A 69,995-nucleotide genomic window follows, 5' to 3' on the forward strand; every position below is an offset into this window, starting at 1 on the left:
GGAATCTCCCAGTATGCAGGAATCTGTGTCACCAGTGAGCAAGAAGACACTATCTAGACAGCACTGCAAGCCAGAGGAAACCTGATTCTAGGCAGCTTCCTTGCAACTGTCTCACTTATAATTGATATTTTATTGTTTCCTTTGCAGGCTTGCACTTATCAATGACACTTTGCTGCATGAAACAGCTGGAAGACTTCTACCTCCTTTGCCAAATCCTGGGGCAAACTGCGGTTATAAATGAGCCCTGAAACAACATGATTTATAGTTCTGTAGCCTCACTGCACTGCACTCACTGCACTGCAGATCCTTTTGTACAAATTAAATCTTGCTTAAGTCTCCTTAAATTTCTCAGGGTGACCTCTCTTCTTCCCTCTCTCAATTCTTGTTATGAATCACTGAAAGTCTACTTTCCTTTTTAAAATGTTATTTTAATTAAGCGTCATATATTTCCATTTATTTTCCCCTCAAGTAGCATTGGACCTCAACCACTGTTAGCTCAAAGGGGACAGTGAATGTCTGGTCAAAGAAAACACTGCTTGTAGAGACAAGAAGGCTGCTGGGCTCCTGGCAAGTGCATGCACAGAGACACTGATCCATGTGCTGATGAGCTGCTCTCACTGCTCCTTCATTTGCAGAAGCTGCCAGTTAAAATCACAGCTGGAAACAAATTAAATCTGACTTTCTGACTTGCCAGAATGCACTATCTTTGGTACCTCTGATGCCTTTTTGGCATCTAAGACACCTTTTTGGGCTACCTGAAAACAGAAGCCAGACAAAATTAAGGCAATAAAAAAGCCTTTCTATTTATTGAACGGCCTTCAGATACATTTAGGGCACATGAAGCCCCCCCGGGGCTGCACTAAAAAATGGACCACGGCTCACAGGTTTTCACACTTTTAGAAATTTGGGCCATTTGCATATTGAGGGTTCCTCTTCCAATTCCAGCTTCAGGTAATGAAGTCATTTACCCCAAGTTTGCTCCCCCCAGCTCACTTTTGTTTCCATCTCTGGGGGCCTGCGGCAGTGAGGTGTCCTTGACTGCCAGGCCTGGAGAGGAATTGCTGTGTCTGCCCAAAATGGGAAAGCAGCAGCTCACACTGTGTGTGGAGTTTAGAGTTATACACTAAAGAACTGCAGGGTTAGAAATAGATGGAAAATATAAAAGCTGAAATGCTAAGGCATCACCTGTGGTAATGGAAGGTAACAATGGTACTGCAGAGAGCACCTGCCCAGCTGGGGCTTTACCTGCTGTTAGCAGGGAGTTCACAGCTGGAGCCCTAAATCTGCTCTAAGGCTACTTTGATGCTGCCATTCATTTCCAGGCACTTTGGGAGGACAGCTGAGTGACAAAAGCTTCAGGTTTCCCATCTGAGTGGTGACTCTCTTGTCTGGGCTAAGCAGTACATTAAGTTGCCTTGGAATCTCCATGTGGGAAGTGCCATAGAGTGCCAAGTATTTCTATTGGTGCACTAGAATAAAGATTTATTAGCAAAAGCCAAGAAATCTCTGCAGCAGGACAAAGCCTCCTAAGTCAGCCTTGCAGCACCACACCGGGGCTGAGAAGTCCTTCAGACTCTCACAAGTGGGAGTTATCCTGGTGATGGGAAGAGCAGTGTTCAGGGAGAGGAACCCAGTCGGTTCTGCTTTCAGGGACTCTTCACTGAGCCCAGCCACAGCATGGATGTCCATGAAGGCAATGGGTGCCCTGAGTTACATTAGTTTTTAGGAAGATTCATTGCATAAAAACATTGTGAAGCATTCCAATGATGCCTCGGGTTTTAACTTTTCTATTTTTCACATTCCGGGCTGCTTTAGTGTGTGGGTCTGGGCTTCGTATTAGGGGATGGTGAGCCCTCTGTACAGAGCAGAGAGACAAAACAATTCCTTCTCTAGCTGGGGACCAAGGACAAATCATCCAAATCTCAGGCCCAAGGGCACAAACAATGTGGGTTGAAGAGAGAAAAACAAGCAGGATGGAACTTCATGGGCTAAAGCTAGAATTGAACAATTGACTTCAATATGCAAATGGAGCAGAAGTGATCAAAGTGAGAGACCCTGTGAGTAGTTGTGCATTTTGTGACCATCTTGGGTTCACCTGGGCTGTAGACATGGCTGGAGTCTTGTACTGCTCAGGGTGTATCCATTGAGGCCTTTTCATAAATCCCTACTTTATTCATTAACTCAGTCTAGCCTCTGTTCTAGGGCAGCCTTTACAAGGCATCAGTTTGATCAGAATTACATACTAAAACCAGTAAACTTCTAGTTTTTCACCCTGTGTCAATTCACCTATTACACTACTCAAACCCTTTTGGCTTGTAATTCCTCATACAGTGTTGGCAGCGTCTCCCAGAAAGTAAAATCGAAGCCACAGGTGTTTTTGACTTCTTGCCAGGGTCTCCGAGCCCACTGCCAGGGTCTCGAGACATCCAGGGCAGCCAGAGGGATGTCCTGGACTCCGACAGTAAGATACTTTGGATCCTAAGTCATATTATTTCTTCCCTAGCTGTGAAATGAATGGTACCTTTAACTCAATGCTGTATATACCTACTAGTAGTCTCTTTTTGTCTTTTTTCCTGAGTAGTATTAGTTTGTTTTAAGCCTTATGTCTGTTAGTTTTGTGTCTATTAAAGAAAGAATTCATTCTCTAACTGACTGAGTCAGCTATTATTAAAAATCTTGTGAACCAGAGTGGGTTTTGGGGTGCTGGCCACCTCAATAAACTTCCTGCCTGCTGCCAGAGACCTGGGCAAGGGGCAGGGGCTTATCTAAACCCCCACACCCATTTGTAAAAGTGAGTCCCAGCTGGCCCCAGCTCACCAGGCAGCTGGTACCGCTCTGCCCCGCTGACACCTGCAAGGGCAGCAAAACGCACAGCAGCACTGCCTCAGCCTGGCCAGAAGGCACTTCTCACACCAGTGGCTTTATTGGGGTGCAGGTATTTTGCAGCAGTTCCAGTGCCATTCCCTGCCAGAAAAAACCTTGGCTTCAGAAGAGGGATCCCTCTACAGTGGGCAATGGCTGCAGGTGTCACTGCTGGCTCTGGCTGTGCTGCCAGGGGCGTGGCAAGGACAGCAGGGCAGTGAGGAGAGAACCATGGGCCATTGCATCACAAGGAGCAGCCCCAGGAGAGAGCCATGGGCCATTGCATCACAAAGGGCATCCCCAGGAGAGAGCCATGGGCCATTGCATCACAAAGGGCAGCCCCAGGAGAGACCCATGGGCCATTGCATCACAAAGGGCAGCCCCAGGCTGGGGGTGTGAGGGTTGTGGTTGACAGGGCCACAGCGGCAGGAGACGCGTCTGGCTCTGCCTCTCTGTGCCAAGCGCTGGCGATTGGAGTCACCCGACCTTGTTCCAAGGCTGGGTACCAAGCTCCCATCGCTGTCAACTCTGAGAGCATTCCCAAATTCAAGCCCAGATACTTCTGCGAGGCAGAAGCACGGGTTCGAAGATGGACTTTACCAGAAAAGGCAAGACCACTGAAGGAAAAGGTGAGGATAGAAAGGAGCTGAAAGGTTGACGCCAAATGGAAAAAAATCCCCCCAGATTATTGGGAAAACTGGTCCATGGTGGTCAGTGCTGGCTCTGTGTCAGAGTAGGGGGCTGACAGCTACAGATGATCCTGCAAGGATGCCCATGGCATCACAACATTCTATCATTACTCTACTCTGCTTTCCCCTTTTTGACAGTAGCCAAAGCACTCATATTGTCAGCCAGGACAGGGACTGCGGCCACAGCTGACCACAGATTGGACATGGTCATAGGTGCAAGTCCTGTTTCTTTCTTTGCCATCAATGTTGGGTCTCATGACAGATACATTTCCCCTTCTTCCTCTCCTTGCTGATTGGGTCCAGCATTGAGGGTGGTATTGCAGTGCTATAGAAACACCACCAAGGCCTGCTGCTTGCAGAGAGGTCTTTGTGGTTTGCAGAAATAGCAGACACAGCTGTGCTGGTTTTTCCTGGAGATTCACAGAAGTTCAGCCTGAAGAAGGAATCTTTTTTTCCTCTCTTACCATTGGAGCCTACCACATCTCACTTTAGACTTGCTAACTAAATGCTGCTTAGAGGAATTAAAGAGAGACTAGTTCCATGAAAAATAAAACTAAAACAATTTTCTCAGCAATTAAAAAAATCCTCAAGTACCAATAGCATTAGATGTGCTGATGATAAAGGTGGAGTTCACCCAACTCCCTTCTTCCCTTGAGAGCATGGCTCAGTCTCACACAGAGGTGAGGGAGAGCAGGGCTCTCTCTGGTGGGAGAAAGGCTCTTGTGGCAGCCCAGAGAGCCTGTGCACATTGCCAGGGAGCAGCTGTGCCCTGCATGTGCCCCTGCAATCAGCTGTGCTCTGCCAGTGCCCCTGGAGCTGTAGGGCTGCTCAGCTGTGGGGCAGGGAGAGGAGCAGGAGGGTGCATGTGCAGCTGAGCCATTCCTGGAAAGCACAGGGCTCTGGGCTCCCTGCTGTCCCAGGGCAGCCCAGAGGCCAGGCTGTTCCTGTGGCAGCCCTGTGGAAGCGGGTCAGGGTTTTCCCCGGGCCTGCTTCAAGGGGCTGCCAGCAGCAGCATGCTTCCCTGTGCAGCTCTTTAGAAGATTCCAGGAAATGTGTGCCATGGAGCTTCAGATCCTTTCGATTTACATTGTGGCCTCTGTTATATTTTGTGTCTCCACATTGCAGCCCCAACTGCCTACACTATTACCAAGAACCTTCCCCAGACACATCTGATGTCACTCCTTCCCTCCAAGGCCCTGCCACCCATCCCAGAGAGCTCTTCTTCCATCAAGCCAAGCAAGATGTATAATGAAGAGAAAGAGAAAAGCCAAATTTGCACTGCCTACAATGATATCAGAAGAAAGAGCCTGGAGCTGAGCTCAGATGGAATAAGGTGTAAGGTAAGGATGCCAAGATAAGTCTTGTATGGTAGAGTTTCTGTTAAAGTGCTGTAGGAAGAGCCTAGAGACCTTTTCCTGTGGTGTGAGCCCAGGGAAGCAGCTGAACCATGGAAGAGCTCTGCTGGACACTGCACTTCAGGCTGCCTTTGCAGTGGGTGTGAAGTGCTGGCTTCGTGTCCTCAGCATGTGTCAGTAACAGGAGAGGTCTTGGAATGGCTTCTGGGCTGTGTCATGGTTCCTCCTCTGTGTTATGGTGGAGAAAACACCAACTAGCAGTCAGAGCCGCTAAAATTGTCCACTCTGGAAGATAAATCCTTCTCCATTTAGTATCCTACATGTATCTGTGAACAATCTTTATGTCTCAGAACATCTTGATGTCACACATCTGCATGCAATCTTTAAATGTAGCCACACTTGCAGAGGAATGAGTGTGAGGAGAGAGGTGTCAAATGTGTGACGTGGTCTCTCCCTCAGCAGTTCCCTTTGCATTTCCCATCCTGGGCCAAGCTGCTCCATGAGTTTGACTGTTTCCTGCCGTGTGCCAGTTGAAAACATATCTAAATGTCTTGGGCTGTGAATTAGGGCGAGGCTGGATGCTTGATTTGAGCATCTCTTCTATTCTTTCCAGGCTTCCATGGTGAATTCCACTGAAGGGGATTTGAAGAAGAGGTCACTGGGACCACCTTTGATCCCCCCAGTACGCAAGGCAGGAAATCTCCCCGTTGGCAATGCTGCAGGGTCAGTGCGAAGCCCTCTCCAGTTGGATTTCCAGGAGTCCCAGGAGATCAGGTAAGCCAAGGTGTCTTCATCTCCAGGGTGCGGTTCACCTTGCCCTTCTCATCTCATCCAGTGACTTTCCAAAGTGTCCCATGTAATTAGGCAGACCCCTCCATATTCAGCATTTTGCCCATCTATGAAGGGCCAGCACAAAATCAAACACAACACTGACAGCCCAAGAGCAGAGGTGGAGGTGGGGAAGAGGAGTCAGGGCCTGGATATTATTTCACCCAGAGTTTAACCACTTCTGTGTGACAACAGCAATTGAAAGCTTAAGGACAATTAATCAGCTTTCCATCTTGATGTGCATCTTTATGTGTTGCCTTTCCTCCTTCATCAGTGACCATGCTAAGAAGGTTTGCCTCCTTTCATGGCACACTCATTCCCTCCCTTCTCTTTCTACCTCCTCATTTGTTCCTTTGTCCTCCTTTTCTTCCAGGCCAAAACCCAGCAGCAGCAGCCAAGAGAAGAGCTCTGACCATGCAGGTAGGTACAGGGCATGTCTGTCCTAAAATGACCATTGGAACCTAGACTCAGAGGTGACATTTGGAAAACTAGGTTCAAACCCATTCTTTTGAACATTCCTTAAAGGTCATTTCAATTCCTTGATAGGCTCAGTGGACTCTCCCAAAGCCCAGTCACTGGGAGTGTTCTCTGGTGGTGCAGTGAAAATTCCTCCAGTGTGAAGTGTTGAATGGCAGGAGATGGAATGGTACCTTGGAGCCCAGGAAATGCAGTGCAGGAAAAGGAAACATTCCTCTCCATTGCATCTCCCTGCAAGCTTTTGAGAGTCAAAATTAGTAGAGCAAAGGAAGGCATTTAGCATGAAATGAGAAATGTTCCCAGTCCTCCCTCCTGCCCTTGAAGCAGAAAACCATTCCCTGGGGCAGTTTCTGAGCTGAACCCTTTGAGGAGTGAAGGAGGTTCATGAACGTTGCCTGGTTTTGCACTGGCAGAAATAGGGAAACCTCCTAGAACAGAAAGTCCTTTGGAAATCTCTTCCCCAGCTCTCTCTGCCTGTGTCAGAGTGGCAGGCTGAGGCTGGGGGAGGAGATGCCTTCTGCCTTGTCCTCCCTCCCTGCCTTGCCTGATCCCTGACAAGTGGAATTGTGCCAGACAAAATGCCATCTCTGGTGCATCTGGGTCAGCCAATGCTTTCAAGTTGGTAGCTTCCATCACACTCTAGGCATATGTACCTTGCTGCTCTCAATCCCAATCTCTGTGTTTTATGGAAGCTCTGCAGTCTGCAACCTGACTTGCCTGTTGCCCACAATTATGTTTTTGGGGTCTTGAAGTTTGCCAGAGATTTACATGAACCTTTGCTTCCATTACCAGGCCTTCCACTGAGCCAGTCCAAGGAGATGGATCATCCCACCAGTCCTGTTTTTATGAGTGACAGTGACCTGAGGGACAGCTCTGGAAAGGTAAGGGGTAAGCACAGGGATTAGCAGACTTTCTTTCCAGTGGCTGTTTAGTGCTTGGCCAAAAATGTCACTGGAAATTATCATCTTCCACCCCTTGGGAGATGGGGGTGGAGATTATCTTGGGAATCTATTGGACAGCTACAGAGCAATTGCTTGGCTATTTCCAGTGGTGCCAGACAGGGTCACTGGTTTGGAGATGGTGCTAAGGTCATGCCAGAAGCATTCTTTATGTGCAAAAGCTCTTTTAGAGAAGTTCTGAATGGCAGAGCAAACTACCCATCAGTGAATGTGGGCAACGTTCATCCTCAGAAGCAGAGAAGCAAAGGTTCTAATGTTGAGTGTAAGCAAGGCTGCAAAATTAAATGGGAGAGTTTGACTTTTCCAGGATACCTTTGTGGCTGCATCTCACAGCCTTCTCCTTCTCAAGTTTTCTGCTCATTAACATCAGTGTTTCTGCAACTTGTTTTCATATGACTCCTCCTTTTGGTCTCGTGGTCTCAGAGCCCAAGTCCTTCAGAGCCCTTCAGAGCTGAATCCTTGCGAAGGCAGGAAGTGAGAAACAGCTGCAATTCCTGGCCATGAGTGTTAAGCAGCAGCTCATTACCCCTCCTTGCTGGGTATTGCACAGTGTTTATTCTCCTGCCATGGCCTGTGGGAACTGAATTGCCTGCTCACTGGCCGTGTGAGCTCTTCATCTGTCTTGGGGCACTCCTATGACTTTCATGCCTCAAGCAGGCCTTCCTGACAGAGGTTGCAGTGGCAGCAGTAGAAGGTTATGGCATTGAAGTGTTTCACCTCACTGTGTGTAATAGCCAGGGTGAGGATGGGAGACCTTCCTCTGAAATTATTGGAATGTCTGTGGAGCTGCACTGAAGCCTGTAGCACTCTGTGGACTCTGTGCTCCTGATGAGATGTTGTGTTTGGTTTGTGTGTCTCTGCTTACAGTCTGTGCTGTATTTCCATTGCACCTAGATCCGTCCTGCATTGTGCAAGTTGGCTCAAAAGAACTTGGAGCGGAAGAAAATGGAGCTTCTGGAGAAAGAGTTGGAGAGAAGGAGACAAAATCAAGCATCCTTGCAGCTTCCTCCTCAGCCAGTTGAGCCTGGGGATGCAGCTGGAGCAAGTAAGTGGTGGCTACACTTGTGGTCCTGTCTGACCACTTGCTTGCTTTTTGCACAGTGTTGCAATCAGGCTGGGATGCTGTTTGGCTTGCATTGGGGCGGAAGCTTGCATAGGATTTATTTCTGTTTGCCAAAGAAAAATACAGAAGCATGAAGTGTCTTGTCCATGGCCTCACTGAGTCAGTACCAGAATATCAGCTTCCCACCTTCACCTCTGCAGTCTTTCAGAGTAGAAAATTCTGTCTTGCAAAGTACACTGGGGCTTCAGACTCTCCTGGAGAGCAGCCTCCAGGGAAGGCAAGTCCAAAAGAATGCTTTTCAACCAGGCTGCAGCCTGGAAGAAACAAAGTCCAGCTCCTTCTGATGAAAACACCAGAGCTCCTCCTCCTGCTGCTCCCTGCTGAGGAGCTGGCACTGCTGAGCTGTGCTGAAGCCCCAGCCATTGCTTCTGTTGTAGCCCCAGGAGCAAGCAGCGTTCCCGACTGAATCCCGGCCCAGGGGCTCTGACTGCAGGGCTGGGAGCGCTGCCCCGAGGGCAGCAGCAGGGCCCTAAGGAGGCAGCACTCAGCCCGAGAGCATCATGCAAGGTTATCTGCACTTTCTTTTGGAAACTTCCCCTGACAGCCTCTGCAACAGGACGACAAAAGCAAAGGAATACTGGCTCTTCCTTGTTTCTTAGGGCAAGCATCACTGCAGTTTGCTATTAAGCTAGAAGAGGGTAGATTTAGATTATATATTAGGGAGAATTTGTTTTTAAATTAAAGGGGATGAAAAGCTGGAAGGGTTTGCCCAGAGAAGCTGTTGTTGGTTCATCCTTGAAGCTGTTCAAGGCCAGTTTACATGAGGCTCTGATCTAGATGAAGATGTCCCTGCTCATAGGAGTTGGTTTAGATGGTGCTTAAAGGTGCCTTCCAACCCAAACTCTTCTAATATTCTGTGATTCTGTGATCACTGTCCCATGTTAGTGTGCCATTGTTATACTTGAAGTTCTTTGGGATAACAGAGATATTACCCACCTCCGGCGAGTTTCCTTGGATTTTCGATTGTCACCCTGCCCAGCACCCTCCACTTACAAGCTCCTCTTTGGTCCCTGCAGGCTTTAGGCTACCACCTGTCGATGGCACAGCTGCTAGTGGGCAGAGAAAACAGCCTGGTAGTGACTTGAAGAAGCAGGTTGTGAGGAAGCAGGACAACATGCCCTTACTGCCCAGTACGTCCACCATCCATGGGGATGGCAGCTTCCCACGCAACTCCACAGGTAAGCCTGCTCCCTGGCAGCTTTTTCCCTGCACTGGTTTTTCCTTGCACAAGGAGCACAAACTGCCTCCTGCCTCAGCCAGCACAGCTGGCACCTCGGGTCCATAGCCCGTCCTGAGATTGAACATCAAATCTACTTTGGAGTTACTCCAGGTTGGTAGTACTGTAGCAGTTGGTTCTAGAAATCCATTGGAAAGTTGAGCTGAATGAAATCGGGGTAAAGGCCTAAGCTCTGCCTTTTGCCCATCCGGATAACTGGTGCCAGGAGGCTGCTGTGACTGCAGGGATGAGCTGCAGGGCAGCCTGCCAGGGTGTGCTCACCGTGCACCTACGAGAACCACCAGGATCAGTTGTGCACTCACCCTCTGGGCCCTCTGCCTGTGCTGCTGTCCGGCTCTGCATGCAGCTTTTCTGCTCTCCCAGCAAGGGCTGGCTCTGCACGGCCGTCAGCGGCTCGGTGCAGTCGTGCTGCTGCTCCCAGAAGTGCCCGATGGCTCCTCGCTGCCACCATCCCACGGGCTGCAATGCCAAGAGGAAACAAGCAGTGCCTCCTGTGCCACCCAGCAAATACAGCGGCTGTGTGCAGCAGTGACAGGCACAGGGGGCTGCCTGCTGTTCCCAGGCTGTTGGCTGCCTGCAGGAAACACTCAGCAGATAGTCCCTAGTGGCTCCTGTCTCTCTTTTGTGGGTAGCCTGCCTGAGCTGTGATCCCCAGTAGGGTGAAATAAGAAGAAGGGAGCTCGGAATGATATTTGGAATGCTCTTTTCTAGTGATGCTGCTTCCACGTTCAGAATTGAGCAGAACTAGCCTGACGTGGCTCTCCATCCATAGTGAATCTAGATGTGTGTGTCTGCATGCTTCTGCAGGGCCATCGCTGATGTCAGTGGCTGGGGTACATCAGTGACACACAGATTAGCTCCTGTCTGAGTATTTTTGATGTTAGCCTTCCTCCATATTTTGTGAGAACCTGCAAGGCAGCCAAAAACGCTACACAGTCTAGAGTAGTTTGTTGAGATTCTGTGCAATATTTATGCTCCATCATGTCTAAAAAGACAGCTCAAATGTATTCATCTACACATTAGAAAATGAGCTTTTGAGTGCACAACATGAAATTTTTGACTGAGAGTGCTTTTGATGAGAGATGGGTTTCATATGAAATGCATTTATCATCTGATTTTTCTCAAGCTATGTAAATTTTTTTTCCCTTACCAAAAAACTCAATTAAGGCAAACCCAGGACAACTTTTTATCAAGAGAGTGCATCTGCCAACAATTTGCATCGGTGTTCGCATTCTTTTTACCCCAGTTTGCATTTGGAAGACTTTTTTATCAACCATCTAGAATGGAAATTGCAAGAGAAAGCTTAGGCAGTGCACAGTAAACACATCCATTTGATGACAAATAAATTTCACCTCAGCATCTTTGAAATACAGCAAGTGTGTAGCTCTGAAAGAGTAAAGGTTCATGATGCTTGGAAAGAAGCAAATCCATAAATTACTCCCTTCCCAATAGCAGGCTAAATGTATGTACACTCAGCTGGCTGCTGTCTAGGATATTTGAGGTCAGTGGAGGCGGAGGCGCTGTCAGGTGGGAAGGGTCAGGTGTGGCTGTTCCCTGGCAGCTGCTCCGTGGGGATTGAGCCGGGCCCAGCAGGGCTGGGCTGTTCAGCCTTGGCTCGGTGCTGTGGCCAGGCAGCTGCAGGTTTCTCCTCAGGGAGTTGCAGAGTGCCCCATCCCCAGGGCTGGGGGAAATCAGGGCGCTGAGACAAGAGAGGCACCTGAGGGGCTCCCTCCTGGCTGGCCAGCCCTGCTGCCGGCCCTGTCTGGCAGGGAGCGGGAGCTCTGCGGCCGCAGGAACCTGCCGCTGGCTGTGGCCCCTGTGGCACTGGGGAGCTGGCGCTGCGGGGCCATGGTCAGGTTCAGCCTGGAGCTGTGCCCAGCCAGGGAGGCTGGGGGAAAGCAAGGAGCCCAAGGCGCCAGGCAGCAGGGAAGCCTCTGCCCCAGTGCCCGTGTGTGCCCAGGGAGCCCTGGCTGGGAGATGGGCTGCAGGCCGCTCCATGGCGGGGTGCCCTGCCCGGGGCTGCAGCGCCCATGGCCGACCCTGTCCTTACAGTGACCTCGCAGACGGCCGCTGGTGCCCAGCGCCGAGAGCAGCCGCGCCGTGGGACTGGGCAGAAGGACACGGCCTCTGCAGACCCACAGCAGTCCTTGCAGGAGGCACTGTCCTCGCTCGGCAGCGACGACTGGTAAGAAAGGCCCCGTTCACGCTGCGTCCCTCTTAGCATTAAGGTTGGTTAGAAGTGAGTCTTGCTGCTGCCTCTGAGCCCCGAGAGCCCAGAGGGCCGAAGGGCACTGCTGAAACCACTGCAGAGCACTGAGAGGATAAAGATTTGAGAGCAGCCTTTTCTCAGCCTTGCTCTGCAGCAGTGCTCCAGCTGCAGCAGGTCCGTGCTGCTTCCTCGCTTTGCCTGCTGCTCCACGGGGCTGCAAAGGAAATCTTGAGGGGAGAGAGAAGGCCCTGGAACGACATGATTTGCTGGCTGAAGGGAGAAGCAGGATGGCAGCAGTTTGGAGTGCAGGTTTGGGTGCCTTGGGCCACTAGGCCAGTGGGACTGAGTAAGATTCCTCTCTGCTCCCACTGCTGCCAGCAATGGCAGGTGACAGGGTCTCCCTGTGACCACCTGCATGGCAGTCCCAGAAGCAGCTTCAGGGAGTTCCTCTTTCTGAGAAACCGACTGAGTTGTGCTTTCAAGTCCCTCAGTCTGTCATTACTTCTGAAGGGCTCATGGCAGAAGAGAAGGAAAAAGAAAGAAAATCCTCTAGGAACCTTGCATTTTTGGAATTCAAATTTCCTTCTCACTGCTTCATATGGGCCTGAGATGTTTTGTCAATACTCACAATGTGTCCCAACATTTTACACAGACAGAAGGAGGCCCAGAGGTGATAACTCTACAAATGCCAGGTGATACTGGTTCTCTTTGTGATGTCTGGGTTAACATCCACTCTCTGGTGGATGCTTCATTCACACAGGGGGATAAGGCCTCCATTCCCACTGGGATAAGCATGAAAAATCTGTCTCCTTGTGCAGTCACCTTTGCTTTGCCTTTTCTCTTCTGCTTTCTCTTCCCCTTTCTCTTTGGTGCCCTGTGAGGTGCAGAGAGCTCCTGCAGGTGTGGGGGTCAGGAGGACACCCAGGGGTGCCCGTGGGATCGGTCACCAGCCTTGTGCTGCAGCCCTTAGACCTTCCTGTAGCTGAGGGCCTGCACAAAGCAAGTGCTGAGAGATAGAGTTGTTTGCACCTCTTAAATAACCTATTGCTGTTGTGGGGGTGGTTTTAGGTAGGAGTGTTTTGGGAAAAGCCAGGATTTCAACAGTTCTTGCCCAGGGGTGGAACCGTTCTGGGACACTCTGATGCTTTTTTGCGGAAAGTGTGCAATGCAGTGGAGTAGGTGACACACAAACCGAGACTATAGAGTGGAAACTTGGCTCCAGAGTGGCAGCGCAGACTCTCCCTGCTGAACTGCCTGCTGGGGCTGACAAAGAAGGAAAATGTCCCAGGAACAGCCCCATGGGACTGTGTCTCAGGGACAGGTACAGGGAGGTGACAAGAAACAGCAGCATGGCCTGGCCTCACAGCTTCTAGGAAGTAGTGACAGAGGGACTTGGTGTGCCAGAGGTTTTCAGAAAGGCCACAAATGAAGACTCTGACACCCCCCTGTTTGCCTCTTGGATTTTTGTATGCTTTTGACAGCCACAGCATCCTGAGTCAAGGCATTCTATGATTTCATTAACTACGCTATGAAAAGCACCTCCCATGGTTTGACTGAACTGCCAGCCTGGTCATTTCAGAGGGTGCTGCCTAGCTCTTGGGTAGAGAAAAATCCATCTTTTTGGTACTTGCCTTTCAGGGAGATGAAGGAGAAGGGACTCTGCATCATCAAACACCTGGCTGAGTCCCATTCAGAAGTCCTGCTTTGTCGACTTCGTGAGATTTGCTTGGCAGTTACCAGCGAGGTGAGAACATTGTTCTGAATTGTCCCCCACACTTCATACACAGTGTGTAGAGTAGCTGTGTGCTCGCTCATCTCCATGTGTGCTCAGGGTGTGCCTTCTCTGCCCAAGCTGTAATTCAACACTGCAAATTAGTCTGTAGACCTGAGCCTGTGTTTTCTGTTTCCTGTCTGAGTGCTTCAACTACAGCTGTTGTTTTTTGAACAGGAGCACCTGAGTCTTTTATCTTTATGACTTGTGCCTTTATGGTTTGAAAGCAGCCCTTGCGTTAATTTGCTTGTTTTTCAAACAAAAGGCCCTAAAATCAAAGCAGTTGCTATTACAGAAGGGTCAAGTAGCACACTTTAGTGAAATATATTTTTTAGGCCTGCAGTAAGCAGGTATGAGGGCAGAAATTGGTGCCAGAGGAGGTACCTTTCTGTGCTTGGGCTCTTCTGCTCTTACTGTGCTTTTTTGCTCCTCTGGACACAGTGGGAGGTGTTGCAATTTCCCGGGAATTTTGTCTAAGGCATCTGGTTTTGTTTTCACGGTGATTCTTATGTTTCCCCTCATGACTTCCCCAGGTGACCAGCCTGCGGTCAAAGCTGTCTTGCTCTGCAATCGTCACTCTGGGAGAGCTGTTTGCACTCTTGAGGAAGGACATGGATTCCGAGGTGGATGAGGTTGCTCCGGTCCTTCTCCACATGGTGTGGAACTCCCCAGAGTTTGTTCAGAAGGCAGCCTGTCAGGCCCTGGCCATCATGGTAGAGAAGGTGACTCCTGCACGAGCAATGACTGTTCTCATGGACAAGGGAGTCAAGTAGGTTCTTCTTCTTTGAGTGATATTCTTCACCTTCTCCTGTGTGGGTGGGGGAAGGGGTGAGAGAGAGAGAATGGGAATGGTGGCAGGGAAGGGTCCTGTATCCTGGGTCTTCTGTGAACTCAGGGACTTGATTCTCTTATCAACCTCATTTCTTTCCTCTTGTCACCTATTTCTGCCCTCCTGCAGCCTCTTAGTTCTCAGAATCACAGAACTGTAGAATAGGGGCAGTTGGAAGGGGCCCATCAGTACCATTGAGTCCAGCTCCTGGCCTTGCACAGAGCAGCCCAAGGCTCACACCAAGTGCCTGAGCTTGTTGTCCAAATGCTTCTTGGACTCTGTCAGGCTTGATGCTGTGACCACTGCCCTGGGGAGCCTGTTCCAGTGCCCAACCACCCTCTGGGTGAAAAACCTTTTCCTAATATCCAGTCTAAAGTTCCTGTGACTCAGCTTCCTGCTGCTTCCTGGAGTTCTCCCAGTCTGTCAGCTTTTCCTAGACGTGGTGACCACTGGGGAAATGAAAGTGCCTGCAAAGGCCAAGGAGAAAGCCTTGTGCTTTTTTGGGAAGAGGGAAAACATTTGCAATTACCGCTGTGAGTGCTGTTGGGTATTTCGCAGCACTGGGAAAAACCACGTATTCTCATGATGCAATTAACGTGAGAAATACGGAGGGTACTTGCTGGGGCGTGCAGCACATGGGGCAGAACGTGCTGGGTGTGGCACTGCCTGCACAGCAGGTGCAGCTCCTGCCAAAAGGAGGCTTGTATGACTGTCCTGGCCTGAGAGCTCTACTTTCCATTCAAACTGATGTTTCAGCTTAGCCTTGAGATGATGAATCACTTGACAGGCACCTTCACAGGCTGAGTGCAATGGGACAGCTGAAGAAAATGCTGCCTTAAGTGTTGGTGCTGGGCCTGACAGTTCCCAAGAGACAGTCTCTAGATCAGGACAACCTGGCCAAAATGCCTGCCACCCTTTCCTCAGCTTTGGAATAGGGTCAAAACACTCAGATGTATCCCTTGCCAATCTTTACAAAAGACAGAGGCTGCATTGCTGGATATCGGCAACTTCCCGCCCCACAGCGTGTTTTCCCTGCAATTGTTTTTTTTCAAAGGTCTGCAGATTTGGGGATGTATGGGTGGAAAGAGCCTCATCCTCCTGCAGCTCTGTATTGTGGGGGCCTTCTGATGGGTCAGCATGAATTGTCCTTAATTTCTAAATAATGAATATGTAATAAATTCCTTTAATCTTTCTCTGAGTAAATACTGGGAAAGAAATGGAGTATCAGGTAGTGCAGGGAGACTGAATTCCTCCCTCTTCCTTGCAGGCAGTCCTTCTGTGCAATGCTAACGTTGTGTTTATCTGAGGACAGAACCTTCTACAGGTGTCTGAAGTTGCAGGGAGAGCCCAGGCCTCCTTCCCCCAGCAAGGACAGGGAGCAGGCTCTGGCCAAGGCCTGTGCTGCTCTTGCTCCTTCTCCCTGTGCCCAGGGTTTGCTCTCTTCTTCCCAGGAGCCGCTACGTCCAGGTGCGGAAGTGCGCGGCCGAGCTCCTCCTGTCCTTGGTGCAGAGAATTGGAGTCACGAAGCTGGCAGGCACACCCAGGGCTGAGACACTGGCACACGTGGCAGGGACACTTGCTCAGGACTGTCACCAGGACACAAGGTAATGATCTTCATTTCACCTCCCAAAACGGGAACATGGTTTTGTGTCTGGCTATAAAGGGTAAAACTACAAAGGAGTGGAAACTAAAGGCTACATTAAGTTACCTCACAGTGTGGATAAGGGTCACAAAATCATGGAATATGCTGAGTTTGAAAGGACCCATCGGGGTCATCAAGTCCAGCTCCTGGTTGTGTGCAGGACACCCCAAGAGTTACTCCATGGGCCTGCGAGTATTGTCCAAACACTTCTTGATCTCTGTCAGCCTTGGTGCTGTGACCACTGCTCTGGATGGCCTGGGGAAATGACTGTAGTGGGTAACCTGAGCTTGGCCACCAAGAAAGAGCATTGCCAACTTCCTGTGACTTGAAGGATTCTTTACTGAGATCAAAAGAGCTCCGATTAGCCAGTCAGAAAGTTTTGACTGGCCTTAGGTGCACACGATAAAACCAAAGTGTTGGCTAATGTTCATCACTGAAGGATCCCAAACATCTATTTCACATTAACTTAAGACTTCCCTAGAAATATTTCAGAGGTCTTTAGCCTATGTATTCAGTCTTTCTAAACTACTTCTGCAGGTTTGTAGAATGCTGTTATCTGTGGCTCAGTGACCTCCAAATTTCTTCTTGAAGAAATCTGTGGTTTCCTAGTGGCAAAACCAACCCAAACCACCAAAATCCCCTTACTTTGATGATGAAATTCCCATTAATAGCTGCCAGGGACACCGGAGCAACTATCTGCCCATGCCCCTGATTATTCTATATAGTATAGAATAATCCAAAGCAAGCATGAGGTGTTTTGTTCTGGCTTCCCTGCCAGTGAAAGAAAGGCAAATTATTGTGCAATGGCAGCAGGACATTGCTAATAGGCTCTGACAACAAAGCAGATGTGTTTTGCCTGTTCCCTGGGATCCTTTGATCCCACAGAAGCACACCCACAGTTTCAGAGTGAAATGGTATTTTTCTGTGGCCCCACATTCTCCTCTTGTCCCTTGTGTTCAGCTGACAACACTGTGCAGTGTCCAGTGAAGCAAATGTCCCTCTTTGCTGAGTAGGTAATGCCTTCTCTTGCAAGGATTGCACCTGATCAGTTTAAGGCATCAGCTGCTTCTGTTAACACTCTTCCTTTGTTCACTTTTCATTTCCTGCCTTCCTTCCTTAGGCATTATGGACAGGAGATGGTGAAGATGCTGCTGAATAATCCAAAATTTAAGAAGCTTTTGGAACAATCTCTTTCCACCCATGACCTGGAAGATATCCTGACAAGAATTAAGAAGAAAGTAAGTGCTTGGCAGAAGCAGTGTCTCCTTTGTGCAAGTATTGCCACTGCTAATATGAGATCAAACATACCCGATGTGTCTTTACCTCATTCCTCTTCTGCTGCATCATTTTGCTCCTGGAATGAGCTGTTAATCCCCAGCCTGTTCATCTGCAGACCACAGAGGAAATGATATTATTTGGGAAAAAGTGGGGTTTTGAATTCTTTGAGTATCACAAAGCGGAAAGGGAAAGAGGAGAAAATGGGTTTACATCCAAGGGCAAGGCCCCACGGGCTCTCCCTACTCTGCCCCCAGTCAAGCAGTTAAGTGAGAATAGTGCTTCTGAGGATAACAGTGTCTTTGCAAAAGACACCGGAAGTAGTGGTGCCAAGGACATTTCCAAATATACAAAAGATGTCCAAGTCAATCCTAATTGCTACAATTACTGTTGGTCTTTTGGGAATATCTTCCCTGCTGTCAAGCCTTGTGGAGCTGGAAGAGGCTTGGTGAATCCATCAGCATCCAGTGGAAAATAGTTTGTTTGTTTGGGGGGGATTTTCTTCTTTTTATCTACATTATAGAAGGGAGTGTGCATTTGTGCAGGAGCAGGGAGAGTAAGTGTTGAACCAAATATTGGGCCAACCCCCAAGGAGTCCAGATCTGCTGCTTCCATTGAGAACACTCGTTGCCTACCAGTTTGCATTATTCCCATTTATGCTCAAGACTAATGAATTTGGGATTTTAGACTGCTGCTCACTGCCGTATGATAGCACCCATAACCTGCCTTGGGCTATTGTAAACAAAGAGTTGGCATCACTGAATCTCTGCTCCATTTATTTCTGTAAGTTAGGAAATGTTTCCTTAAGCCTTGGTAGCAGTGGTCCTGGTTCTAACTTGTGTTTTAATCCAGGAATTTCCTATTTTATATTCTAAAGATTCATGGAGTTTCTTGATGTCTTTGTAGGGGATGGAAAACCAGAAGGCTGAACGCCCATCTGTGAAGAACCTGGTGAAGAAGAGGAGCGACGGCTCAAAGAAGCCCCAGGCCACATCGTCTTCTAGCAATCGGTACTTTTGTCAGATGGGAGCACTTTTGTTAGATGTGACAAAGCACATGACATGTGCTTTACATGCCTCTTCCTCAGGAAAATCTTTCTGCTGGAGATGACCAGTGCCAGAGATTCTTTCCTTTCCCTACAAATGCTCTAGGATAAAAAATGTCTACTTCTGCATTATGCTGAACACAACTTCTCTGGAGGGCTTCCACAAAAACTGGGCAACAAGAGACACCCATTGGTAACAGCTGAGACCATCCAGTGCAGTGGCAAGGGCAGTGTTGTGGAGGCTCGGAGAGGGCCAAGTTTCTGCTGCCTGACTTGGGACAAGGAAATGCAACCAGGGTGTTCTTTTTAAATCCCAGTGTAGTCTTTTGTCTCTTTGTAGATGGGTGTTTTAATGAGAAGTCCCAGTCTTGAAACAAGATGCCATTCCCCAAAGATACAGTTCTCATCCATGTGGTTTGGCCTGGCTGATTCATGGCTTTTTTACCCTCAAACAGTATGACGTTTGAGTAGTAGTAGCAGTAGTAGTAGTAAGGGAATTCCTGAGCAACTTTGGCCAACAGGTGTCTCAATGTGGACTTTTTGTCTTGATATTCCTGTCCTTCATATAGTTTACTTGATGGACAGCATGTTGGGTTTATTTCCCCCTGTGCTGCAATCAGCGTTTAAGACAGGAATTTGGTCCTTGCTGTCTCTTCATGCTAGTAGCAGAGCTGCTTGTGCCTGTTCTCCTCTGATAACAGAGGGGATTTATTTAGAGCTGTCCCGCTCAGCGGTGGCAGGAAAGTGACCACGTGTCTCAGTAGCATGGCTTGCATCTGCCCGTGCTCATGGAAGAGACAGGTTGATCCAGGAGAATTGTTCCCAGCGGGTTTGTTAAGCTGTGGATCTGGTCTCTAGGGAAGCAAAAAAATGTGAATGTAGTTCTGGCATGTCTGGCTTCTGTTTTTATCTCTGTTACTGCTTTTCTGGACCCTTCAGATACGCCCCTGTTCATCTGTTCAAATGCATCTGAGCTACTTTTCCAGATTGTCATGCCTGGTGTAGAGACACTTCTCCAGAATGATGTGTTTCCTTATTATAAGACACACACCTTCCATATGAGGAGGCATTTAAACTTGGAAGTAGCGTCTATCTTTCCCCACAAAGCAATGTGAGCAGTTTGCCTTGGAAGCCATCTGAAGATAGATCAGATGCAGCTCACCCTTGGTGTTTCTGAGTGAGCAGTGTGAGAATGTTACTTGCAGATTGTCTCCTGTAATGACTGGTGTGAGGCTCACGTTGTTCTTCAGAGCCTCATGATATTCTAGCTTGAAATGACATCACTAGGAAAGCTCCTCAAGATGTTTTGGTCACAATTAACTGACGCTATTATTACCAACAGGTCCTAATTTGGTTTTATTTTCCAGGGTGGAGTCTACCTCTGATGGACGCCTCCTACACCGTGCAAAAGCCCAGGTTACGTTACCTCCAGCTGTGGAAGAGATGAAGCCGCTCCAGAAGCTTTACCTTCTCCTGGAAGCCAAGGAGTTTCAGACACGGATGGAAGGAGTGGCACTCCTCCTAGACCTGTCCAAAACCAAACCTCAGCTCATCTCCACTAACATTGTCCAAGTATGTAGGGTATCTTCATTGTTCCATTCCATCAGCTCCTTTCCCAGGCCTGGGGAAGTAAAGTTAATTCAGTGTGTCTTGGCAGGACATCCTGGCTCTTCGGGACAGGCTGGTCCCTCTTCCCCAGAGAAATTTAATTCAGGTCCAGGCTTCAGGACAAGTTTTTTCACTCCAGCAGTATTTGTCTGGCAGCTGTCTATATTGATGCTGTTGATCAGATGATGACAGAATTTCCTGCTGGTTTAACTGCTGCTGTCTCCTACTGCCAGTTGGGTTAGGTGAAGGGAATCCAGCCATTGAAAGCAATAATGGCACTTATTCTCTAGACAAAAAATGGGTTTGAGTGGGGAAGAGACGTTTCAGGCTGGGTTGGTTTCAACTAAATGTTTTTAAAGGATACTTCTGGAAACTCCATCTTGTCTGGCACAGGCACAACTCTGGCTACTCATTTCCATCCTTGTCCCTATTCCTCTAGGTAAAGATGGTGCTCACCCTTCTTGGGGGGCTTTTTTTTTTTTCTCTTTGGAAAAGGAGGAAAACAGTTAAGGACAGAGCTATCCTTTCTCCTCCCAGTAGATGCTTTTTCCCCCAGAAACTGGTGCCTGATAATGGGCTGTCAAGGGACTGAGCCTGCTCTAATGAGAGCTGTACAGCACATTGCATTTTAGAAGTCTACCTGTTAGTTAGAGAAATGGTCTGAGTCCTGGAAGAGTTGATCAGAGCCCTGCCCATCTCCAGACACAGGTTCTGAGACAAACAAAATAAAACCTAGATCTCCTCCAGCCATAGTTTTGGCAGAATCATAATTGCCCTCAGTACTTGAGGCAACTGTATAGAAACCCAGGCATTGTAAATATCAGCTTCCACTCTTGTAAAGCAAAGGTAGTCTTATCAGTGAATAAAGGGAATTGATTGAATGATTTATAGCTGGGGAGAAACATCATAGGAACTCTCCTGTCCCCAGCCAAACCTCTTCAAAACAGATGAAAATCTTTCAACCAGCATGAGGTTGCAGAACCATTCCAGCGAGAGGCCCACAGGAAAACATTGCAATTGTGCATGCAAGGGCTGACCTGACAGAAAGGATCACTTTCACCTTTGACATTGCTGAGTGCTCATTTCCACACCCCCTCTTCAAACAAGGTCATTTTAATCAAGTTCTCATGTTATTTGTTCTCTTCACAGATTTTTGATTATTTTGACCTGAGACTATGTGACACGCATAAGAGAGTGAGGCAGAAGGCGCTGGACGTGCTGGCAGAAATCATAGGCCTCCTGGAAGATGCCCTGAGCCCCGTGATCATCCGTTTGGTGGAAGGAATAACAAAGAATCTAAACTCAAAGGATCCCGGGGTTCATGCCGCAGCTGTGAGAGCGCTGGAAGGATCCATTGCTCATTTAGGTGAGGCTGAGCCCCAGCATGGACTCTCCTCAACTGCGTCTCTGTCTCTGCGACACAAGAGAACGCTGAGTGCCTTGACAGCTGCTGTTGTCTGTGGAACGCTCCCGCAGACACCCACAGAAGCTTTGGAGGTGCAGTCCTTAGGAACCAGTCCTCCAACAGGCTTGAATGTGATCAGCAATTCCCAAAAGTTCCAGGAGCCCTTGGCTCTGTGCTGCTGATCTGAAGACAAAGTCCTGGACTACAGCTTTGCTACAATTCAGAGGCAAAGTTTGCTTGGGCCCCATCTGACTTCCCAAATGAACAGCTTTGCTGTTGGCATGAAGGGACACCAGCCCATCAGAGCTTCTGCAGAGCAGCCACCTGGAAGGCTCTACATGATAGGCATTAGCTGCCTATTTTCCACCTTTCTTCTTTGTCTTCTTTTTTCAAAGGGGAACTTAGGATTCACCAAGTTCATTTCCTTTGAACAAACTGGTCTAAATCCAGCTGTCAATCATGCCTTGCTCCACATGTTGTTTTGCATGGGGCAAGGTGGCTCTAGCAAACACCTACATAGGCAAGGGCTGCTCTAAATTCCTTTGCCACACAGATTGATGTCAGCTCTGAAAATGCCTGAAAAATGGAGTGGTGAGGAGGCAGGTCTTCAAGGGGTGTTTCCACCTTCTCCACCTCAGCTGCTCTGTGAATTCATGAACTGCCTGACTCAGTGCCTTTCTGTGTCCCAAGGATGGAGTTCTTCCTTTTTACTGTGGGATGCAAAACCTCTTCACTGTTTACATGTGACTGAACTCTTGAGGTGCCTGATGTGAAATGTGTTAACTTAGCTCCTGGTACAGGAGACAACTTTGGATTTTCAAATGTGAAAGGAGAGATTTTCTTTTGGAACTTTTAACCCTGCCAAGTAGGCTGTCAGGAAAGAAGAAAAGGATTCAAAAATCAGCAGAATATGACTTTCTTTTATAAAATGGGATTGCCCCTGCCCTTTCCCTCCCCACTGTCCTTTCTGCTATGACCTCAGAAGAGTGAGCAGAAACGTGTGTTTCACTTGTAGATAAAGTATCACTAATGAAAGAGCTCAGCAACCAATGGAGCCAACTGAATGGCGAAGCTCTGCTGGCTGTCACGGAGTGTATCACAGGTATGACCTCCCCTTCTAAGCCAAGAGGTCCTCTAGGGGATTATTTACAGGGAATGCCTGGGAATGGACAGTAGAGTAGCTCTTCCACATCAGGAGGTGCTGAGCTTGTCCCTCCTGCCCAATACCCAGGGCAGGTGTCTCTGGCAGGTTTTCCCTGGCTGCTGCAGAGCTGTGCAGCATCTGAGATGGGGGCGGCGCTGGGCCTGGGGGCTGAGCTCTCACGGGGACATCTCAGAACCCACCTCCAGGATAGGAAGGGGCTAAAAATAGCCCAGCTGGCTCCTCTCTTGGAGCCTCAGGGACATCTGTGAGCCTTTAGGAAAAATGGTGGCAAATGCTGTTTCAGGGGATCAGTTTGTTTTGTTCTCACAGAATTCTTGTTTTGCTCTTGGAAAGTTTTGAGGCTGAAGCATGCGGAGCCTTGGGGTCACAGCTTAGGTCAAAACTCACCACACAGAGTGTATCTCACTCTATCAGATAGTCTGTTAGAGTCTATCACACATATCCTTGCATGGATTTAGTGCAAGGCAGCCTTTGGGGGCAGAGGGGCAGAAGCAGAGTGCTGAGGCTGCCTGCCTGTGCTGTGGAAGTGGCACTGCACTGAGCATTTCAGGCTGTGCAAACAGCCTCTTCCTGTGTCAGCGCTGTCCACAATGCTACAAATGCAGCTGAGAATTGATTCCTCAGAGGAGCTTGCTGTGTCAGCAGTAGCCAAGGATTGGAAAAATGACAATCTCAACATACAGTAGAGAAGACGACTGATAGCCTTGCTTTAACTGGGGCTAATGGCACTGCTAATTATGCCAACATCTTTAAATAGAAGGTTTCATAGTCTTTGTGTCTTCCTTATGAATCTGAACAGGGCATGTTCAGCGATTGGGAATGTCAAAGGCTCTTTCAAACCACCATCAAAGATCATTTGAATCAAGTAGATCTCCTGGAACAGGGAATATAGTTTTACAGATATTTTGGTCTCTTTTTCAAATAAAGGAATGAACAAAAATGAGGACTACTTTAGAAAGTGCAAATGTCCTCTCTCAGGTTTAGTGGGAACAGATAGCTCTTTCTGAAATTCTGTAGTGACCTATGACTTTAATTGCATTTCAAATCAAATGAAGTCTCATTTTGAAATGTGGACCATTACCCCTTTCCTGCTTAGCAGAATTGGTTTTGGGTACTTTCAGGAGCTGTTTCAGTGTTGATGACTGCTGGTGGATTAACAGCATAGAGAAAATGAAGTCTCTTCCACCACAGAATAATAAGTAGCTACTAGATAACTTTTTGTCTGATCAGAAAATAAGACTGGTCTCCCTAGCATTTCAGGTTTTAATCCTTCAGTCAAATCTGCCATGCAAGGAGCCTGTTGTTAGCAAATTTTTGTCTGTGTTTGATATAGTTCAGTCCAGAAAATGAGCAGAGAGCAGATTTCAGAGACAATGTGAGAAAACACTTGCCTTTTGGTTACATTTCAGTCCCCTGTGTAGCATTTTTCATTCTCTATGCCCCTATTTCAGTGCACATTGTAAGAAAAAAATGCCACTAACATTGGGAGGGGAACTGCCATTAAAACATGAAGATGCTCAAATTCCATGGCAGTGGGGTCTGGGTAATTCCCTAAGACACGCTGAGGTTTGGAACAGCTCCGTGTTGGAAGCCACAAAAGCATTCTGCCAAAGACACTGGCTAGTCACCGATGTTTCTAAGGCAACTGTCAAGCAGCCGCCATCTCTGGTGGGCTGGGGCTTTGAAGTGTGTTCTAATACTGCCCTTTGCTATGTGCCACTGAGCAAAGGGGAGTCAGATAAGACTTCTGGCACTTTACATGGAAGTTACAAAATGGAATCACCCCCTTTATTAGAAATCACTCAACTGCCTCCTTACGGTGCATTTCCAAATCTTCAGTGTGGGTTTAGACAACTTCTGAATGGAAATAAAAGGCAATTTGACATTTCATTCATTGTTCATGCAGAAACAAATTGTGAAATAATTTAGTAAAGGTACAAAGTCTACCACAGGGACAAGGCTCTGTTTGGAGACATTAGTCCTGAGGCATTGGTGGTTCTGTTTCAAGGATGATCAGTGGCTTTGCCCGTTTCTGGATCATGGGGCTCTGTGTGCTATTTTGCTGATCTTAGCCAGAGAGGCTTCCAAGAAGCAAAAGCAGAGGTAGATCCTTGTTTGCATGGAGGCTGGTGGGTAAGAAGCTGTGCCTCTCTCCCGGCAGTGCTTGTGGAGTGGGTTTATGCCAGGAGCCCTGAAGTCGTCGAGCGCTACGCCCTGCCCGTGCTCTGGTCCTTCCTGGAGAACAAGGCGCTGCCAGTCCGAAGCGCCAGCGTCCGCACTGTGGCCACCAGGCTTGCCTTGGCCCTCTACGAGGTGATGGGCACCAAGCTGAAGAAGTGTGCAGCCAGCAAGCCTCCACGCGTGCAGGAAAACCTCTCCGACATTTTGGGCTGGTGAAGGTCTCATGTTCTCCGGAAAGATGACAAAGTTCTGACTTGGACACCTCCGGATATGACTTTATTTACGTCTGCCAAAAATGACAAAACACTAAGGAAGGGTGTGCATCTACCCCCACTCTCTCCATCGCCCTTCCTCGTCATGAAATGGGAGCCCTGAAGCAACTCCAAACAATGAGGACAATGTGAAGGCTGAGCATAGCTCAGCCTTACAAAAAGGTGAGGGGGGAGCTGGGCCACTCTCTGGTGGGAGGAAGGGTCTTGTGGCAGCCCAGAGAGCCTGTGCACATTGCCAGGGAACAGCTGTGCCCTGCATGTGCCCCTGCAATCAGCTGTGCTCTGCCAGTGCCCCTGGAGCTGTAGGGCTGCTCAGCTGTGGGGCAGGGAGAGGAGCAGGAGGCTGCATGTGCAGCTGAGCCATTCCTGGAAAGCACAGGGCTCTGGGCTCCCTGCTGTCCCAGGACAGCCCAGAGGCCAGGCTGTTCCTGTGGCAGCCCTGTGGAAGCGGGTCAGGGTTTTCCCCGGGCCTGCTTCAAGGGGCTGCCAGCAGCAGCATGCTTCCCTGTGCAGCTCTTTAGAAGATTCCAAGGAGTCTGTCCCATGAAATCTGGAGCTTTCTATGCTTTAGGTTTGCATTGTGGCCTCTGTTACCCTTGGTCTCTCCACTTTGCAGATCTGACTGGTCGTAGCGATACCAAGAAGTTTTCTCTGGACACCTTCTATGTCCCCTTTACCACCAAGTCCTTGCCTGCAGTCCAGAAGAGCTCTCTTTCCTCCAAGCTCAGGAAGAAGCTACCCACCATCACACAAATGTTTCAAGAACAGCATTTATAGCATTTTTAGAGCTATATTGAATTTTATAGAATTTTATAGAAGTTTTTTAGCATAATTAGAGATGTACTTATGTTCTCTCACAAAGTCCTTGCCTGCAGTTCAGAAGAGCTCTCTTTCCTCCAGGCTCAGGAAGAAGCTACCCACCATCCGACAAATGTCTCAAGACTAGGCTTTATAGCATTTTTAGAACTATATAGAATTTTATAGAATTCTTTTGGTATAGTTAGAGATGTACTTATGTTCTTCCATAAAGTCCTTGCCTGCAGTCCGGAAAAGATTTGTTTCCTCCAGGCTCAGGAAGAAGCTTCCCACCACCCGAAGAATGTTTCAAGAATAGGATTTATAGCATTTTTAGAACTATATAGAATTTTATTGAAATGTATAGAATTGAATAGAATTTTATAGATTTTTATAGACTTTTATAGATTTCTTTTAGTATAGTTAGAGATGTACATATGTTCTCATAGTTTTGAATAATGTGTTTTGAATTTATCTTTGAATTTTGATGACATCTTTTTAACTGGATGTGGAAAACCACAGACTGAGGTATTGTTTATTAAGATATATATATACAAAGGTTAGGAAACGGACTCGTGAGAAACCACAGACGGAGGATAGGAAATGGAGTGTGAGAAAATAGAGACTGCTTACAGACTAAGGTATTGTTTAGGAAATGAGGATACGCAAATAGCCTGCGGACACAACATTTGCAAGATAAAGAAAAATCACAAACACTTAACACCTGGGGACTGACGATACAAGATAAAGATAACCACAATTACGGCTTACGTAAACAGAAGGAAACTGCAAACAAAGGAGCCTGTCAGGACTTCATGGAAAGAACGGAATAAAAAGAAGACTATTTAGACGAATCGGGACGGCAGAGAGGGAGCAGAGACTCCCCGGGTGTCCAGCGCTGTTTTTGCTCATGTCCTACTTGCTGTAATTAATAAAATTCTAATTGGATTATGATCCGTTGTGGCGTAAATTTATAACAATTTTTGGTGCCATGACTCGGATAAGGAACGGTGGGCTTTGGTCCTCCGGGGAGGCGCCCCGCGACATTTCGCGGCCCCGCGACCAACAGCTTACCCCACCTTACCGATGAACCTTCAGTCTAGGATAATGAGAAAAGGAGAGACCGGTAAAATCCCATAAAAATTCTGTGCATAGGAGTCCGGACTAAGACCCAGGACGCGTAAGTAGTGAAATTATTCACAGAGCGAAATTGTTCGCGGCGAAATTGTTCATGGGTTTTCCGTTCGGGCGGGATTGGGTTTCCTGGAATATAATGAATGAGAGGTTCGATATACTGAGCCAAGCAAGTGTGGACTCTTAAGTACTGCATTTTCCATCTCCCGCGAGGGACTGGGCCAGGAACAAGAGGAGCGAGTGTGTGTGTGTGTGGAGATATTCCAGAAGATGGGGGCGAAGGGCAGCAAGCCTTCAACTCCCATGGGAAGGGTACCCACTGTACCTAAGAATACCCCTCTGGCATATATCTTAGATAATTGGAGATATTTCCCTGGAACCCTAGGGAAAGATAAGCAAAAAATGATAGAATATTGTACTAAGATATGGGGAGGGAAGAAGATTTCAAAAAAATGTATTTTGGCCAGTCTATGGGTCAGAAAAAGATTGGGTGAGACAGCAGTTAAACCTCTGGGTAAATAATAAAAAACTCCTTAACCCAGAGGAGAGAACAAAGGTGTTGTTTTTACTGTGAAAAGAAGGGACATATAAAGAGGAATTGCAGAGAAAGAATCAGGGATGAGGGAACATTGAAAATAGAATAGGGGAGTCAGGGGCTCTATATCTTAGGGGACCGGAGTCATTATAAGCCCTTGATAAAATTAAAAATAGGTCCCCATAAACAAGAGTTCACCTTTTAGTAGACACTGGGGCTGAGAAATCAACTATTAAACAGACACCTGAGGGATGTAAGGTTTCCCCTGAAAAAGTACAAGTAATTGGGGCAAAAGAGGAACCCTTTAAAGTATGTAAAATCAAAAATGTGGTATTCGAAACTGAAAATAAATTTGGAATGGGTGAACTCTTGCTCGTCCCTGAAGCAGAATTTAACCTGTTAGGACGAGATTTAATTATTGAATTGCAATTAGAAATTAAAGTGAAAAATCAAGAGTTGGCAGTGTCTGCTTATCCTTTGACCGTGGATGATCAAAAACAAATTAACCCCAATGTCTGGTACTCTCCGGACACAATTAGTAGACTGGAAATGCCACCGATTAAAATCCAAATTTCCGAACCCCACATACCTGTGAAGGTAAGGCAATATCCCATATCCTTAGAAGGACGAAGAGGATTGAAGCCAGAAATTGATCGATTATTGGCACAAGGAATCTTAGAACCCTGTGTGTCACCCTTTAACACCCCCATTTTGCCTGTAAAGAAACCTAATGGGAAATATCGGCTCGTACATGATCTAAGGGAAATAAACAAAAGAACTATTACTCGGTTCCCTGTGGTAGCAAACCCATACACATTGCTAAGCAAACTAGGACCCCATAACTCCTGGTATAGTGTGATTGATTTAAAGGATGCTTTTTGGGTCTGTCCATTGGCAGAAGAAGGCCGTAATTATTTTGCCTTTGAATGGGAAGACATAGAGACGGGCCGGAGACAGCAATTAAGATGGACCGTGCTCCCCCAAGGGTTCACTGAGTCCCCTAATCTGTTTGGACAGGCCCTAGAAGAGCTCTTAACAGAATATCAAGTACAAATGGGGAATGTGCTGTTACAATATGTAGATGATCTGCTCATAGCGGGGAATAATAGGGAGAATGTAAGAAAAGAAACCATTCGACTCCTAAACTTTCTTGCACAAAAGGGACTACGGGTATCACAGGAAAAGTTACAATTTGCAGAGGAAAAAGTAAAATATCTGGGACATTATCTGTTTAACGGCCAGAAGATACTAGATCCAGAGCGTATTAAAGGAATTCTGGAATTACCTATGCCTGTCACTAAGAGGCAAATTCGGCAGGCATTAGGGCTATTTGGGTATTGTAGGCAATGGATAGAGAACTACAGCTTTAAAGTTAAATTCCTATATGAACAACTGCTTAAAGACAAAATACCCTAGTGGACTCTTCAGGATCAAGAGCAGTTTGCTAATCTCAAAAGGGAGCTAAGTCAAGCACCGGTTTTAAGTCTCCCGGATTTAAAACGGCCATTCCATTTATTTGTTAACATACATGAAGGAACGGCATTCGGAGTATTAACTCAGGAATGGGCCGGACAAAAGAAACCGGTGGCATACTTATCAAAGCTGTTAGATCCTGTGAGCAGGGGTTGGCCGAGTTGTTTACAGATCATTGTTGCTGTTGCCCTATTGCTTGAGGAAACAAATCGCATTACTTTTAATAGAGAAGTTGTCTTATATGCGCCTCATAACATCAGGGGAGTGTTACAACAAAAAGCAGAAAAATGGCTTACAGATAGCCGATTATTAAAGTATGAGGGAATACTTATAGAATCCCCTAAATTATCTTTAAAAACTACTGGAGCAGTTAACCCCGCTGAATTTTTGTACTCAGGAAAAAGTAATGAACCATTACACAATTGTTTTCAAACAATCGAACAACAAACATGCATTAGGTCAGACTTAGAAGAACTACAATGTAGAGAAGTATTATTCATAGATGGGTCATCACAAATAGTAGAAAGTAAACAATTGTCCAGATATGCCATCGTTAAGTAGGAAAAAGAAAAATTTAAGACAAAAAAATTGACAGAAAGCTTAAGTATAAAGTGGGAATACCATACACCATGGCATCCACAAAGTTCAGGAAAAGTTGAAAAGATGAATGGAGAAATTAAAACTATTTTGACTAAATTAATTATAGAAACCAAATTATCATGTATTAAATGCCTACCCATGGCACTATTAATTCTCAGAACCAGACCCCGAGCAGATGTAAGAATATCAGCATTTGAAATGGTGTACAGAATGTCCTACAGAATTGAAAGCCCACAAACAAATGTTTTAATTAGAGACCGTGTGATTAATGAATATGTTTCACAATTAGCAAAACATCGTAACCAGCTTTGGGAACGTGGACTGATGGTGCAACGACCCCCATTGGACCTAAAAATACACAACGTTAAACCTGGGAATTGGATATTGATTAAAGTGCGGAAGGAAGAAACCCTAAAGCCCAATTGGGAGGGACCTTATCTTGTTTTGTTGACAACAGAAACAGCCGTCCGGACTGCTGAGCGTGGATGGACTCATGCCAGCCGCCTTAAAGGCCCAGTAACGAGACCTCACTGGAAAGTAATCAGTACCCCAGGTGACACCAAGATAACCCTGAAAAGATAACATAATGATAAAGACGTTATTTGATTTTTTTGCTGCATTACCTTTTGGTATAAAGTGTGTATTGCTGTTTATATATGCTATAATTACTTCTTTTTTTTATCTATTATATATAGAAGCGTACAAAGTGTGTTGAAGGAAATTGCTAAATATATGTAGCCACACCATAGTGAATATAGAAGGTATGCTGATGTAAATAATATATATGTACTCTAAATATATGAATTTGTAGTAATGATATAAACTATAATTGTTATCCATTTGCTTGTTTTAGGTATAAAGTATGCCAGGATAAATGGTGGACACACTGTGAAGGTGGATACCTTCAATATCATTATTACCATTCCAACAAATCAGTCCCCCTTTGTGGTTGAAATCTTGGCTATAAAGTGTAGAGGGGAAGTACTAACTGTGTCTTGCTTTGCCCCATTAGTTCAAGATGCAAAGTGGGAAGCCTATATAAAGAGGCAGAAATCCCGAAACAGCTGTTCTCCTGAAGAATTCCCTTGCTGCCGAGAAGATGATAACCCCCGTGACTCGACGCAACCGAGTCGACGGGCGAGGCAGAAGAGGAACAAACCGTGGAGAAAAGAACCAGAACAATGGGACGCAGAGGCAGCAACGACCGAACTTCCCCAGGATTGGTAAAAATATACTTAAATTGGCAAAATTGACAGACACCCTTTTTCCTGGTATACCGTTAGTCTTGATATTGATAATAACCCAAGCAGAAAGGGGAAATTCTCATGAACCATTTAAATGGGAATTAATATCTTGGGAAGGAACGAGAACAATAGCCACTTTTAGCAACCCAGGTCCACCTGAATTCATAGTAAAACTTTGTGATTTAGTACCAATACATTGTGAAAAAGGACCTCCATTTTATATATGCCCGGCCTCTGGACCGTCTTACTGTAATTATCCCAGACATTATTATTGTAGTTATTAGGGATGTGAAACAATAGCCTCGGGCTAGTCAGTAAAGGCTCCTGATAAATATATAAAAGCAACCTAGACTCCTAATGAATGTATACAGGAGTAGTCCAGGATACTATGTCTGAACTCCGGAAAAGGTTAAATCAACGTAAAAAAGATCGTGAGGCGGGCAGGTCATGGTATGAAAATTGGTTTAATGTTTCACCTTGGCTAACCACTTTGTTGTCTGCCTTAGCAGGACCACTGATTATATTGATGCTGGGACTTATATTTATGCCTTGTATATTACGCTGTATTTTACACGATGTTAAACAATGATTTAACATAGCTAAACTACTTATTTTAACTACGAAGTCGGGGGCAAAATAGAAAAGTGCATCTATTGATGAGGATGAAGATTGTTGTGAATGTGTTGTGCCACGTAGGGGCTACGCCTATTGTAATTGTGAAGTATTACTTTGTGAGTGCTATGATAAATGTTGGGATTGTAGAAAAAGGTTTATTTGCAATGCCGAAAGTGAAAGCAATGTCTAATAAACAATAATGGGATAAAACAAGAAAATGGGGAAATTTGTGGAAAACCACAGACTGAGGAATTGTTTATTAAGATATATATATAAAGGTTAGGAAACAGACTCGTGAGAAACCACAGACGGAGGATAGGAAACGGAGTGTGAGAAAATACAGGCTGCTTACAGACTAAGGTATTGTTTAGGAAATGAGGCTACGCAAATAGCCTGCGGACACAACATTTGCAAGATAAAGAAAAATCACAAACACTTAACACCTGGGGACTGACAGATACAAGATAAAGATAACCACAATTACGGCTTACGTAAACAGAAGGAAACTGCAAACAAAGGAGCCTGTCAGGACTTCATGGAAAGAACGGAATAAAAAGAAGACTATTTAGACGAATCAGGACGGCAGAGAGGGAGCAGAGACTCCCCGGCCGTCCAGCGCTGTTTTTGCTCATATCCTACTTGCAGTAATTAATAAAATTCTAATTGGATTATGATCCGTTGTGGCGTAAATTTATAACATTGATATATTTTATTTTGATGATTTAAAAAACCAAAATAAATTAAACATAAGTAAACAAATGGAGAATGTGAGACCAGGACCTGCTAGCCAAGAGGTTATGGGAGTGCAGCTCATTTGATGTGCCAGTGTGTCACCACATCCTTTCCTCGCTGGGCATCTCCTCTTATTCTTTTGCCATAGTTTCTTTGTGTCATTTGTGCTGCTCTTTGCTACTTGGTATTACAATGGAACCACCATTGACAGGTTTGGGGGACAATGGACCCGAAAAATGCTGTACAGCCAAAAGTGCCGGCTCCAGGGGCACAAGGGCGCCGTTGTGCTGCGGGGGACCGCGATGCCCTGAGCGGGGCCGATGCTGCGCCGCGCCTTGGGCACCCCTGCCCGGCCCCAGCCCGCTGCCATTGCCCGGCCCGGGACGCTGCGCGGCCGCGCTCACTCCCCGCTCGTTCCCCTCGCAGCTCCGGCTGCCGCCCTGCCGGGCCTGGCCTCAGCCCCGCCCGGCCGCCCCGCGACTTGTCCCGCTGGCCCCGCTCACTCAGCAGCCGCGCCCGCTCCGAGACGCGATCCCGGCACACTCGCCTGATGGCCCCCTGCAAGCCAAGGCCAGCGCCGGGCTGAGCTCGCCGCCCGCCGCCCGCCGGCTCCCGCCGCCCTCCGTCTGTTGCCGGGGCGCCGGCGGCGAGCCGGGTCCCGCAGCAAACGCTGCCGCAGCCGCCGCTGCCCAGCAGGGCCCTCCCGGCAGAGCTGCTCCAGGGGAGGCTTCTCTGCCCCTGCGGGCGGCACCGCGCTCCCGCTGTTCTGCCCCGGGAGCCCGAGCGCCCGCGCGCTGCTGCTTGCCGAGCCGCCCCGGGCTGCGGCGGCTCGGGGCCGGCGGCCGAGCTGCCGAGCGGCGGAGCTCGGGGCGGGGAAGCGCCTGGGGGAGCTCCCGGCGACGGGGCGGGAGCCGGGCGGCAGCGGGGCGGCTCCAGGCGGAGCTGCGGCAGGGGCTTCCTTCGGGGCTGGGGCCGGGCCAGAGGCCGCGCCGGGCACAGCCACGGGACGCTGCTGCCCCGCCACGAACAGAGTGAGGAACTCTTCCAGAGGCTCCTGCGGAGGCGCCACAGCCACTCTGGAGAGAGCCTGGCGGAGGCGAGACCCTCGCGGGCCGGGCATGGCCGGGCAGGGGCCGAGCCACGCACGGGTGCCTTGCGGGACTCGGCGTGAGCCGGGCTGGGAAAGGCGGAACACGGACGGCACGGGACCAGATGGCACGGGAGTAGGGGACAGAGAGCGAGCAGAAAGTTGAGCGCAAGTCCGATCGATCGAGAGAACTGCTGCTGCTGCTGCTGCTGCTGCTGCTGCTGAGGTGCCGGAGCTGGCGGCCGTTCGTCCATTGCCTCTGCAAACCCAACGGAGGAGCTGCTGTGGACCCCGTGAATGAATGAAAGAAACAAACAAATAAAAACCCAAAGTAATTCCTATCAGAGAAGTAACCAATCAAGGAAGCAATAAAGAAGAGTGTTGGCTTGTGGCTTCTTTCTTTGGGTGAGACGAAGCATTTCATGGGGAAGAATTGCCTCTTCTGACAGTTTTGTGAGAGTGGAGCATTTAATTTTCAAGTAGAAAAGGGAAATCGTGTCAGTAATTCCATGTCTTTTCATCCTCTGTTGAGACAGTTGCAAGCTGACAAAAGACATGGTCTGCAATATGGAACTTGGTGCCACGTTTCTTTTTCTGTCAGAGGATGAAGAGGGGAAGTATCCCAGAATCACGGAGCCGTGGCATACTTTGGCTTGGAAGGGACCAGAAAAATCACATGGTTGCCATCCTGCTGCTGTGGCGGGGGACCCCTTGCACTAGACTGGCTTGTCTAGAGTTCCATCCAGCCTGGCCATGAACACTGTCATCTACACCTTCTCTGGGCAACCTGTTCCAGGAGAGTCTTTTTCTGAATCCCTCATCTAAAGCGACTCTCTTTCCATTTGGATCCATCCTCTCTTGTCCTGTCCTTGCCTGCCTTTGTACAAAGTCCCTGCAAAGCCTTTCTAGTAGGTTGCCCTCAGGTACTGGAAGGCCACAGTTGGGACAAGCCTAAGTCTAAGTCTCTTTTCCAGGCTGAAGAAGCTGAGCTGCGTCAGCTGTGTCAGCCTTTCCTTGCAGGAGAGGTGCTGCAGCCCTTGCACATCTCGCTGTCCCTCCTCAGCAGCGGCTGCAGCGTGTCCACGTCCTTGCTGTCCGTGCTGGGAAGAGCCGGACGCGGCCCTGCAGGTGCAGTGTCAGGGCGGGGAGGAGACACGGCCCTGCCTGTGGCTCCAGGAGCAGCACTTGGCGAGTGGCTGCCTGCCCTGCAGAGAGCCGGGCCCCTGTGCCTGCCCTTCTCCCCAGGGCGCCTTTCCCTGCTGCTCGCTTCTCCCATGGCTTGGGGAAATGCACCCTGTGCCCCCCTTGGTGCCGCCCCTCGCCGCTGCCCCCGGGGCTGCCTGGCACCATCTTGAGGGCCCCAGGCCTCGGCCTCACCGTGCTCACCCAAAGGCCGTGAAAAGCAGACAGACACACACCCAGAAAGTGCCCTGTGCTACCCAGGTCAATCTTTTGTCTACAGCATGAGCTTGCTTTCAGAGTCTGCATAAGATTGTAAAGTCACCAGGAGAAAAGAGCATGAACAAGTTCTGCTTTGGCAGTATCTCAAGGCTTTGAGGGAGAGGGTTGTGAGGGCCTATTAACTCACAAGAATGCACAGAAAGTGTTGAAATGGAAAAAATAGTCAAAACCATTTAGAACTGGGAAGGAAAATCTGAGACACTGGCAGCTAGCACCTCAGAAACACGTGGCTTTTGCTCCTATCATCCGAGAGCTTCCTGAGCAGGAGCAATTCTTTGAATTGCATCAGCGTGGCCATGGCAGGAAAGGGAAGCGAGCAGATGGATTTAGTTTCTCCTGCCACCCCCTGAAATCCCAGTTCTCATTTGTGTGCGCTGCGGATTCTGCATCAGGGGCCTGTGGCCCTGAGTGGGTGGCCGCCGCCTAAAATTTGGAACGGCGCAGGATGTCTCCCAGACCAAGCCTGCCACCAACTCAAATGTCTACTGCCCTGACAGTCCCAAGTGCTCCCTGCAAACTGAAATCAGCAACCTGGTGTGGCGATCTTTGTTTCACAGAGCAAATGGCCGCTGTTTGTGTTCAGGGGCCTGTGGCCCTAAGTGGGTGGCCACCTCCAAAAAATCCAAACAGCGCAGGATGTGTCCCAGGCCCCCCAACCTGCCACCACCTCGAACTTGCTCTGCCCTGACAGTCCCAAGCTCACCTGGCAACCTGACACCAGGAACCTGGGGTTGCAAGCTTTGTTTTCCAGGGAAAAGGGCCGGCGTTCTTGGTCAGGGGCCTGTACAGGGCCCTGAGTGGGCTGCCGCCTCCAAAAAATCCGACCGGAACAGGACGTGTCCCAGAGCCAACGTTCCACCACGTCAAACTTGCTGCACCTTCCCCTGGCCTTGCTCACTCCTGTGCACCTGCTACTGAGAGAAAGTGACTGTGAAGCCTGGGTCACCTGTATTTCACCTGGGAGAACTGCTCCAAATACACGGGAATCTCCAATATGCAGGAATCTCCCAGTATGCAGGAATCTGTGTCACCAGTGAGCAAGAAGACACTATCTAGACAGCACTGCAAGCCAGAGGAAACCTGATTCTAGGCAGCTTCCTTGCAACTGTCTCACTTATAATTGATATTTTATTGTTTCCTTTGCAGGCTTGCGCTTATCAATGACACTTTGCTGCACGAAACAGCTGGAAGACTTCTACCTCCTTTGCCAAATCCTGGGGCAAACTGCGGTTATAAATGAGCCCTGAAACAACATGATTGATAGTTCTGTAGCCTCAAGGTGAACTGCAGATCCTTTTGTACAAATTAAATCCTGCTTAAGTCTCCTTAAATTTCTCAGGGTGACCTCTCTTCTTCCCTCTCTCAATTCTTGTTATGAATCACTGAAAGTCTACCTTCCTTTTTAAAATGTTCTTTTAATTAAGGGTCATATATTTCCATTTATTTTCCCTTCAAGTAGCATTGGGCCTCAACCACTGTCAGCTCAAAGGGGACAGTGAATGTCTGGTCAAAGAAAACACTGCTTGTAAAGACAAGAAGGCTGCTGGGCTCCTGGCAAGTGCATGCGCAGAGACACTGATCCATGTGCTGATGAGCTGCTCTCACTGCTCCTTCATTTGCAGAAGCTGCCAGTTAAAATCACAGCTGGAAACAAATTAAATCTGACTTTCTGACTTGCCAGAATGCAGTATCTTTGGTACCTCTGATGCCTTTTTGGCATCTAAGACACCTTTTTGGGCTACCTGAAAACAGAAGCCAGACAAAATTAAGGCAATAAAAAAGCATTTCTATTTATTGAACGGCCTTCAGGTACATTTAGGGCAGATGAAGCCCCCCCGGGGCTGCACCCAAAAATGAACCACGGCTCACAGGTTTTCACACTTTTATAAATTTGGGCCATTTGCATATTGAGGGTTTAGCTTCCAATTCCAGCTTCAGGTAATGAAGTCATTTACCCCAAGTTTGCTCCCCCCAGCTCACTTTTGTTTCCATCTCTGGGGGCCTGCGGCAGTGAGGTGTCCTTGACTGCCAGGCCTGGAGAGGAATTGCTGTGTCTGCCCAAAATGGGAAAGCAGCAGCTCACACTGTGTGTGGAGTTTAGAGTTATACACTAAAGAACTGCAGGGTTAGAAATAGATGGAAAATATAAAAGCTGAAATGCTAAGGCATCACCTGTGGTAATGGAAGGTAACAATGGTACTGCAGAGTGCACCTGCCCAGCTGGGGCTTTACCTGCTGTTAGCAGGGAGTTCACAGCTGGAGCCCTAAATCTGCTCTAAGGCTACTTTGATGCTGCCATTCATTTCCAGGCACTTTGGGAGGACAGCTGAGTGACAAAAGCTTCAGGTTTCCCATCTGAGTGGTGACTCTCTTGTCTGGGCTAAGCAGTACATTAAGTTGCCTTGGAATCTCCATGTGGGAAGTGCCATATAGTGCCAAGTATTTCTATTGGTGCACTAGAATAAAGATTTATTAGCAAAAGCCAAGAAATCTCTGCAGCAGGACAAAGCCTCCTAAGTCAGCCTTGCAGCACCACACCGGGGCTGAGAAGTCCTTCAGACTCTCACAAGTGGGAGTTATCCTGGTGATGGGAAGAGCAGTGTTCAGTGAGAGGAACCCAGTCGGGTCTGCTTTCAGGGACTCTTCACTGAGCCCAGCCACAGCATGGATGTCCATGAAGGCAATGGGTGCCCTGAGTTACATTAGTTTTTAGGAAGATACACTGCATAAAAACGTTGTGAAGCATTCCAATGATGCCTCAGGTTTTAACTTTTCTATTTTTCACATTCCAGGCTGCTTTAGTGTGTGGGTCTGGGCTTCGTATTAGGGGATGGTGAGCCCTCTGTACAGAGCAGAGAGACAAAACAATTCCTTCTCTAGCTGGGGACCAAGGACAAATCATCCAAATCTCAGGCCCAAGGGCACAAACAACGTGGGTTGAAGAGAGAAAAACAAGCAGGATGGGACTTCATGGTCTAAAGCCAGAATTGAACAATTGACTTCAATATGCAAATGGAGCAGAAGTGATCAAAGTAAGAGACCCTGTGAGCAGTTGTGCATTTTGTGACCATTTTGGGTTCACCTGGGCTGTAGACGTGGCTGGAGTCTTGTACTGCTCAGGGTGTATCCATTGAGGCCTTTTCATAAATCCCTACTTTATTCATTAACTCAGTCTAGCCTCTGTTCTAGGGCAGCCTTTACAAGGCATCATTTTGGTCAGAATTCCATACTAAAAACTCTAAAATTCTACTTTTGCACCCTGTGTCAATTCACCTATTACACTACTCAAACCCTTTTGGCTTGTAATTCCTCATACAGTGTTGGCAGCCTCTCCCAGAAAGTAAAATCAAAGCCACAGGTGCTTTTGACTTCTTGCCAGGGTCTCCGAGCCCCCTGCCAGGGACTCGAGACATCCAGGGCAGCCAGAGGGATGTCCTGGACTCCAACAGTAAGATCCTTTGGATCCTAAGTTATATGATTTCTTCCCTAGCTGTGAAATGAATGGTACCTTTAACCCAATGCTGTATATACCTACTAGTAGTCTCTTTTTGTCTTTTTTCCTGAGTAGTATTAGTTTGTTTTAAGCCATATGTCTGTTAGTTTTGTGTCTATTAAAGAAAGAATTCATTCTCTGACTGAGTCAGCTATTCTTAAAAAACTTGTGAACCAGAGTGGGTTTTGGGGTGCTGGCCACCTCAATAAACTTCCTGCCTGCTCCAGAGACCTGGGCAAGGGGCAGGGGCTTATCTAAACCCCCACATGCATTTGTAAAAGTGAGTCCCAGCTGGCCCCAGCTCACCAGGCAGCTGGTACCGCTCTGCCCCGCTGGCACCTGCAAGGGCAGCAAAACCCACAGCAGCAGTGCCTCAGCCTGGCCAGAAGGCACTTCTCACACCAGTGGCTTTATTGGGGTGCAGGTATTTTGCAGCAGTTCCAATGCCTAGCTCCTCCTCCCTGGGCAGAGCATCTCACAATGGGTCATTATGAGTCACGAGGTGTGTCCTTTATCACCTGCTCCTGGACAGTGTTATCTCTGAGTCATGGGGCTAAGGCATTGATGGGGCTATTAACAGCAGATAAGGAAAACTGCCCCAAGGCAACTCCTACTCAGATGGTAAATAGGAAAACTTTTTTTTTTTTTTTAATCTTGGACAATGGCCAATACAAGAGGGCAAGGAAAAATTTTGAAAGAATCTTGGAAAACACTGCATGAAAGGTATATATTCTATACCTTAAAGAATTCTCTTTAAACAGCCCTGGTTTTCCCTAGCTCTTTTCCCAGCCAGAGCAGGAAGTGCTGCAGGGCCCAGCATCCTCTTATGTCCTACCTCCATGCCTACAGCACTTCTGTCAGCAGGCTGGCACTGAGCTGTGTCTGGCAGTCCTGCTCTGAGCTGCTGATGGTGGGAGCAGTGTGTGCTTGGTAGGGAAGAGGCTGTGATCCAGGGTTTCCTCTGGAGAGCAGCAGGAATGAGACCTGCAGCCAGACTGGGGCTTCTCTCTGTTGTTATCATCTCTGCACTGGACACGCTGTGATCAGCACCGCACCGACCGCTTCTTGGGGCCGCTTTAGTGAATCGTGTGGCTGTGTGACAGCAAGAGTTGAGTGTGTGCCCGGTGTGTCTAAGCAGAAATAGGGAGCGAGATAAAACCAACCTGAGCTCCTCATTTTGGGGAAGCCTTTAATAGAGGTGCTGAATAAGATAAGTGGAAAATAATTTGTTCACTGTGATATACTCGCTTACCTTGGTTTGCATAAGAATGTACTAGTGTGTCTTTGAAATGCTTATTTGCTTACAAGGTGATAAGGAGGTTGAGATTAGAGTCCTGGGTGTGTATATCTGGTCTGCTTGCTGTATCTCAAAAGAAGAGACTTAGAAGCTATCACAATGACCAGACTCAGACTACATCTGGAGAGTCACGCCTGCAAGGAGAAGCGGGGGGATAAAAGGAAGGTTGGGACAGAACATTTTTGCGCGCCGTTGGTGGAGCAGGAGACTCCCCGGCCGCCCAGCGCTGGATTTTGCCTGCCTTACTCGCTTGCTAATTTTAAATAAAATTGCTTTATTGAATTAAGACACTTCAAATTGCCGTGTCACAATTTATAACACTGAAGGGAATGTCTTTCTCCCAAAAAGCCAGGGAATCTCAGGAAAACGGGAAACTGGACAGGACAAATGCAGATCTGAACCAATGTGGTTAATCAAACATTCTCCCCTTATTCGAGATAAGATAGTATTTTATATAAGCTTCTACATAGTTTACAGTTACAAAGACAGTCTGATTGGCACACTAACATTGTTTACCTTTTCCTTAAGGTGTCTAAACTTTTCACACTGCAGCTCTACTCTAATTCATGCTCCGATAGCTGATTACTTTGTAGGTACCTTAACATAATTTCTAACTGTGCCACTACTGAATTCTCACTGCATCAAAGGCTTCGAGGCCCCATCAAGGTTGCTTATCAGACCTAGTCTGACTGGGTTGCTCAGACCTCATAATTCATGTCCTCTTTCTCTCAAAAATGCTGCAACACTCCCAAAGCCATTTAGCTACAGAATTGGAGTAGGACTTGCTGAATACTCAGGTGAGAAAATAGGAATGAAATCGAGAACATATTGAGCTGCAGCACCTCCTTGTATGACAGGCCATTTTAGGTAAGAAAGGTGTGTGTTCAACCATTGCCAGGTCAGAAACGCTGCTTTTCCGGAGCAAAACTAATTGGAATCATCTTTGCAGAAACGGCCTCTGGCTTCTGCATTTATCCATCCTGTGATGACCAAGAAGCAGAGGATTGACCAAGAGCCCAGCAGTATCCAGCCAGCAGCTGCTGGCCATTCTTCTTCTTCCTTGGACCTGTCTTCCACATCCTGCTCAACTTTGAACCTAGCTCCAAGTGTCAGCTCCATTTCCACCTCCACCCATCAGCCAGAAGAGAAAGATAAAATTCGGACTCTGTCTGGAATCCCAGCGCCTGTCAGGGTGCAGGGGAAGACTCCCAGCTCCAAAGGTGAGAAAACAGACTTAGACAGGGGGAAAGAATCCCATCCTTTGGATTTCGATAAAATGCCTGCCATGAGCAAAGCCAACGAGATGAACAGAGAGTGCAGGACCCAAGCAGAAAAGGAGTCACACAGTCCAAGTGCAAAGGGTATGAAACTGATGGACCACTTTTAGATATGCTTCCATTTCATTTTTTACTGGAAATTGGTATGGTTTTTAGTCATATCTAGCCTCCCATCCACCGGCACCTCCAAGTCGTCCCCACCTTCATCCCCAAGCCTGTCTTGGTGTCAGGGAATGTCCCAAACCCAAAGATGCAGCTCTTTGCACTTGGCCTTGTTGAATCTAATGAGGTTCCAAAGGCCCCACTTCTTGGTCCTTCCAGATGGCATCCCATGCCTCTGGTTTTGGCAAACTTGCTGAGGATACACCTAATCCATTCTAGAGGATGCATTTGCTGAGGGTGCACTTAGTGTCATTCTAGAACATAGCTGAATGCTTGAGCTTACAAACTGGGGAAATCATATAAAAGCAAAATGCATAAAAATATTTTTTCATAAAAACTTCCCATCCAGCATCACTCCTTTACCAGCTTTAAATGACTGTTTCTTTTTAATGCTTTACATTTGGATTCTTGGAGATCTGTAAATGATGGACAAATAGAGGCTCAGAAGTCTTGGTACATCCTTTTGTATCAGCTTCCTTGCCTTCTCCAAACCTCCAATTTGAACTATTTGTTTCTGGTTTTCCCTCTCTTTAGGAGAAAAAGCAGATGTCAGAGGAGCCCAGCAAAGCAATTCAGGTCCTGTGCCTGAGAAGAAGAGGATGATGTCTGTGAGACTTGCAGACATTGACTGGAGCGGTTGCACTGCTGTTTATGGCCGACCCTACAGGGACAGGGTGATTCATTTACTTGCTCTGAGGGATTACAAGGAGACAGAGTTACTTGCTCGGCTGCAGAGAGAGGGAGTCAGGCAAAAGGACAAGGATTCCCTTGGAAAAATCCTTCAGGAGGTGAGATCGTGGAGCTTGTGCCACAACTTATTCCATCATGCTATTCTGCCATTCATAATTTTACTACTTCCTCACCTGTTTAAATTAGAGACTTTTCCAATACTCCTTTGAGTTAAGTTCCACTGGGATGTCTTTCTCATAGGCTTTCATAAAATGCACTCCCATTGAAAGATGCAGTAAATCCTTCCTTCCTTCTTAAATATTCCCCATCCACATAGGCTTTTGTTGAATAATGCAAGCATTATTATATCCAATAGGACTATTTCCTCTTTAGCTAGGAAAAAGCATCTTGGAACCTAGTCAAAGGACTCCAATTCAACATGGATACACTTTCAGTTGATCCTACAGTGACTTTAAGGAACTGATTCCCTGAACCTGTGAGGTTTGTTGCAGTGTTTGCCCTGGGCAGTGGCAGGGATTTTTCATCCTGAAGACATTCACAATATAATGGGAGCCACGTTTTGCCATCCCAACTCAAGTAGCCCATGTAGGTTTCTGTAGTTTGCATATATAGGTGTAATGAACATTTGTTTTCCAAAATGTCTGCCTGTAGGTTGCTGACCTGAATGCAAAGGATAATTCCTTCAGGCTGAAGGAACATCTGTTTCAAACCCTTCAGACTGATTGGCCAGGCTACAGCAAAACCGAGAGAGCGAATTTGAAGTTAATGCTTTCTAGGTAAGTTCAGTCCTTTGGGGAAGGAAAAGAGCCTTTTCAGATGAAAGCCCTTGGAAATGAAGCCTAGGTTCTTAGAATATGCTGAGGCAGCAGGACGTGCCAGGATCCTGGCCCTGCACAGGACACCACAAGAATCACACCAGGTGCCCAAGAGTGCTGTCCAAACACTTCCTGAAGCCTTGCTGCAGGGACCACTGGGCTGGGGAGCCTGTTGCAGTGCTCAAGCACCCTCTGGGGCACGAATGTTTTCCTGATATCCTGCCTAAAGCTCCCTCAACTCAACTTCATGCCCTTTCCTGGAGTCCTGGCACTGAAGGTCTGCAAGGAAAGGACTATGACAGTTGATATTTTGGCCTTGTAACTTGAAATATTGGACCATCCTTACAGAAAAGCAGCTCCATCTCAGAACCCCACCAGCAGCAGCCAAGCAACAGCTCCAGGGCCTTCTGAGAGAGATGCTCCAGCAAGACCTGCTCAGGTATTTTGTGCATTTTTGACATTCTGTACTCTGTATTAGGTTTCAGCAGACTTGCTGGTGGTGTAAAAGCTGTGATGTGAATGTGCCAGACCAGTCCTAAGCATGGTTTGCCTCAGACATTCCAAGTGCTGTGACAGGAAGATGTGATGAGAAGAGAGGATCCTGCAGCGGTGGAGCAGCACTGTCCTGAGCCACATTTCTGCTCTGCCTGAAGACTTGAGCTCAGTCCCCACCCTCAACTCATTCCCTGGAGGAGGCCTCAAAGGGCTGGCTCTGCAGGGAAAATCTCCTGTACATAAGAGGCTGCAGCAGGTTGGGACAGATGGGGCCCTCTCGCTCTCTTGTCCCTCTGTCTCTCTGTCACTCTCATTGCAGACTCCAGCTCTGCACTATCCATGTGGCTGCACCAACACAGGAGCTACAGAATGGTGATATTTCCTCAGTCCCTCCTCTGCCTCTGTTTCTCTCCTCCCTCACTCTGCCTGGGCACACACGGCTGTCCTGTTCTACTCCATCCTCAGGTTGGAAGTTTGCTGGGGGTTTGGGGAGCTTGTGGCTCTGTGTTGTGGCTTGTGTGTCAGCAGCTGTGAGAAGGTCCTTGGGAGGAGCTGAGAGATGATTGAAGGGCACTGAGCAACAGCGAGGGCTTGCTGGTAACCACTTGTGACACTCTCTTGTACAAATTCAAGGGCTTGTTAGCCAGCAGCTTTTGAGTCTGCACAGCAGGTAGCCTGCTGGATTTAAGACAGCTGCTCCTAAAAGCACAAGAGTTCCTTGACATGTGGCTGCTGTCTTTGTTCATCCTGATGAGAATTCACAACCAACCGTCACACCCTGTACTCCTGAATGCTAAGAGTGAAGCACTAATCTTGTTTTTAACACATAAAACTCTAAAACAGCCAGGTGCCTCATCAGTAAATCATGTGGATGTTTGACAGCAAAAGCTGAGTCTTTTCCTGGTGTGTGCAAGCAGAAATTGGGACCCAGATAAAACTTACTGGATCTCCCCTTTGGGGAGGTTTTGCTGGAACTGCTGAAGGGAGTGGCTGCTTCCCAAAGCGTTTTATCAGTAGACTTGGAGAAGGACTGGCTAAGTCCTAAGATGAGAAACTAGGATTGCAATAGAGCAGATATTTACCTGGAGGTCCTCCATGTTTGACAGCTGTTTTAATTTAAAGAACATGTGTTTTCAGCCTTTGCCAGTTCACAAATCCTGCTTTTTTAGAATGGGGGCAAAACCTGACTTGAGTCAGAGATTACTGAACTGTTTTGTTATTGTTGTAGAAACAGCTTTGGGCTTCTGGCTTGACCAGGCCTGCGATGAGCAAGAAGTGGAGGATTGAGCAGTAGCTCAGTTACCTCCAGCCAGCACCTGGTGGCCACTCTTCTTCCTGGGTGCTTGCTGTGACATCCCATTCTACTTCCTACCTGTCTGCAAATGTCGGCTCCATTTCCCCTGCACCCTTCAGGTTCAAGAAAGACACAAATTTTTGAGTTCTACCATGACAGCACTTGTGTGTTGAAGACTACCGTGTCAAGAAAGATGTGTAGAGAATTTGGGAGGCTGAAGCAGTACTGTCCCTTGGATCTCCATGAAAGTATCAATGTGCATCTTTTCCTAACTCCAGTGTGGATAATGATGGAGTAAAGATTTGATGATTAAGCCTCTGCATGAATTAAGGTGCAAGAAAGACCATATTCCAGAGTCAATAATACAGACATTCTTTAATAGTAAATGTCAGCTAAGGAGGTAGAAAGCTAAAGGAGGAGATGGGCCAGGTGGGGAGAAGTGCTGAGATGAACACCGAGGTGGGTCAGGCCCGGATGGGCCCTCCCTTCCTGCAGTGCAGCTGCACAGGCTCAGCTGCAGCAGTGCTGCTGCATCCCCTCATCGTATTTGCAGTGCAGGAGGGGAGGGAGAAATGGGTGTGGGTGTTTGTGGTATAAAACACTGGGGATTGCTCCCAGCTTGTCTCAGAGCAGTGATGTTGGCAAGGGCATTCAGGCTCCTGCAGCTCCGGGGCTCTGGGGCAGCTGTGGCCTTTGGAGCAGGCAGGGCCCTGGGCCCCGCTGGGTACAGCCAGGGATGCTCTGGGGAAGGCTGAGGGCAAGCCTGGCCCTGCAGGGCAGCAGTGCAGTGAGGCCTGTGCTCGGGCTCTTGCTAGCAAATGTCACTGGGCAGAGGCCAGTAGTCGAAGCTGCTGCTTCTCGGGAACCTCTCAAAATGTAGAAAGGCATCTAGAGTTTTATTTTCAAACTTATCCTGCACACCAGTCAGGCGCATCTGGCCTGGGATGCATAACTGGCATATGTTGTTGTCTGTCCTTGCATTGAATTTTAACTTGTTAAAGATTAATTCCTTGTAAATATTTATCTCAGGATGGTTTGAAGTGTTTATTCCCATGTGGAATGAATTTTTGTCATTGCAAAGAGAACCAGATCTCCAGGCCCAGAGGAGCAGAAGCTTTGGTGTGACAGTGTTGGCATATGGCATCGATTATTCTCATTGCCACTTCATCTTGGGTTTGTATCATGAGCTTGATAAACCTCACACCTGTTGATTTGAGGGAGAAGGGATTGAAGAAGGTTTGACTCCCTTCAGTGGCTTTAAGCGTTAATGAGTTTTGCCCTCTTTAGGAGCTGCTGTGCTTTGGGTTGTTGTTGTTGTTGTTGTGGTTTCAGACTTGTCTAGAGTTTGTTCTTAGGTGTGTAATACAACAGCCTCAGTTTGCAAATTTCCCAGAAGGATGGTGGCTCACAGAGAAAAATACCTCCAAAGTCAAACTGAGAGTAATTTTATTTTTTTACATGAATAAAAACAGACTGGCCTGGCTTGGTAGCCTCTGAGTCTGCCTCAAGGCTATTTGAAAGAAAAGGTCATGAAATTCTAAACTGTGCAGAAATGTTGACATGCCCTAATTTTCTTTTGATTTCTCCATCCTAGGGTAGCTCCAGCTACTCTGAGATGAAGAGCAGATGCCAGCACCTCCACAAAAAGCTGTCCCACATTCAGCAATGAGTATCTGAATTTGGCAAGCAGCAAGTGGAGTCCTGGCACCAGTCGTCTGCTTCAGCAAGGAAACATCTGTGAACTCAGGCTGTTTAATTTTAAAAGAAGATTAAGTTCTTAGGATTCTTCAAGTTAGGATTGAGTAGATGATTATTTGTTAAAAACATAGGATTAGTTAGTCTAAGATGACAGAATTTAGTATTGAATTCATCAATAAAGAAGTTGCATTCTTGTTAACGCCTTCTCTTATTGTCACTTCTCTCCAAAGAAGTATTTTTTCCCATACCGGTTGCGGGATGGGCCAGTTAAATCTGCTTTCTAAAAAAAACACTGCAAAAGTTCTCTCTCAAGTTTACCCTAAACCAGCCATTTTTGGCACCCAATGTGAGGCCCAAGAAAGAAGAAAAACCTGTAATGATTGCATTTTGGTTGTGCTTACTCTGTAGTGGTGCAAAGCCGTCAGTAACCATGTAACTTGAAGTGGTAATGTCTCTCGGGGTGGGGGCCTTCACGCGCTTCTAGTCCCAAGGCTTTTTTGAAGTTGTAAGAGCTTTCTAGTCACTAGAATTATTTTCTTATCTAAAAACAGCTCCACTATTGTTCTAATACATAGCTTTTACAGTAGAGGGGCATGAGTTTGAGTAGCTATTGTGCTAGGCTCAGTAATAATAATTTATAGGGAGTTTATAGGGAGTTTACAAAAGTACTGAAGTTCAAGATATATTTGGTTTATAGTTTCTCCATCCTACCCTATGTCCCAGTTCCAGTAGTATGTTTTGGGGGCTTATTAGAAATTACACCCAGTTCATTAGAGGAAAAACAAGGGATGAAGCTTTCCAGGCTTTCCTTTCCTTCTTATCCTTTGGATCTGTTTCATCCCTTTTTGAAAATGTTCATTTTCTCCTGAATGTTAAAGAGACCACTTTCCTCATACCTAATCTGGTAAACTTCCTCTATATAATCTGCAGCTTCTCTAGACTGAGGGCTAAGATGTCCAGAGGGGCTGATGAGTCCCCCAACCCAGAAGTAGACCCAAGCGGGGAGAATTCTGAGTCGTGTAGAAAATAAGAGAGAATGAGTCAAACCCTGAAAAAATTTTCTGATCCCCCAGCCTAGAAATTTTCATATGAACAAATTCAGAAGGCAGATGAGGTATAGAAATATCTAGAGAGAGCTACCATGATGACTTTAATGAGAAAAAGATCATTGCAATAAGCTAGGCCCTAGCCTTTGCTTATCGCAGACTGCTAAATACTGTAGAAGAGTGGACAGAAGCAGGGGGCAGGGAGATGAATCAGCAGCTACCCCAGTAACTCAAGCTGCAGTCAACAGCCCAGCTACTCAGGTTATAGCTAAACCAAACAGTGAACTGAAGTCAGCAGCTAAACAGACAATAACCCTGAACCCAGTCAATACAAGACCAAATGTGAAAAACTTACTCTACTATACAGCCGGGAGACAAAATCTGGCCTAAAACTTTTAACAAAAACTACCACTAAATAAATCTGCTTTCTAAAAAAAGCTCTTCAAAAATTCTCTTCCAAATTTACCTTAATCAAGACAACTTGTTTTGGTCTAGTATTTTCTGCCTTTTTCCTCCTGACATTTCTTCACCCATTGGTTCCTCTCTGTGGCTGTTTCTCTTCAGTCGTTGATGAGCTTCTCTTCTTTTTTCCTGCAATCCCCTACTTAAAAATATAGGTGCCAAAGCAGTGGCCCAAGAAGCCCCTGCCTGTGCATCTGCTGAACAGAAAGTCTGTGCTCAACTTGAATAATCTCATTAGAACCCCAATGGACAAAGCCATTGTATATCTCCATAAATCATTGCATGTCATGTAAGGTTTTTAACTCCAGCTGCAAATCAACTTTCTGTGGCCAAATATGCATGTCAGAAATCACCCAGCCTAAATATTTCCAGGGAGCAGAGTGCTGTACTCTCTCCGGAGCAACACACAAGTTGTTACTCAGCAACTGCGCAAGAATGAAAGACTCCTGCTGAGCAGTGAACGAGCTTTCTTGTGCCAACAGAATATCATCCATGTAGTGATATATCACCGTGTCAGGAAAAGCAGCTCCAACAGGTAACAGAGCAGCATCCACAAAAGGTTGACACAGCACAGGACTGTTGCGCATTCCCTGAGGAAGGGTCGTCCACTCATATCTGCTTGCTGGTACTTCATGATTTAAAGAAGGTAAGGTAAATGAAAATCTTTTTGTATCCTTTAGATGAAGGCCAATTGTAAAGAAACAGAGTTTTCAATCAATTATAAGGAGATTCCAACCCTCAGGCAGCATAGCTGGATTTGGGAGACCTGGCTGTAAGGTCCCCATTGCTTCCATCTGGGCATTGACTGCACGTAAATCATGCAGCAGACGAAATTTTCCTGATTTTTTCTCAATAACAAATATTGGAGTATCCCAGGGGCTAGTAGAAGGTTTAATGTGACCTTGCTCTAACTGTTCAGTAACAAGGGAATGAGCTTGTTCTAGGATTTCTCTCTTTAGCGGCCACTGCTGGATCCACACTGGATCATCAGATTTCCAGGTCAGGCAGATCGGGAAAGCCCAAGTAGTGACTGCTACTAAAAACGACCTTTTGTCACAAGGCGAGCCCCTGATTGCATGAGAATGTCATGGCCAACTAATGCTTGAACATTGTGTGGTAATGACATAACAGTAACAAATTGTACACAAGTGGGGCCATCCAGTGATAAAGGAATTTTGTCCTTGCTCTTACAAACTGAAGCTGAACCTCCTACTCCCTCTACACCAGAGAGCATTGGGAGCAGAGGCCAGCTGGCAGGCCAACAGTCCTTGCTGGCAATGGTGGTGTCAGCTCCAGTATCCAGCAGTGCAGATAGCTGTAGCCTCTGTTGGCCATTTTCCAAAAGAACAGGAGCTTGTGGCCATTCCTCCATCAGCAAACATAATAAAGCAATACCTCCTGTAGGTCCACAACCCTCTGGTCCCCTCTGCCATTGCATAATGGAAGAGGCAGCTTCTGTCAGCTGCAGCGTAGGTACAAGCTGAGCAATTTTGCCGCCATCAGGAATAATCAGAGGTAGATAAAATATCACAGCAACAATAAGGATTTCACCTGTAAAATCAGGATCGATTACTCCAGGTAGTACAAAAAGTACTTTCAAACCTGCTGAAGAACGACCCAAAACAAGTGCACCACAAGGTTTTTCTTTATGCATCACTGGTCCTTGGATCCCGGTAGGGATCTTTACAGGCTTTCTATCAATTAACATAATGTGTATTGTGGTTGCCAGGTCCAGGCCGAGGCTTCCACTTGCTGCTGGCCGGAGGCAGCTGGCTGGCTGTAGCTGTTTGGGACCTGCCACACAGGAGCCACTGTTGGGGTTTTCGTGCCACGGCTCTTCACGCTCCTCATCGTGTTTCCCGATTGTCTGCAGGCTTCAGTGGAGTGGGAGTTCATGGAACATTTGTTACACCACACTGTCCCTTCTCTGCAGTTACAAAGAAAATGTCCTATTTTCCTACACCTGGAGCACTTTGGACAAGGTTGTTGTTGCTTAGAATTATTTATAGGTTGCAATGGAATCCAAGAAGAAAAGGCTTGCATTTGGGCTTGCACCAAATCTTTCCCTACATCCCTAAGTGCCTCAACTAACATTGCCTGTGGACCTGCAAGAACTCTCGACATTCTCTCTAGCATTTCCTCTACTGATGCTTCAATGCTCATTGTATTAAGAACACTTCTGGTAGAAGCATTACAATTTTCTAAAATACACTGTCATAATAGATTTCCTTTCATAAAGTCTTGTACACAGCCTTGGTTAATAGCTTCAGTTACCCTATCAACAAAGGAGGCAAAAGATTCCTCTCTGCCTTGCTTTATGGACATATAGGATGGAGACACTGGTGTTGTTCTAACCTTGAGGAATGCTTCTTTAGCTAACTGCACAGCAGCTATTAATTTCTCAGCCCCTACTTGTGCCTGCATCTCAGTTGTGGCAAACTGTCCTGTACCCATCAACTGTTCAACTGCCACCCCTTCTAAAGGAACATTTTGCTGTTGTAGAATTCCAGCAAAACGATCAGTCAATTGAAGCCAGTGAGCTTGCCACATCATCAGCTGAGACTGCATCATAATCATTCTCATGATACCCTTAATGTCTTCTGGAAGAAGCAAAACTGAGCCCCTATGTAACCAAGCATTTGCTTTGCAGGCTCCCCGTGTAACCCACAGTCATTAACTGTTGCTCTTAATTGTGAAAGCAATTTCCAATCTACAGGATGATAATTTGCTGTCATCCCTCCTGCTGGATTTGGTGTACACACAACAGAGAAAGCCTGAAAATCTGTGTCAGTAATAGCAGAACACATGGCATAATCCTTATTACTTATTGCTTTCTTTTGGATACTTAACCAATCCATTCTGTGTATTATTGGTAATTCTTTAAAAGTTTGTTGTTTAGAAAGAGCACCAGTAGGTATCATTAGAGCTCCTTTATGGTGTTTCTGAGCAATTTCATTCTGCAGCTGCTCTGCCTCGCTGTCTGGGAGTCTCTCATTCCTTGTTGCTAATTGTTCACTCCCGGGGAGGGGATCTGTGGGCAACTGAGTAGAACTAGAGGCAGGATTAATAGCAGGAAGAGCAGTAGGTTGTTTCTCATTTGGTTTGCTCCTTATCTCAATAATAATCCCTACTGGAGGAGTGGGATTGTAGTCTACCCCTAAGGAACGCATTCCTGCTTTATTAACTCCTTCCAAGGTTGCAGTAGTGACAGCAGCAACTTTCTTTTCTGCCTGATAGCTCTGCAAACAATTTATGACTGAACACCAAGCCTTCATTAACTTTCGGGCAGCCTAATCATCATCAATCACCTTAAACCAAAGAATGTTCCCTAATTCAAGCCTCTCTTTCTCATCAAAGAGATCCCCTGAGGCTTTAAACAAGCCTTGATCTTGGCCATAGGTGTATAATGCCAGTGGATCTTTATCAAGATCTATATGAGCTCATTCACGTTTCTTTAAGAAACTAGTTAACAATTGAAGAGCTACTTTGCTTTCCATTATAATCTATCCTTTTTTAGTGCAGCCTTTTGTACCTTCTAAGCACTGTAGCTCCTCCTGGATGGAGAGTTTTGCAGACTCAGGCATGAGAGCAACTCCTTATGCCAGCATCGGTCTTCTTTTAGCCTGCCAAATGCTGCTTTTCGGCGCTGTACTGGTCTCGCCATCCTCGTGACAGAGCCACCAGGCAGAGACCAAGTCCCTGGGGCAGAGACCAAGTCCCTGAGTTCAGGTGCCAGTATGATGTGGGCAGTGGGGAAACAAGCACACAATAAATATGATTGATAGCAAGCTAGCCTTTAATCAAAAAGTCACTTATCTTATATAGGTATTTTACAAGCAAAATCAGCAGTAAAGCCTCATTGGTTAATTTACACAGGTCTTTGTTTTATTTATCCTACTTGAGGTTACACCTGTAGCTAAGATTTTCAAGCCAAGTTCTCATCTCTAAGTCATGTCTTCCAAGGACAGTTCATCTTTGTTGAGCATATCTTCAAGGCTATGCCTGTCCTTATTGTCTCATTCCCAGACCTTGTACAACAATGCAGCTCCCCAGGCCTAGACACAGAGCTGGGTTTCCAAGCTCTGTTCCCAGGACAGACATAGCCTGATTCTGGGGTCTCAAACAGAGGTTTTTAGGAACAGATATTCTATAGAATCATGGCCTTGTTCCAACAATTGCTCTCCAACAACCCAGCTGCAACCACACTTGATTTCCAGGTCAAAACACTTGGCGTTGCTGGCCTGGGCTTCCCCATAAGGCACATGAAGGCTTTGGAGGCCCCATAAGGTGCACGAGAGGCTCGGGTCCCTTGTGAGACACACAGGGATATTTTAGGTTCCCTCTGAGGCATGGAGGGCACTGGGGTCCACTTGAAGGCATGCATGAGATTTGGAATCCTACGTGAGGCATGCAGGGGGGTTGGGATCTCTGCCAAGGTGTGCAGGGTGCTGGGGGTCTCTGCTGAGCACAGGACGGGGTTTTGGGGCCTCATTTCAGGTGTGGAGAGGGCTGTGGACTCTCCTAAGCGTGCCGGTGCTTTGCGTCCCTCCTGCTGCAGGCAGTGGGGCTGGAGTCTCTTGTGAGGCTCGCAGGGGACGGAGCCCTCCCGGGTTCCCTGCTGGGCCCGTCCGGCTCGGGGCTGCCGCGGCCCAGGGGCAGCCGCCGTGCCGGGACGGCTGTGGCGAGGGGCCGAGGCGGAGCTGCCCCGCCGGGTCGAGCTGCACGGGCACGGCACGGGCGGTGCTGAGCGCCGGGCAGGCGGCACCCCGAGCCCAGGGGCCACAGCCGCGGCCCTGCCTCCATCGGGGCCGTGCACAGACAGCCCCGCAGGCAGAGCGGCGGCACCGGCACCGCTCAGCGCCCGAGGGGATGGAACCGATGCCAGAGGAGCCCGGGGGGCCCTGAGCGGGGCCCTGGCGCTGCCCGCCCGGCTCTGCCGGGCCTGTGGCCATCCCGGGCACCAAGGGCTCGCTCTGTGCCGCGCTCTCCCTGCCCAACGGGGCTCCGGGTCAGCACCCGGCTCCTGCCACTGCCTTGAGAACGCTGAGGGGCATTCGGGGGTGGAACTGAACTTGCCAGGGAGACAATTCATAAGGGACTTGCTTAGGCCTTTTACAGACTTGTTTAGGCTCTCTTCAAGTTGAGAAACAACTTAAAATCCAGACTAAATCATGTGGTTCAACGTGTGGGGATTCCTTGAAGATGCTTTGTAACTCCCTGTGGTGCCGGGCCACGTCCCAGCGAGCACCAAGGCCCAGGAGCTCTGATGCATGCAGCAGGGCTGGCACCAGGGAAGAGAGTCAACATCCCTGCAGCTGCCCGCTCTGCCTGCAGAGGTGTCACACAACAGCAACGATCCAGCAAGGACAGGCATTTTTACATCCTCAGCACCATGTGCTCTTGTGGTCCTGGTGTGGATCAGAGAGAGGAAAGCCAAAGGTGACAGACTAAACTTGACTGTAGGAGAGGGATGGCTCAGCAGAGGACCTGGGGACCTGTGGTGCCAGCCCGTGACCGGCCACTCGGACACAGCAGGAAGGCCCCAGACTATCACACTTCAGCTGGGAGGGTATAAAAGCCCAGAGGTTCTTTGTTCAGGATCCCCCAGAGGCACCAGCTCTAACTGCCACTGTTCCAGCATAATAAAACTGTTTTAAGGATCCAGAGGTCCAACACTATGCTGTGAAGGACATTCACATTGCCAATCTTTCGGGCACTTCGAACCTTCCGATTTTGCTTTGCACGCAAGACAGATAAACCCCCAAATGTGCACAAATCACTCCTTTAGCCTTTCCGCCTTTTATTTTCAGCCAGTTTTTACTTTGTTCTCTGCTATCGTGTCCTCATCTTTCCAAAATTCCCGTGCCTATTTAAATCCAGCCTGGGATGGTGCACACATTTTGTTTAGCTCTGCAGAGATTTATCCCCAGCAATCCTGCTGTCCACACCCATTTCAGTGTTGCAAAAACCTGACTCTGGGCTGCAGAATGTGAATCCCACTCTGGTGTGTGAGATGGCAGAGCACCAGAGCAGGCACTGTAGAAGGGGCATTCTGTAGATTAGTGAAGTCACTACCAGAACTCAGTCTAGCTCTTAGAACTCCAGCACCACACCAGGAGTGGGGAGCTGCCTCGGAGCAGCATAATGTTCTGTGTTGGAATGCCTCCACCGAGTCCAGAGGCTGCCTCAGCCCCAGCCACCATCCTGTGCATGGTGGCAGCGCTGAGGGCTGTGGCAGGGACACTCTTCCCCAGAACTGTTTCCCAACTTTTCCCTTCCAAGCAGGGGACTTGGAAATGTTTCTTCTGTCCTGACTTACCCTGTTTCTACCTTGTTAATACACAACTTGCTGTCTTATTCACCTTATGCTTAGAAGGTTCTAAGAAGAAAATGAGAAACATACTGTGATTATGACACCCAAAAAGAAGGCAAGAAAACAGTACTCCATGGTGTAGGGCCTAGAGAGCGGCTATTTGGTTTATTTGACAGCAGAGTGAGGGCAACAGCTCCACCACAAACTCACTTGTCCATTCCTTGCACACTACAAGCTTTTAAACTTTTTAACTTAATGTACACATTTTACTTTCCTAACCTTTGTTGCAGATGATAGATAAATATGATTGTTCATAAATAATACAGCTAGGATGAGAACAGTTCTCCCAGCTAGCCGGATGACACCCCTGCCTTTGGATGAGTCCTGGAGTGAAATGGACTGTTCCATCCCACCCCCCAAAAGATATATTGTTCATCCCACACCTCTGTACCCTCCCCTAAAACATTAGTGCATGCAACCCCATTGGATATGCCTCATCCCAACCCACCTCGAAGCTCTTCTGATAAGGGGGCTTTGAGGGGCCACACGCTCTCTTGGAACTTCCTCCCCTCTCTTGGAACCTCTTCCCCTCTCCTAGAACTTCCCCTCCCTTGGAGCTTCCCCTATCCCAAACCCTCCTTTTGTCTCTCCCCTCCCCCGTCCTCTTAAGCCCGGCCACATGCTGCGCCTGGGAGCACGAGGCAGAACCTTCTGCACCCACCAATAAACCTCTCTCCACAAGAACAAACCTCAGAGATCTCTGCCTCCATCCACCCACACCATGCTGGAGCGTGATATTCTCACAGCATCTCACAATGGGATCATGTCATTTCAGCAGTCAGGCAGTGAGGCTCAATGGCCCATTAAATGAAGATATTTCCTTGAACAGGGGATGGGTTGTGGAAGAGAAAAAGGAAACTGCCCCACCTGGTTTTAATGGCTGGCCCATTAACAGAGGATATCTCCCCCTGGAATTATGAGGGATGGGTCATGGAAGAGATAAAGAGCACTGCTCCACCTGGTTTCAACAGATGGTGATAGAATAAATACTTCTGCTTCCATCTCGCATTGCAACTGAAGACAAGATGGACACAGATCTGGGGGTGATGCCAGGCAACGGGGACATCAGCACAGGGGTGACACAGGGACACTGGGGACACGGATCAGAGGTTGACAACGAGCAGCGGGGACACTGGATTGAGGTGACACCAGCGAGTGTTCCCAAGACAGGGCCCACAGACAGGGCTGAGGTTTGGAAATGAGAAATCCTATTTCTGAAAGACAAACAAGGTATGAGAGCGTTTTGTTGGGGACTCCTACTGCCCCAACCAATCTCTTGAAGTCACCAGACATATTGCATTCACAAAAATTTCCAGACCACCAAGATTCAGCCCAAAAAAAACTCCAGATCACAAAAATTTATGTGGAAAAACCCTCAGAAATATCACCACTAAGCCTTCCAAGACCTGAATTGCTCATGATCATCCAAAAAAAACTCCCCACTAGTTTCCTCTCTATGGTCTCTCCACTTTGGACTTCTGCGGAACCTGCGTATATTGAGGGTTTCCCTCTCTGGATTCCCCAAGCTCTCCAGGCTGTCAGGGGTCCCAGGAATCCCTAGGGTCCCCCCTCTCTGCTCTTCTGACCTTGGGCTTCTGGGGCTCCCCCTTCTCTCTGCTGCTGGGGGTTCCCTGCAGCTCCAGGGGCTTCCCTGGATCCCCCTCTCTGGGCTCCCACCCAGCGATGCCGGGGCTCTTGGGGTCCCAGCGCTCCCCTTTCCCCTGACTCTGCTCCAGGCTGTGGGGAGCTCCAGGATTTCCCCCTCGCCAGGGTGTTCCCCTCTCTGGGCTCAGTCCTGCGGGTCTCCACTCTCTGGGCTGCACACTTCTGGCACAGCCCATGTGCACCAATTTGCTGGCACAGAAATCCAAAACCTGGCAACTTCCTGGCTCGAGTTCTAGCCTTGCCCACATCTTGTGTTTGCTGCACCAGTACCCGGATTTGGAAATTTCCTGGTGCTGGCTGTGCCCAAATCTAGCAGATTTCTGTTGCTGCCATGAACACGACCCAATTCTGGTGTTTGCTGGCACCGCCAGCACCCAGATCTGAAAAACTCTTGGTGCCAGCACATCCCAAGTCCAGTGATTTGCTGGCACAGAAAGCCAACATTTGGAACATTCTGGGTTATGGCTCCAGCACCATCCAGATCTGCTTTTTGCGGGGACCACCAGTGCCCAGATCAGGAAATTTTCTGGTGCCGGAACAACCAAAGTTCAGTAATTTGCTGGCACAGAAACCCAAAACCCGGAAATTTCCACTTCTGACACCACCCAGGTTTGGTGTTTGCTGGCACCACCACCGCCCAGATTTGGAAACTTCTTGGTGTCTTCACAGCCCAGGTCTAGCAATTTGGTTTTTAGCTAGCTGAGGCAGAGAAGTTCCTCGGACTGTGGCTTTCCTTTTTCTTGGAACTTTTTAACCCTGTTCTGGACTGAAAATCCAGAAAAACACCGGCAGCTCACACCTGTGGCCCACCGAGGTCTGGGACCCTGCATTCCAGTGCCAGAGGGACTGAGAAGAGACCGAGTGAGCCAACTACAACCCACAAAAAGGACTTACTGAATTGCCATCTCTTCAGAACTGCAAGGGGGTTTATTTCATATTATTCATGTTTGTGAATATGTTACTTTTTAAATAAACTGGGGTTTTTTTTCACTTTTCTCCACGGAATCTTCTCCTGAAATAGTAGCGTGAGGGGCCGCTTGAACTTGATTTGTAGATGGACTCCTTTTGGAGGTTTCCTCACAACATTTGCCCTAAACCAGGACAAACAGTCACAATTGTGCCACTTCACCAGTGGCAAGTCTCCCCAGCACCCCAGGAAAAGAAAGGACATGTCAAGTTGTCCAAACATTTGGCCTTCTTTGCTGCAAAAGTTGTGCTGCACACACAGGGCAGTGTGGAAAGCCAAGAGAAGCTGCAGTAGGTGACAAATCTTGGGACAGAAGCTCAACCTTGTTCTCCATGAGAGGTTCTTGACAAGAGCAGACAGGAGAAGATTCCTGGAAAAGTGAAACAGCTTTGCAGAAGTGAAATGAAAATGAAAGAAAAATCCAAGATGTTTTCCTCTATTAATTTCTATGCTCCCCTCTTCCATGTTGCACGACTTCTCCATGCCATGAATTCCAAATGGATCTCACCTCTAAGATGGGTCACTTAGGAAGGTATAGACACTCTAAAATACCATGAGCTACACAAAGTTTTCCTTCCCCTGTTTTCAGTAGAAAGCAACGCTGGAGACATAAGTGCAGTGCTTGGGTCAGGTATGAATCCTACACCAAGGGAATGTGCCCCAGGAGTGTTTGAGCCTCAGCAAGGACAATGCAGAGCAGCGACCGAGGGCATTCCCCTGCCAGTGTGCAGGAGTCAGGACTCTGGATCTGGGCTCCACACTGCAAAGTTCCCGTGTTTGGACAGACGAAGGGGCTGTCCCCGGAGTGCGCGGGGCTCGGCCGTGGGGCTCGTGGGGCGAGCGGGGAACGGACACGCGGACAAACGGCCTCGGTGCTTCAGCTGCAGAGGCAGCAGCGGCGGCAGCAGCGGCGGCAGCAGCGGCAGCAAAAGCAGAGACTCTACAACACTCTTTGTCTTCTTCCTCTTTCCCGTCTTTCCCCCTCTCCCCCGCTGTCGGACACCTTCCTCTCGGTGTCCTTACCCGGTGTCCCTCTCCTCTCCCCGCCTCCTTCTCCCCCATGCCGGGCCGGGCCATGCCCCCGGCCCGCCCCCGGCCCCGGGCGGGGCTGCCCCGTCCCCGTCCCCGCCCGCCCCGCCGCGGTCTCGCCTCCGCCCGGCTCTGGCCGTGCTGGCGGCGGCGCTGCCGGGCGGGCATCAGTGCCTGGGGCTGGGCCGGCATCGCCGCCCTTCGGCTCCGCCTGGCCCGAGCCCGGCTCCGGCCCCGGCGCCTCCCGGGCCCCGCGGAGGACACACGCGGCACGGCCGCGCCCGCCGCCCCCGCTGCGGCTTCCCCGGCCCGAGCTCCGCCGCTCGGCAGCGCGGCCGCCGGCCCCGAGCCTCCCGTGCCCCGTTCCCGAGACCGAAGGCCTGGGGATGGCCGGCCCGGGGCGCTTGAGGGGCGCTCGGGGGCCGCTCCTGCCCCCGGGCCGAGCGCTGACAGCCGCGTCCCGCCCGCAGGGAAGGCGCAGGAGGCCCGGCAGGAGCGGTACCGAGTGGGTTCGCTGCTGGGGCGCGGCGGCTGCGGCAGCGGCTTCGCAGCCACGCGGCTCTCGGACGGCGCCCCGGGGAGCGGCGGGGCCGGCGGCGGGCACGGAGGAGGGGAAGGAGGAGGAGGAGGAGGGGAAGGAGGAGGAGGAGGAGGGGAAGGAGGAGGAGGAGGAGGGGAAGGAGGAGGAGGAGGAGGAGGGAGAGAAGGAGGAGGAGGAGGGAGAGAAGGAGGAGGAGGAGGAGGGGAAGGAGGAGGAGGAGGAGGGAGAGAAGGAGGAGGAGGGAGAGAAGGAGAAGGAAGAGGATGATGGGGCTCGGCAGGGCGGGCGGCGAGCTCAGCCCGCTGCTGCCTTTGAATTCATGGTCATTCATATTTACCTTTTCCCAATTTGGTAATATGTTTGTTAGCAACCACTGATGCGTTTCCAAGGCCGATAAGGACGATTGCAGTGGTTGTTGTAACTGGGTCAAATCTTTAGTTGTAGCAGTTAATTTATTTAATAATACTTCTGAATTAATACTATTTAGAATTCCCAATCCTGTTCCCACAACACCAGTTATGTCTCTTGGCATCCGTGTTTTAGAGGGGTTAGAAATTTTTGGGGTAAGCGTAACTGGTGGTTGGGTTTGAGTGGTGGTGGTGGTATGAACTGTAGTAGTTTGGGTTATAACATTTATTTTAGATTTAAAAGAAAGTCCTTCAGTATCTTTGCCCCAAAGACAAACTATTTCTGCAGTTTGTGTTAGTGTTAAATTGTGTCAACAATCCTGTACGCTTTGGTGCGTACAAACCTTTTTGTGCTTAAAGAGATCTTTTCACTTTTTCTGCATGCTACCACAATTATTTCAGGCCACAAACACTCAGCTGATTTCTGGCTCTGGGGTTGTGGTAGGATGCAGGAAAGTATTACCAGTTTTATCATGGATTAGGTGGTCTTCATATCCCTCGGAGTTCTTCTGTAAAAGTAAACACAACAGACTCCTGCCAGCGAGAAGCAGAAAAGGTTAGAATGATGGAATTATCCAGCATGTATTTATCCAATGCTCTTTCCCTAGAGTACCAGAGGCTTTCCATGCACATTCATTCCAAGGGGGTTTTAGCACAAGTGGTACCAGCCCTGTAGTAAGGGATATCCACCAGAACAGCTTGGCCAGGGTAATGTGCTGGATTATCAGGATCATTTGGTGCACAGCATAGGAGTCAGTGTAGATAGAGACAAGAGAGGTGTTCTGTACCTTACGTTGAAAAGCACTCCAAACAGCTATCAGCTCCCCAACCGGAGCACTGCCTTCTCCCTCAGTATTAATTAGTTCAGTGAACCAAGAACTTGCCGATTGTTTGGGGGAAAAAGGAGGGGCCATTTTGATTACAGAGGCAGGTGTGTCCTGGCTGCTATCCAAGCTCTCAGTTTCTTGTATTGCCAAATTTTTCACAACTCCGTCTGTTATTGAGCAAAAGTGACAGTAATGTTCAATCTGAGCATACCACTTTCTTACTGAGGCCCTCTGGGCCACCCCGTCAGGAGGGAGGGTCCCAGTAGTGACTGTCTTAATATCATTGAAAGGGCTTCTCAATACAATTGGTAGTTGTAGTGCAAATCTTTCCACTTCAATGAGAGCCAGGCTGACCACAAACAATCCCTTCTCCCAGGTAGCGTACCTTTTCTCAGCATCTCTGAAATCACGGGAATCACTGCTCGGATTTTGAGGAAAAGGCTGAGAAAGAGATGACTCACTGCCTGGATTTTGAGAGAAACTGGGAGAATGTTAATTTTGGGTCACAGCCTGAGTTCTGAGAGGAAAGCTGTGATATGGTTAGTTTTTGTCCACTGCTCCTGTTTTGCAGGAGGGACGGTGAGAAAGTTGTTACTTACCCGTGTTTGGGAGAGGAAGGAGAGGCTGAGGGAGAGTTGGTTCGCTGCCCATGTTCTGAGGAAGAGTGGGTGCACTAGGGTGTGTACTGGGTTGAATGGATGGATTTGATTTTCGATAGCGCCAATTAGTCATTATTTTCTGTAATTTATCAAGGGGCAGACCATCCATCACTTCTCTGGGGACCCCCTTTTGGACTCCCAGTGACCACCAATACTGGCGGTTAGGGTTCTGTTTTCCCTTTTCTGGATTTTTACTGTAAGGAGTCCCAATGGACCGAATCCCTTTTGTTTTCTCTGATTTTTCTGGTTTCTCTTCCGGGGTTTTTACAGGTCCATATTTTCTACAATAATTGATCAAATCCTCTGCAACTTCACCCCATGTCCAAATTTTATGATTACTGCCAGGTGAACTGGCTTGTGAATTTACAGCTTGGAATGGAGAATAGGATGGAGTAAAGCCAGGATCAGTAGATCCAGTGCGATCAGTGGGGTTACCAAGAAATCTGTCTAGTCTTTCTGCAGGGCTTAATGTCATGATAGTTTTCTGTAAGGCTATGGCAGTAGGTTTTAGTGTTTCTGGAAGCCCACAAATTAAAGGAGTCATTAGTTCAGGCTTCACAGGTAATTGCATGGGGGATTCAAAGCCAGGAATTAATTTCTTTTCATGAATCATTTGTAGACAAGCGGCTTTGTGTACACTTTCTAGGAGTTGGTTGGGGGTGCTAATAATAGCTATAGGATCTCCCCTTTCCAAGGGGTTTGTTCCCCCGCCCAAAAAGCCATGCACTGTGTCAGGGACCATGAGTCACGTTTATCTCCTGTTGTTAAGAAGACACCATGTCCCCAGTACCCACTGGCTTCTTGTTCAGTTAGTTTAATTTGATCGCCACCAGTGAGGGACACCCGGAAAACATACTCTGTTTCTGATTCATATGGGAGGCGTCCATATTCTTTTTTAAGCTTAGCCAATTCGGTGGCAGTGTATGGTATGTGTTTGGTTGTGATGTGGGGTTCAAGATCATCATCACTGAGATAGTTATATTCTGTTTTAATTAAGTGTCTTAAGTGAGAGCAGCAATGTTCCCCACAATTATTTACTGCCTCAAGTTCTTTGTGAGGATAAATTTGGTTAATGTGAGGAGTTTCCTTTTCCTCATAGAGGAATCAGCATTAGATGATTTGTTAACATGTTCCTCTTTTAAGGCAGCTCTTAATGCATAGTTCTCATTTCTCAATGAATGTTTTTCATTCCTTTCTTCATGTAATTGTTTTTGTAAAATTTCAACCAAATTTTGAAGGGAGTCTATTATTGTTTCTTGCTCACCTCTTCGCTGGAAGCGAGTTTCTACAGCTGCCGTAAGACAAGCTCCCAAAACTGAGCCTAAGATGGATTTATTTCGGCCCAGTTTAAATTTTGTATCATGTTGTAAAGAACATATTCTATCAACCACATTATCCAAATTAAACCAATTACTTTGTGCCCATTCTTCTCCTCCCGGAGAAGGTTTGGCATTGTATTTAGCTAGTAAAGCATAAAATTCAACTTTACCCTTATCATTAAGGTTATCACTCATTTTGTGAAGGGACCAAAACCACAGCAGGGAGGTACAAACTTAAGTTACACAAAGCACACAGCCTTTGCTATGTCGCCCTTCGCTTCCCTGGGTGGGTGAAGAGACAAAACCTGCCTAGGAGGCTCTGCTTAGTTTCTTCAAGTCGTCTCTTCCTTCCCAGACAGCCCAAACACACACATAAAACAACAGTGTCCTGCCTTTTGCACCAAGAGATCTTTTGCAATTTCTGAAGACAGTGTGGGTGCTTTTTCACCGGCAATGTGCAGTCTGCGGGAAATTGGAATCTTACCCCTTGCTCTCTAGACCATGCTCAGTCTTTTGGACTGGCAGGCTAGGTGCGGCTGGCAAGAAACATCCTTCCCCTGTTACAGACTACGCAGAACCTGCACCCTTCTGTCTGGACAGAAATCCTGTCAGTGACGCCAATTTTAATGTCACGATCCGCTTATAGCGGGGTGTCGTGATGGTTCGTTAGCCGATCCCAAAGTGCAAAAGACAAACAGCAGTTTAATCACAACAAATGCACATTTATTAGGGGCCAAACAATAAATGCAATAGTGGGGTCAGAAAAGAAATAAAAAGGATAGAGAGAGAGAAGGGGGGATGGGAATAGCTACCAACACAGGCGGAGTCCTCACTGGTCCGGACAATGGGGATCCGTCTTGTTGTGTTGGGGAGATTCTCCAAAGTCCTACCTAACCCAGGGGTACAGTTATAGTCCACAGAGGGAAAAGGGGGGAACAGGCAGAACAATGAGAGTCTATTGAAATTGCTGTGGGGGGAACAGGTGTATCTACAGAAAATCATCCAGGCTGAGCAAACACAATAAAGAATAAGTCCATTGAAGTTACTGGAGAAGAACAGGTCAGGTCATTCTCTCCCCCCCCCAAACTGTTTGTGGTTGGGGTCTCAGTCTCAGTCCTTGGGGGAGAGGGTTCTTGATCTCTGTCTGTCACGGTGGTAGCGAGGCAGATGAGGGGTCTTCAGTGAGAGACCACCAGAGTCACCCCAACAGTTCATTCGGCTTAAAGGTGGAGAGTGAAGCAGGAATTGCAGTAGGCCGCCCTGTGCTGGGTCCACACTGGGTCTTCGCCAAGTCCTTGCCAACTCCCTTGCCAAGTTCTTGCCGGGCCTCGTTGGAACAGCCAACATAACGGTGCAGCGGCTGCACCTGCACTGTTGCCTTCTCCAAGCTGGAATTGCAGAGGGGGAAGGGAAATCCTGCTCGTGGCAATCGGCAGGGAAATGAGTGAGGGTCTTCAGAAGGTATGGATTTTCTGTTCGTCATTCATTCAGACACCTGTGAAGCCAGATCAGTAATGCTCTCTTTAATGATTTAACACAGCTGATTGCCATTAAATCACTTGAAATTATGGCCTCAAGTTTCAATGATATTTTGAATATGAGAATTTCCATTTCAGGGAAGAACAGAATGCATTTGCACAGCTCCATTATGGGTGGGTTTTTTTTCAACACACAGATTCTCTCATTTCCCTTTCTTTAGCCTTAAGCATTAAAGTCAACCATTGCTTTGGAAATGCAACTCAGATGTAACTCTTTCTACTATTTTGCTTAACTTATTTTAGAGGCTGAAAATATTCAGTTGTAATTTGCTTTATAGAATTCTTTGTCACTGTGGGACTGGAAAAAACATCACAGGAGTTTCTCCCATCATTAATTTTAAACTGTTATTATAAAGACTATTTACCAATATTTAATTTTTACTTTCTGCGTAATTTTATTATTTCTCTACTTTAAAACAAGAATTACCTAGCAGGCTTTCAGTTCAATTACAGCAGTTGCTTTTCAGCAGGCTAATTCTCCTGTAGGACTAGACAAGGAAAGTAACTTAGGAAATTGATTTTTCCACATTGTTGCAGTGTAGGAATGGTATTCCCCAGTTTTGAGCTCACACTGATACAGCTCAGACCATGTGCCACTCACTGACTTCCCCACCACTTTTCCTGTAGCAGGAGGAGAGAAGAGCACAAGTAGGTAAAGATCACAGGTTGAGATAAGAACAATTTGCTAGAAATAGCAGTGAAAAAACTCCACAAATGGTAATAACAACACTAAAAGGAGAGTGTACAAGAGGTGAACGAGTCACACGTGATTGTTCACCATACAGAACTGGGCACACCCCACGATTTACAGCACACCAGCAGAGGAAGAACTAACCCCTTCCATTTCCCCCTGCCACATGGCAGGTGATATCCAGTTACCCCAAGGTCCTGGCCGTGCTCCTCCTGGCTGCTGCAAAAATTACCCCTGTCCTGGCCAGATCCAGGACACGGGATCTGCCCTGCAGGTCCTGGCTCTTCCTCTGATTGAGAGCCCCCCATGACATCTACCTGGCAAAAGGGACTTCAGGACAACCTATTCCTTATGGACACTCCCCCTTCTGCCCCTGTCCCAGCTCCCTTTTTGCCTCCAGAAAACTTTGAACAGAAGTAGCACTTAGGTCCAGTTCTGCACATTCTGAACTGGCAGACGCACATGTCACTCTAGGCACATGTGCAGCAAGGACAAAGAATGTGCTTGAGGGGCCTGGGTCTCAAGGTCTTTTGTTCCAGGAGTACCACCTGTTACTTTCAGATTCTGCTCAGTGATAACCAGTGAATTTTTTTTGTTATACAGAAGACATAACCATGTGTGGCACATCAACTTTCACTTTTTTGCCCATTTCTTTTCAAGTATATTCTATCAATCAGGACTATGGTGGCTCCTGCTCTGAGGTGCATTGGCCATCCATGTAGTACATTGTTTGGCTGTTTTTTGAGAAATAGGCTCAAAATACCACAGGGTTACTTCCTTCATTCCCATTCTTTGAGCTAAAGATGGAGTTACTGTGCAAGGCAAAGGCACTCATGTATGAACAATGCAAAGGGGTCTGTCAAATCTGGTAACTCCAGAGCAGGTGTTGTCACCAATAACCTTTAAAATATATAGAAAGGCTGCTGGACATTCTGGTGTCCAGTGTAACACCTCCATGGATTCCTTTCATGGATCATACCCATGCTTTTCCAATAGTTCATAACTGGGGATCCATCATCAACACCATCAAGTCATTCCCAAAAAGGGACACAGATGTGGGCTCTGGTGTTTGACAAATTGCTTCCTTCCTTTCTTTCCCCAGACTGCACTGTCCTTGTGAGTGGGGCAGCCAGGAGATCAGACGTGGGTAGATACAGACATGGTCTTGAAAACAAATACAAGATGTCATTGAAAATGTGCTTTGGATGGTAATATTCAACACATTCTCAATTACATGCTCTTATTCTCTCTCCCTGTAATGACTGGACAACACTTAGGTTTGGTGCCAGCTGACTTAAATCAGGAATAATCTTGGGTAGGGGGAAAACCATAATAAAACCATCATAAACTGAGTATAAAATGTTTATCTACATGTGTCAGTAACTTCAGTGGCCAGCTGCAGTCAGCACAATTATCAGCCTATAATTGTGCTCAGGGCCAGCATGAGCCTTTCCATGTCAGCTCCTCCTGCAGAGCACATGGGGTCTGGGCATGCTGCTGGCTTGTTTCCTTTTAGGAGACTGGGATGAGGAAAGGTCGGCGGGTTTTGTCAAAGAGATGATATTTGAGTGACTGTGTATGTGCTGGGAGCACCACAAGAAGTAGAGTGTCTTAGTATTTCTACATTTTAGCAAAGAAAGGAATTAGTGTTCATTGACTGCAAGTTCCCTAGTTCTCTTCATAATTAGTATTCTGTCAGCTGTTGGGTAATGATCCTCTCACTTCTCATGTTCATTAGTCTGCATGCTCAGTCTCTCCCTTCTTTTATGTCAATGGTTTCTTGAGCGCAAGGCCAAGGTCTGCCCTGTTGGAATGGCCTTTTACCTCACAGGAGGTGATTCAGCGCAGTTTCTGCATTGGCTTTATCAGTTTGTTCCTTTCCTTGGGGGTTCTGCCAAATGTCCTTGTGCCCCTAAATTCTGCATTCTTTGTTCCCACCATCAGTGGTACATCCTTCTTCCCAAGCCTTGCTCACCTCCCCGGTGTCTGAGGCAGCTGAAGCCTGTCAAGCCCTACACCTCAACAAGGCAATTCAGCCAAGAAGTAACCTGCCTTTCAAAGGCCTGGCCATCACTCATTGGCTACCTCTTGTTTCATGGGAATAATCTCCCTTCCTGTTGATGGGCCTTGAAAGCCACAGAGGACAAACAGCAAAGAACACATTTTCCTAACAAATATTTTGCATTTTGAAGATTCTTCAGCAGGACCAGTGGCTGTGTGGGAGCCAGAGCAGTCGAGGCAGAGCAGGATGGCGGAGCTGTGGGCCTGGGCACGATCCAGAGCGTTCCACAGGGCCCCGGTCTGCACTGCGTCCCGCAGGGCCCCGACAGCACTGCCGTGCCCATCAGGGTGACCCAGAGGTGCCAGGACCAAGAGGTGAGGGGCAGGTGTCGGGCTCTGCGGGCTGCCAGCGGGTGGGGGCTTGGCCGTGGTGTTGGTGTCAGTGCTGCTGACCCCGCGGGACCTGTTGGGCCGGGCTGGGGCCCCACTGGTGCTCCAAGGGCCCCTTTGAGGCAGCTGCCCGGGGGAAGCCACTCGCAGGGATGACACGGAAGAGGTGCCAGTGGAAGGGGGAAGTTCTCTGATGGATGTGTTGCTCAGGGATTGCACTGAGGAGGTGCCAGTGAAAGTCAGATGTTCTCAGTGCTGGGACACTCAGGAAATTCATGCTCTGGGCATGGCTCTTGGTCAAAATGCATGCATTTCTCATTGTTCCATATTTGCACTGCACTCACCAAACATGTCAGGATAAAGGAAACTCTCTAAGAGTATTTTTTCGTATTAGTATTTAGTATTTATTCTCAGCTGTGATGCATAGTGGAGAACTCCAGCCACATGCACACCATTTTCAAAGCTTTTCCAAACAAAGACATTTTAGCATTTTTAGCAAAAAAACCAATTAATCTTCATTGGTTCTAAATTACATAGTTTCTTCAATTAAGTAATATTCTATCTTCTCTTTGGTATTGATGTCTCCCTTCTCATGGTAATTAATTCACATCTTTCAGTCCATTTATCATAGCTTTTTAGATTTTATCTCAGACAATTTTGCCTACAGAATGAAGCAGTTGCATGGTAGTAGTTGTTTTCATTAAAAAATGAACTTAGTCTGATGAACATTTAAGCGATTTTTAACCTCCCGCAGAATGTCAAACATTCTGTATTAAGTTATGAGATCAGGCAAGCAATCCAAATTTTGTTATATCTAATTAACCTCGGATAAACTGCTTCCATTTCACAGCTGCAAAGAATTGCATCTAGAGCTGAGGACAAGAGAAAGGGTTTTCATGCCTGTTGAGAGTGAAAATTCACCTTATGCAGATGAAATTCTTCTTGGAGCTGACTCCAAGATGTGCTTCCTTAGTACCAAATAAATCCCAGCATCAGGTTGTGCCCAAAATTCTTTTATTTTTGTGAACCACTCTCACCTGGATTGTTAGCTGAACAGTGGCCAGTTCAGTTGTACTCAGGCGCTTGATTTCAAGGGAAACCTGTGCCTATAAATTCCAGCAATTGGGAAAGGATGACTTGCTACTTGAATGCTTGGCTGCGTCAGAGCCCAAGTGAGGGTTGCTCTCTCAGGGCAGTTTTGTAGCCGGCTGCTTGCAGAGGGAGAACTGTGTCAAAGCAGCCCTTTCTAGTGATGTGACAGCAAACCTTTGCAAACACAGCTCTTGTTTAAAACAAAAGGCCTAGTTAATCAGCAGTGATGAAGAGAAGGCTGAAGTTTTCACAGAAAATATCTTTTTCCTTTTAGCCAAATGCCAGCGAGGCATCGCACAATGGAAGTGCGCAGAATGTCAACTTGTATAACCCAGCTGGAGGTATGATTACCTTTCACATTTTGCTCAATGTCTGCAAGATTTTCAACTTGGTAATTAATTTTTGCAGCATATTCTTGGGACAGGGGATCTCTTCTGTTCAGAGATCTCGACTGGAGGTGGTATGCCCTCAGGTCAACCTTGCAGTCTCTTGTCACTGCATTTAGCCACTGGTTTGTTTTCCCCTGAGAAAACCTGCTAGTCCTTCCTTGTTTGCATACTGGTTGATGGGATGCAACTTGGAGCATTGAGGTCAAGGTTTGGACTACTCCATGCACCTAAATTCACTGCCTTGGTAGCTAAGGTTTTGCTTTTGGAGTATCTAGGCACTGTCATTATCCTTTAAATTTAATTGGGAAAACTGATGCAACCTTGAGACAGTTGCATAGAGAATTTCATAAGGTCAGCGTGAGAAACTTTGCTTGATTTAATTTTTTCTCTTGGTCGTAAATAAGTGAGTCTTGCTGCAACACTGTGTTGGGTTCTTTTCAAGGAAATTGAAAGAAAGATATTGATGTCATCTTCCCCACGGATTCCATCATTTCCCACAAAGCACAAGGTGCTTAGGTGATGTCATTTGTTATTAATCTGTTCTCTATGCTGTTTCCCCTAGGAGCCTGGCTCCAGGCAGACTCGAGGTGCACATTCCCCTTACAGGCACTCAGTGGTGCTGCCTGCAGCAGTGAGCTGAGCCAGGTACAGCCAGCTGCCCTGAGAAAAGCAGACTCTCACCTGGCTGTGGCTGCAGTCACCTGCCTGCAGGGACTTCCCTGCCACTGCAAGTGCAGCTCTTGCTCTGCCTTAGCCTACTGCAGAGCATTTTAAACTAGTGCCATGGTGGCATTTTGCAGAGACAAAACTAAACTGCACATTTCTCACTGGGGACATTCTGTTTCTCATGTGAATGATGATTTGTGTGATTCTTGGTGGTGGTCTACACAGATCCTAAGGGAATATTTAGCATTCAGTAACTGGGGTGTGAGGACTGGCAGAAATGAGACAATTGTGGAACTTGGTGCCGCTTTGGCTTTAGGCTGGCACAGAGAAACTCAGGTGAGACAGGTCTGGTTGCTGCTAGGGTACAGGGTGCCTTTGCAACATGCTCTATGCTGTACCAGTTAGGGACTGGGCTTTGTCACAGAATCAGAGAATCAGAATCAGACTTGGAAGGGATCTACAAGGATATGCAAGTGCAGCTCTGTCCCCAAGAATCCCACCAGGTGCCTGTGGAACTTGTCCAAATGTCTTCTGAGCTCTAGTGGACTTGGTACCATGAGCAGTCCTCTGGGGAGCCTGTCCCAATGCCTGATCACCCTCTGGGTGAAGAACTCTTACCTAATTTTCATCTTAATGCTTGCTTATGGCTTCAGGTAATTTTCTTTAGAAGTCATTCAGGGGTATGGTTTTAGGAGGTGTTTTGTTTGAATGCTGTGGGAAGTTTCTCTATCCACATTGGATTGAACTTCTCAAAACATTAGCAGTGTCTTCACTCGACAACTGGCATGTTTACAGTGTTCTAAATAATTGAAGTGTGTGATGTTTGTGCAATTAGGTTTGCAGACAAATATCACAGAGGCATGGTCCAAGGAACGGGAAGTGGAGAAAGGCATTAAAAACTTGACCTACATTGAAAGACTGAAGGAGCGTGTCAAGAAAGGTCAGTCTCCGTGTGTGGGATGGAAGAGACAAAGCTCCCGGATTTATCACCAATATGCATCAAGTCTCCATCAGCCACTAAGCACGAGTTCCTGGCTTCAAAACAGTGCTTGCTGTGTCATATCCTCTCCCTTGACCTGCTGGCCACGCTTCACCGGATGCAGCCCAGGACACGGTTCCCTTTCTGGGCTGCCAGCACACGTTGCCAGCTCATGCCCAGCCTCTCATCCTTCAGCACCCCCAAGTCCTCCCCACCTTCATCCCAGGCTCCTCATCCCACCCCAGCATCCATGCCCAGCTGGGATAGGGCATGTCCCAACCCCAAAGATGCAGCACTTTGCACTTGACCTTGTTGAATCTGATGAGGTTCCCGGGGCCCTACTTGCCAAGGTTCTCCATGTCCCTCTGGATGGCATCCCAGGCCTCTGCTGTTGTCAAACTTGCCAAAGAAGCATTTAATCCCCCTGTCCATATCATTCTTGACATAGCTTAGTGCTTGAGCTTACAAACTGGAGAAATCATATGAAAACCACCATGCATAGAAAGAGTTTTTCATCAATACCTCCCCTCCAGTATCACTCCTTCACAAAGTATTTTTAATGACTGTTTTTTTCTTCCTAATGCTTTACTGTCTGGATTCGTACCGATCTATAAGTTCTGAACAAATAGAGTTTCAACAGTCTCAGTACATCCTTTTGCATCAACTACCTTGCTTCCTCCCACTCCCCATTTGACAATTCGTTTTCTGTTTTTTCTTTACTGAAGTGAAAATACCGGAGCTCAGGAGAGCCCCACACAGCTCTCCAGATCTTGTGCTTGAGAGGAAGAGAACGATGCCCATGAACCCTGCAAAATACATCCGGAGACTTTTCAGTACTATTTCTCAGCGACCCATCAGAGACAGGGTGATTCATTTACTGGCTCTGAAGAATTACAAGAAGTCAGAGCTACTAGCCTGCTTAGAGAGAGAGGGACTTGTGGAACAGGACAAGGAGTCCCTTGGAAAGATCCTTCAGGAGGTGAGATCCTGCAGCTGCTGCCAGCAATGCTAACTTTTTGCAGTCTTACTTCAGGGTTTCAATTAGTAACTAATGAGAAGCTTAGGAAATGCTCTTTGTTTGCATTTTTCCATCAGCTTTACCCAGTCTCCAACCTACTGCAAGTC

At 47.6% G+C, this 69,995-nt stretch overlaps 3 protein-coding genes, 1 long non-coding RNA gene and 1 pseudogene across 7 annotated transcripts in view; 3 read left to right on the forward strand and 2 right to left on the reverse strand.

The window, feature by feature from the left end:
- The first annotated feature begins 11,560 nt into the window (after positions 1–11,560).
- On the forward strand, positions 11,561–25,709 carry LOC146764938 (TOG array regulator of axonemal microtubules protein 2-like). Its single transcript, XM_085563110.1, has 11 exons — positions 11,561–11,715; positions 13,378–13,483; positions 14,044–14,279; positions 15,791–15,943; positions 17,102–17,219; positions 18,163–18,266; positions 19,669–19,873; positions 21,059–21,275; positions 22,330–22,416; positions 24,641–24,868; positions 25,549–25,709. The coding sequence occupies exons 1-11, from the start codon at positions 11,561–11,563 to the stop codon at positions 25,707–25,709; spliced, it is 1,770 nt and encodes a 589-aa protein (XP_085419236.1).
- Positions 25,710–26,585: 876 nt separating this feature from the next.
- Positions 26,586–32,052, forward strand: LOC146764939 (uncharacterized). 2 transcript variants are annotated; one of them, XR_014950453.1, is made up of 3 exons: positions 26,586–26,907; positions 29,927–30,022; positions 30,482–32,052. It is a non-coding gene; the product is annotated as an uncharacterized LOC146764939 (long non-coding RNA). The 2 variants fall into 2 exon arrangements; XR_014950452.1 differs by having other exon boundaries at positions 29,759–30,022; positions 30,482–32,001.
- Positions 32,053–32,448: 396 nt separating this feature from the next.
- LOC146764940 (uncharacterized) lies at positions 32,449–33,535 on the reverse strand (annotated as a pseudogene).
- Positions 33,536–59,605: 26,070 nt separating this feature from the next.
- On the reverse strand, positions 59,606–65,098 carry LOC144246959 (uncharacterized). Its single transcript, XM_085563111.1, is given in 5 exon segments — positions 59,606–60,516; positions 60,519–60,897; positions 62,171–62,300; positions 62,402–62,512; positions 65,076–65,098. Coding segments are annotated over 5 exon segments (1,422 nt in total). The 3' UTR covers positions 59,606–59,737.
- Positions 63,129–69,995, forward strand: part of LOC146764941 (RNA polymerase II elongation factor ELL2-like) — a 15,094-nt gene continuing 8,227 nt past the window's right edge. For 2 of the 3 annotated variants that reach the window (XM_085563108.1, XM_085563109.1), the window contains exon 1: positions 69,581–69,849. In XM_085563108.1, the coding sequence (XP_085419234.1) occupies positions 69,664–69,849 (186 nt within the window). In that variant the 5' untranslated portion in view covers positions 69,581–69,663. Of the gene's footprint in view, positions 65,730–67,110; positions 67,178–68,726; positions 68,832–69,580; positions 69,850–69,995 lie in introns of those variants that run through there. The other variant, XM_085563107.1, reaches the window with a different exon arrangement.

Source organism: Lonchura striata, chromosome 30 (assembly GCF_050655825.1).
Source record: "Lonchura striata isolate lonStrDom1 chromosome 30, ASM5065582v1, whole genome shotgun sequence".
NCBI classification, from domain to species: Eukaryota; Metazoa; Chordata; class Aves; order Passeriformes; family Estrildidae; genus Lonchura; species Lonchura striata.

Coding starts and splice junctions, on each gene's coding strand:
- LOC146764938 (XM_085563110.1), top strand. CDS start 11,561: ATGGCCGACCCTGTCCTTACAGTGACCTCGCAGACGGCCGCTGGTGCC. Junction 17,220..18,162: donor TGACAAGAATTAAGAAGAAA/GTAAGTGCTTGG, acceptor ATGTCTTTGTAG/GGGATGGAAAACCAGAAGGC. Junction 24,869..25,548: donor AAACCTCTCCGACATTTTGG/GCTGGTGAAGGT, acceptor TCCACTTTGCAG/ATCTGACTGGTCGTAGCGAT.